General features: G+C 40.7%; 1 protein-coding gene across 4 annotated transcripts; it reads right to left on the bottom strand.

Annotated features, from left to right (window-relative positions):
- Positions 1-43,774: 43,774 nt before the first annotated feature.
- SKA1 (spindle and kinetochore associated complex subunit 1) lies at positions 43,775-71,882 on the bottom strand. 4 transcript variants are annotated; one of them, XM_079109419.1, is made up of 7 exons: positions 71,688-71,882; positions 58,063-58,161; positions 54,291-54,415; positions 52,526-52,623; positions 49,567-49,704; positions 45,703-45,872; positions 43,775-44,953 (listed from the first exon to the last, which is right to left on the bottom strand). In XM_079109419.1, exons 2-7 carry the CDS (start codon positions 58,148-58,150, stop codon positions 44,805-44,807), a joined length of 768 nt encoding a protein of 255 aa, XP_078965545.1. In that variant the 5' UTR covers positions 58,151-58,161; positions 71,688-71,882; the 3' UTR covers positions 43,775-44,804. The 4 variants fall into 4 exon arrangements, with proteins under 4 accessions (XP_078965545.1, XP_078965544.1, XP_078965543.1 ...); XM_079109418.1 differs by lacking the exon at positions 71,688-71,882 and adding an exon at positions 58,953-59,065; XM_079109417.1 differs by lacking the exon at positions 71,688-71,882 and adding an exon at positions 58,870-59,037.
- Between the last annotated feature and the right edge of the window lie 207 nt (positions 71,883-72,089).

Genomic DNA, 72,089 nt, shown 5'->3' with positions numbered 1-72,089 from the left:
AAAATTCAAATACACTGTTGTGAGTTGTGGGGGTATAGAATAAAGAGCTATGGTCTAAATGTTTATATCCCTCCAAAATTCATTTGTTGAAATCCTAACCCCCAGAGCAAGGCTATGAGAAAGTGGGGTCTTTGGGAAGTTGTTAGATTCTGAGGGCAGAATACTCCTGAATGAGATTGAGCTCATAAAACAGACATGAGAAACAGACTCCTTGCCCCTTCCACGATATGAGGACACAGAGAAGTCACCATTTTTGAACCAGAAATCAGACTTTCTCCAGACACCAAATCTGCCAGTGACTTGATCTTGGATTTTCCAGACTCTAGAGTCATGAGAACTAAATTTCTGTTGTTTATAAGAAATTAAACCAGTATGGTATTTTGTTATAGCATCCTAAATGGCCTAAGACCATGAGGGACTTTCATAATCACCAATAATATCTAAATTTAAAATCTCTTTTTTATGGCTTTTGTGTTCAGAAAAATTATAGATATTTCTTTTGATATAAGAGTCAAGAATGTCTGCAGCATTTGTCACAACTTTCATTCTTCATGTGTGTGTGTGTGTGTGTGTGTGTGCATCTGTTCAAGAGTTTATGGATATTTTCAAACAACACAAAAATATAAAGAAAAGTACGAATAAACCCCACATACCCACCATTCAACCCAGGGAAATGTTTAAGTTACCTATATGAATCAGGAAAGAGAATCTTGTGATAATAAAGAGGAGAAAGTTGTTTTCCTGGAAAAGTTTTATTTTAAACTTTAGTTTTCTAATTATAAATTTAAAGTATATTTCTTACTTTAAAAAAATATGGAAAACCATGCATAGTGGTGCATGCCTGTAATCACAGCAGCTCGGGAGGCTGAGGCAGGAGGACCACAAGTTCAAGGCCAGCCTCAGCAACTTAGCAAGGCTCTAAACAACTTAGTAAGACCCTGTCTCAAAATTTTAAAAAATTTTAAAAGGGGGTTAGAGATGTTGCTCAGTGGTTAGGCACCTCTGGGCTCAATCCCTTATAACACACACACACACACACACACACACACACACACACACACACACAAATTATAGAAATAGAAAAACCAGAAAGCTAATGTCTCCCATAATTCTAACCCCTTAGAAGTAATTGCTATTAAAGATTTTGTACATATTCTTGAAAAACTTTTCCTATGCTTATCCCAACATGGAAATTTGTTCTTGTTTTTAACAACAAAATAAAATGCTGTCACACTTATACATATATTTAATAACTTGTTCTTTGTGGTTTATAACATGTCTTAGCTATTCTCTTTGTTGGTTTATTTAGATCTACTTCACTTTTTCTTTGTAATGGATGAAAAGTATTTTACTACTCAGTGTACACAATTTACCCAATCAATCTACTTCTAATAAACATTTTAGTCATTTTCTATTTTTTTGTAAAGGATAAGCTTTGCCCAAGGAAATGTTTTACCTCCTTGCCCCTGACTCCTGAGAGGTAGCCTTTAAGCCCTTGAAACACCCTCCCTGAGAAGTTTCCTTGTTTACCTGGGGGCCTCCAGCCTTGCAGGATAGTCTTTGTTAACAATGTGATTGATGGTGGAAATTCCTGAGTCACACAGTATCAGTTCCAGCCCTGGAGAAGTAGAGACTTGCAGTCAGTCATATCTATGTGACTGAGTTCTGATAAACACTTACCTGAACTCCAAGGCTCTGATAAGCTTGCCTGATAGTCAATATTCCAAGCATGTTATTGCTGCTGTTGCAGAAGAGGAAGAAATCAGTGCAGTCTGCAGGACTCGGCTGGCAAAAGACAGCTGGAAGATCCTACCTTGGTGTCTTTAGAACCCTGCTTTGTGTGTTTCTCCTCTTGGCTGAGTTTAATCTGCATTCTTCTGCTGTAACAAAGAAACATAGCAGTGAGTATAATAGCTTTGTTGAGTTCTGCAAGTCCTTCTAGCAAATTATTGAAATGAGAGTGATTTTGAGGCTTCCCCAAACCTATAGTGGGTGTGAGAACTGATGGTGGACTCCTGCATTTTGCAATTTTACACTCTAATAAACTTTGTAGTAAGATGGGGGTATGGTTAAGTGATGGAGTGCCTAGCATGCACAAGGCCTGGGTTCAATTCCTAGAACACCATACACACACACACACACACACACACACACACACACACACACACACACACATAATCTAATAATCATTGTGAGGACATCCTTGGTCACATATGTTGGGACAGTGGCATGTTTCTTTAGGACAATTTCTTAGAAGTCAGCTGCTGACTTCTAAGTATCTATTATGTATCTATTTTTTTATTATTGATTTTGAGGCTTGAACCTAGGGGTGTCCCATCAATGGGCTAGATTCCAGCCCCCCCCCTTTTTTTTTTTGAGATGGGGTCATACTAAATTGCAGAGGCAGTCGTCAATGCTCAAACATTTTCAATTATAATAGATAACACTACACTGTCCCTGTGCCCCAAAATATTTGGCCCAGTTGACATTTCCTGTCTGTCTTCTCACATTACCCCTGCTCCTACTCCAATCTACCTTTTTTAAAGAAAGAAAAGAGATAAACAAAACAGTGCCTGTTGTTTTGATTTTCAATTTTAAAATTATTGGTAAGGTTGAATATCTTTTCATCTGCATTTTGGGCATTTAAGTTTTTTTGGTGAATTTCTTATTTTTGTCCTTTTCCCATCTTTTACTGTATTTCACTATCTTACTAGTAAAAGCTCTACGTACAGAGGGGAAACCCATCTTCCGTCTTTGACCTGACACGCTTACAATCAGAAGCCACACTTTCCTTTGGAGAAGCATTCCTTGCAAATGGCAACTGGATGTTTCTGCAAGGGTGGAAAGTTACCAACACGTTTCCCTGAAGGTAAAACTATTTCTGTTAAGCTTTACAGCTCAAACCTATATTGCCTAATCAAATTTAAATATGCTGATAAGAAAAATCAGTTGTTCTGCCTGAGTTTGGGGATAAGTAATTTCATTCTAAATGGTAATCTAAAAATGGAATTACTCCAGCAAAAATGAGGTCAAGCCATAGAGTTCAATTTGAAGCCTTGCAGTGACTTTCTCTAAATTTATCACCCAGATCACGGCGAGTCACCTTCATAAGAATGGCACTATTGGAACCCTGCTTCCTGATCTTAGAGAGAAGGTTGCGCTAACCATCCTGAGGGTTGTGCTGTCCCCTGAGGCTACTGCCACTGGTAGACCTGGGTAAGAGTGGCCCCCACCTGGCTCTGCACTTTAAGGGTCCAGAGATCTACAAAGCACAATCACAATTGTGTGCCTCAGTGTCTCCACTTAGTCATTTTCCAAACCTAGCTTTACACATATTATTCGGTTTGGGAGTTCTAGAGGTGTCTTCACTAAGGCAGAAGGACTGGACATATTTTGTTAATAGTTTGTTATAAAGTTTGCTGACTTTATAAATTTACAATATTTGTATATAAGGTCACGTGGGCCTCCTCTGCAACTTTGTCCTAAACTTTGAAGTTCTGGGCTGAGCCTGTCTGAAGCCCTTGGTCTCAGCTAGCTGTCCAGGTTAAGGGATTCGGTGCCTCTAGGTCTTTCCCATCAACTTCTTTTATGTATCTATTTTTGAACCTAGGGGTGTCCTATCAATGGGCTAGATTCCAGCCCTTTTTTTTTTTTTTTTTTTTTTTTTGAGGTGGGGTCATACTAAACTGCAGAGGCAGTCCTCAAACTTGAAATCCTCCTGCCTCAGCCTTCTGAGTTGCTGGGATTAGAGGAATGTGCCACTCTACCTGCCTTTCCAAGCAACTTTGAAGAACAGATTTAAACTTTTAAACTGTAACACTGGGAAGCAGCAGAAAGTAGCCGCTAAGTAGCTTCAGGGTCAGACAGTCACATTTATACCTTTGCCACTGTGTGCTGCATGACAGCTTATTTCACCTTTCTGAGATCAAGTTGTTTACTTAAGAAATGGGGATAATATTGAGCTCATTGGGTTATGTGAATTAAGTAAGAATGACTGTAAATTGCTTAGCACAGTTCCAAGCACTTAGCAAACATTCAATATATGGCTTCTATGGTACTGCTGATATTGTTACTACCTGTTTAGTCAGATTTTTTTCCTTCTGTGACCAAAAGACCTGACAAGAACAATTGGGAGTGGGGGGGAGTTTACTTGGAGGCTCATAGTATCAGAGATCTTAGTCCACAGAAGGAGGACTCTATTCCTCGGGGCTCAAGGTAAGGCAGAACACCATGGCGGAAGAGTATAGCAGAGGAAAGCAGCTGGGAACGTGACACCAGGAAGCAGAAACCGAGAGACTCCACTAGCCAGATACAAAATGTATACCCCAAAGGCTGGCCCGCAATCACCCACCTCCTCCAGCCACACCCTACCTACCTTCAGTTACCACTCAGTTAGTTTCTATGAGGGGGTTAAGTCACTGATTGGGCTAAGGCTCTCCTAACCCAGTCAGTTTATCTCCAAACTTTCTTGCGTTGTTTCACCTATGAGCTTTGGGGGCCCACCTCACGTTTATACCATAACACTACCCTTCTCTCTGATCTAACCACCCACACTGTTTGGAGAGCTTTTAGGGTGCTGAGCACATTAGTAAACAATCCCATACTTCTCCAACTGAATAGGATACTGTGATCCTCCTGTCAAAGACCTGTTCAGAAAGGAGGATTCCTGGTGTTGACTCCCTACTCTCAGGTCCTAAGCCCCTCCCTCTCTATTCATTTTGCAGTGTGCAAATACTGGGAGCAGATACCAGGAGCAGAGAAACAGAGAACTCAATGTGGATGTAGAGGCCTCTCCACAGGATTCCCAGGAAGAGACACTTCAGCTTGGTGGGAGGAGACAGCACAGTTCTAAGAGATCTAAAAAAGCTTGTCATGGGCCTCACCTTACACATGTTCTCAGCTGTGCTGCTCTGGCTGGTTGGGAAACTTTAGGGAGTGAAGAAAGTTCTTCTGCACTTTCTAGACTTGAATTTTCATACCAAAAATACATCTTATTGCCATAAGTGGTTCATGCTGCCTCAAACTCAAGATTAAATTGTTACCATCCATGCTCAGGGGATGCAGAGATAGGCCCTACTTGATGGCAATGATGATATATAGTGGTGATGATAATGGCCCCTCATAATGAGAGTTGTTTTCCTTTTGGTGAACCAGGAAGTATCTGCTGGGTGTGGTGATGCATATCTGTAATCCTAGCAGCTCAGGAAGCTAAGGTAGGTGTATTGCAAGTTCAAAGCCAGCCTCAGCAACTTACTAAGGTGAGGTCCTTAACAACACAGTGAGACCATTTCTCAAAAATAAACAATAAAAAGGCTAGGAATGTGGTTCAGTGGTTAAGCACCCATGGATTCAATCCCTGGTACAAAAAAAAAAAAAAAAAAAAAGGCAATGGATTTGTTTCCATTAAATGTGCTTCAAATTGTAATTATTCTCATCCTCCTGTATGAATGAATTTTTTTCTCCACCTGATTTCTTTCCAGCTTAATTTCTGATATATTGACCAGAAGGGGAAAAATCTTCAACACTAAAGGCCTGTAATGGTTAATTTGAATTGTCAACTTGATTGGATTGAGAGATGCCAATGATTAAGAGGCTTCTGGGTGTGTCCATGAGGGCATGTCTAGGAATGATTGGAATGTGGGACAGTGAACTGAAGTGGAGCCCCTCCCTAAGCATGGGCAACACAGGCCAGTAGGATGGAATAAAACTGGAGGAACAAAGAAACAGAGGCAGATGCAAGGGCTCTTGATGGCTGCTTTGATCATCTGAGGATATCAAACTCTTGTTTTTTCCCTCTTCCAAAGCAGACTCTGCCAGTGATTCTCCAGATCTTTTCCAGAAGTCTTAGTCTTGGTCTAAGACTAAGCACTGTTGATCCCTCTTATTCTGGGGCTTCTGCCTCCTGGACTGTGCCACTGCTCATTCTTCCAGCTCTCCAGCTGCAGACGGCCATTGTGGACTATCCAGCTTCTGCTCATGTAAGCCAATCTAATAAATTCCCTTTTATAATCATACTTCCTGTTGATTCTGCTCCTCTAGAGAACCCTAATACAAGGCCGATAGGGGAAAGATGGCTCTGAGTTTTGTATAATTTATTAATGGGGAAAAAAACATTAATTTCACATTTCATTCTGTTACACAGTCTATTTCACACTAGCCAGTTCTGTATGTTTGCAAGAGCAGGGCCTGGCTCTAAACAAAGTGTGGGATGACAGCTGTGAGTTTGGACCTTGGCCTTCAGAATGCCCAATCCCATTTTTGTAGAGGTAGAAACTGTGGCCTAGAGCTGTGACATCAGCTACCCAGCGTCACACAAGAGTAAAGCCCTATGATGCCATCACCTCCAACCCCATGTATCTCCTCAGGCCAAGGAAGGGTACCCAGGAGCCAGAAACCTGGGCTTGGAGGTTTCTGTGGGGTTTTGCAGGACATGGAGGTCTGCAGTCTCCTTTAAAGGTGAAAACATCTACTTCCTTTTTTTAAAATATTTTTTCGTTGTTGATGGACACAATACCTTTATTTTATTTATATTTATGTGGTGCTGAGGATCAAACCCAGTGCTTCACACATGCTAGGCAAGTGCTCTACCACTGAGCCACAACCCCAGCCCCGAAAACATCTACTTTTATAGTAAATGTCTTTCAAGAATGTTGCATAGAGAAGACTCTGGAGGGAAAAAATGACATATTTCCTGTGATGGAAGATCATTCTATTATAAATGAATGTTCAAATCCTAAAAAAGCTCAGGAAATATAATGAGCATATCAAAAATTCTGTGCATGTGAAAAACTTCCCCTTTTGAGACTAGAAATAGAAAAAAGCTGAGAGATGGGAGGAACCGACACACATTTATACAAGGTTTCTTAAAATGGCACAAGTGAGAGGAGTACTGGATGGAGTTGGCGGAGCTGGATGATGTCACTAACATACTGTGTAGGATGTGGGCAAGTCACATCGCCTCCCTAGACTTCGGCTTCTTTTCTTGTGAAACAATAGTGTAAAGCTAATTTCTAAGGACTTTAACAGCCATAAAAGTTCCACATGAAGTTATTCTAAACACCTGCAAATTTCTCACCAGTTTCTTCCAACCTTATGAGTGCCACGTTGATTATGATCACTCAAGAGAATGCAGTGCATCTGTTTTCCATTTTAATTAAAATCCTGGCCTACTTGAAAATTACTTCAAACAAGTCAGGGACCCAGAAGCCCACGCTAATTAACATGGATTGAAGTTCTCAACATTCCCTGTCAAATCATACTTTATTTTCCATCATGGAGACAAGTATTTTTCAACTTCTTGTTATTTCCGTGTTGTCTTCAGTGCTTGACACACCTCTAAGTATACCTAAGTGTGATTACTCTCTTTTCCAGGTCACCTAAAGTAACAACACTTGAACCAAAGAATAATTTTTCTAGCACTCTGCCGGATGCCACCAACCAAGACACCATATGGTCTCCTGCCCTGAATTCCGTTTGGAATTAACAGATTCCAAATGTCAAGTTTCAGTGCACCAACCCATGTATTTTTTTCTGACCTCTTTTGCATTTGAATTAGAAGCTATGGTTCATATTGCCAATCTACATCCTAGGAAACCTAATTGTAAGCATAGGCTTAACTTAGGAAGGTGGCAGGGATGCCGATTATGATGACAGACAACATTTACTTAGAGTTTACAAATACTATGCCAAGAGTCACTGAGCTAAGTGATCTCTAGAAGGGCCTGCCAGTCATAGGATTCTAGTTGATAAATGTAAGGATAAAGGGTTATACCCATGCTATTTCCCCCCAAAAAGGTGGGGTGTGCTATGTCTACAGTGGCTTGCAAAAGCTTCATCAATAAACCCCACTTGCCTGTCCTGTGTGCTAGAGTATTCTGTGTTACGGTGTTGGTGTTTTGTCCAATCCAAATGCATAGTTGCATGGGACATTGCTTTGAAGTCTTTAAGTTCCAGTAAAAAGTTCTGGCTCTTTGTTCCCACAACAGACCATCCATTCTTATGATCATGAATGTGCCGCTTCTTTACCTTCTTGCACATGTCTGCTATTTCTAACTGGTACTTGGTGTCTCTCGTCAGGACTTTATGGTTTTCTACTATAATTGAGCAAAACACAGCAACTCCTGTGGCCAAGGATGTAAGCTTTGGCTGTTTTTGCACCGATCACTCTGGCATCTGGCCTGACGACTAGCTGCCCCCTTGTAGGAGTGCTCCCTACCACCAGCAGCTGGCAGAACTTGGGCTGCAAATGGCATCGCTTTGCTGTTAATTGAAGTGATGCAGCATGCTGAGTTTAAGGGACTTGAGTGCCTGTGTGTGTTTATGAAGCATGAATAAGTTACGACTTTCAGTCAAAGACTTTTCTTTGAAAGGGGCTGCTCAGTGGCTCCTGGCCAGGCTCTCGGCTTTGTGATGCCACTCAGAGCCAGGGTGTTCCTAGGTGTGGCTTTGCTTACTCCACACCTGTGATGGGGAGCTAACTGTTTCATCTTTTAAAATATCTTCTTTTACTAGCCCAGACTTCAAAAGCATTCTGTCAAATGAAATGCTCATCACATTTGGCTTTGAGACCTTCTCTCCGGGACTACCTGCATGGATCCTCCTGCCTGGAATTAACATGCTCGGATGGGCAACTAATCCAGCAGAGCCAGGACGGTGGAAACTAAACAGGCTTCATTGTTTTTGGAGTCTCCTGGGCTCAGGCCTGCACCTTTGGGGGCTTCTCTCCAGCAGTGTCAGACAAGATGAGCCAACCCAACACAGGTGCTTGGAAGCCAGCCTGGAGCAGGAGAGGGTTTGGGCACAAATGCTGGTAGAACCAAGGCCAGAGCTTGCCTTGAGGCGGGTGGGAAAGTGGTGCTTGTTACTCACTGCTCTTGATGATATTCCTAAGTTGAAACATTAAGTACTCTGCTCTGTGGAGTATCCATCTAAACGTGTGCCTTCTCTGAGAATGCCTACCAGGCAGAAAAGGGAAGCATTTTTCATTTCTCATTATCCTCAGCTTCTGCATGCTCATTAAATTCCGTTCTGTATTGCTTCAGATGGTTTCCGGTCTCACCTTTCTTTCTCCATCTCTGGCAAACACCTTGCCAGGACCAGACACTCATTGGCTTACACTTTGATTATTATTATAAGCTGTGGGATAAAAACAAAGAGGAGGAACAAATGTTCCTCATCCACAGATCAAAAACCTCACAGGCAGTGGGGCGTGGTTGTGCACTGCTATAATCCTGGTTACGTGGGAGGCAGAGGTGGGAAGATCCCTCGAGCCCAGGAGTGTGAGACTGGCCAGGGTAAAATTGGGAGAGCACCCCCTCCAACTCAAAAGCAAAACAGAACAAAACCATGTAAAAACATGTTCCCCAACAAATGGCATTTAATTCCCTGATAATGGCTGCAAAACCAGTTTGAAAAAAATATATGATTGTCTGGGACTATCTGAACATTCACTAGGGAAAAGACAAGAAGGGGATCCTAACTCACACGCCCACCCACACTCCTAAACCACGCCCACAGAGCCCTGTGAGATAGGTACTCCTAGGGCCTGATGGGAGAATTCCCATCAACCCTCACTGTGTCAGGGAAGTAGTTTGGGAAAAACAACCTCATCTCCCAGAATTCTCAGGCAGTCACCCAATTCATTTCAGGTTCCTCTGCTGCCTTTGCAATTGCCCTAAGTATAGTAGGTCAAACCTTTTTCTCAGGACCATTCTTATTTATTCAGTATTTAGAAGTCAACTCATGATGTGGATTCAAATTCCACTACTGAAGGACATAAATTTAGAAAAATAATTTTTAAAAATGCAAAATGGGACTTGGCTGTGTGCTGAAATTTCACATTTGCAGCAAAGACTTAAATTGGATTCAGCCACTATTTCATATAATGACACTTGTAATTAAAAGACAGACAGGTTCTTAATCCAGAATCTCTTTTTCTCTACCTTTTACTCTAGAACAGGGGCTGAGAAACTCCACAAACCACCGCGTTTTTGTAAATAAAGTTTGATTGGCACATAGCCACACCCACTCATTGACATATTGTCTACTGCTACTTTGCCATTCTCACTACAGCAGCAGGGTTGGATAATTGAAACAGAGACCATGTGGCCTACAAAGCCCAAAATATTTACTCTGGCCCCTGCTATGCTCTGCCCTAGAGCTACCAAGTGACAAATAATGAAAACCCAAGTTCTCTTTCCATAGGCAGGACAATAGATATGGTTCATGGGTTTTACCTTCCAACACACCTCAGTCCAAATCCCAGGTGTCTGTCTTTCTAACTCTGAGATCTAACATAAATGTGCACCCTGTTTTCCTCCATTACAAGTAAAAGATACCTCAACTCAAACCAGCTAACAAGTTTGTAAAAGGAAGTACAAAAGTAAAATAGGCTTTCAGGGTCAGTGGATTCAAAGGCTCAAAGGCCCCAGCTATCTCGTATACCCCTCATGACTACATGCTGGAGCTCAGAAGGCGAGGAGCAGCAGGGCCAGGCAACACATTTGCACTTATGGAAATCCAGAGGAATAAAAGAAATCATGGAAGGAAAGAAACCATTTTTCTCTCTGGTTCTCTCTTGAAAGCAAGGCCAAATTTCCCAAAGTCCAGCAGCAGGTCTTCCCTGATCTCTCATTGGTAGGCATCAGAGCACATGGTCATCTTGAACCAATTACTGAAAAAGGACAGGATTATCCTTATACTAGTCAAAATCTGTGTAGAATTGATATTTCTCTAGAGACACACAGCTGCATAAGAAAAAGGTAAATATCTGAACAAAATTGGGGTTCATTAGAAAAAGGCAAACACTGAGAAAGCAACCAACCAGGCACACCGACTTGGCCATTAAAATATTTCATCCCTCAGTTTGGGGTTGTGGCTCAGTGGTAGAGCACTTGCCTAGCATGTGTGAGGCACTGGGTTTGATTCTCAGCACCACATACAAATAAATAAACTAAAGGTCCACCACGACTAAAAAACAAAATTTTAATATAATATTTCATCCCTCTGGACTAATTTCTGGAACCACTTTTACCTGCCCTTAGACACCCCCACCAAATTATCTCATTCATACTATTTTCAAATGCCACCTTATGAACCATTGGTGTCTACATTCACATTTTCAGCATAAACCTTTCCTCTGAGATCCAGATCTGTATCTAAAGCTGTCTTCTCAAGATCGCTTGTAGACACCCCATTTCAAGTTCAGCTTTTTTAGTAAGACATGTAAGATTTTCAGTATCTCCTAGTATACACAAACAACTCATATCCCTGCCCAACCTGAACCATGAATTCTGTCCCCAGTCTTAATGAGTGGCACCACAGTTCATCCAGGGACATGAGCCAGAAACCTAAAGGCATTCTGGACACCTTCTTCCCCTTCACTTCTTCACATCCAATCATCAAGTCTACAGAACTCACCTTTTCCTCTCTTACTGGGATTGCTCATGCTACTTACCATCATGTCTCTTCTGAATAAAAAACCTGACAGTATACCCATAGCCTCTCTCACTTCACCCAATCAGTGCTGCAGAGGATCTTTCTTCTTATAATGCAAAAATTGGTCAAGTGACAAGCCCCTTCTCAATTTAAAACCCCTTTAAAGTCTTCCACTGATTTAGGAGAATTCAATCCTTAATATAACCTTTAATCTCTAATAATATGGCTCCTGCTCATATCTCCAGTCTCATCTCATCTGCACTCACTTTTATTGTCTGTATCCAAACACATGAACTATGGGAGCCAGTATCTGAACACCCTTTGGTAATTTCCCTACTAGGAATTTTTGAGTGCAGTATACACTTCCTCCTGCTTCTAAGGACAAAAACTATCTTTTGTGGCATCCCTTACAGCTAAGGTGTAGGTACGTGACCTCTGCTCCAGCCATCAGCTGCCCCCATACCAGACTCAAGAGCTTTTGACACAAAGGATTACAACATGGTGCAATCTGTTCAGATGAGGATGAAAGTCATGGTTGTTGTCCAGAGATAGGAGCAGAAGGAAACACAGCAGCAATAGCCACTAATAAGCAGTGACAACATCAGCAGGGCCAGTGGAAGAGGCTGTGCCTTCTGAAAGCAGCAGAAGAGCTCCTGAGGCCATTTCTACAGCGGGATTTTGAATGCTCCTTCTGACTGTTTTTTTCTGTCTTCCCTGAGAGTCTGCAAACTGCTCAATATCCTCTAATAAATTCTTTTTTATGCTCAAATTATCCAGAGTAGACCTATTTTGCCTGAGATAAAAAACTCAGAAGTGGTTGCAAGGAATGATTGCTTATGATTGATGCTTATGATACCAAGGGCAATCTGAACTTGATTATTTGGTATGGTTGACGATGAAATCAGTAAAGTTCAGAAAAGCAACATGTTGTAGTGTCTAGTGATGAAAAATGTTAGTTCAATTATTATCTGTATTATATGGAACAACATGTCTATTAAGGGTAAGGCTTTGGGGATTAAATGGCATCTGCCATAGAACAGCCATCAAAAGTGCAAATAATTCAAGGACAAGGTGGTGTTTTGAAATGCTGGGGATGGAACCCAGGGCCTTGTGCAAGCTAGGCAAGTACTGTATCACTAAACTACATCCATGCTCTGAAGTGGTTGTTTATTAAGGACACCAAAGAACTTAAGGAACAAGAATGATATGTTTATGTCCTAAATACTCAGCTAAAGATAGGAATGGAAATAATGGCTACTGAAATAATTTGTCATCTCTTAGGGCTGCAATGCTGAGGTATGCAAAAACTGAACTCAAAATTTGATTCTGTGGGTTGTTGAATTCCACCTTTAGGGTAATTCACAGCTTCATTCATTCTTAGGCAAAAGCTTGGGCATCAATCAGGGGATTGTGATGGAGTGAGATATAATAGAATTCAAATGCCTCTTGTCTTAGTCTAGTTCACGTTGCTATAACAGAATACCACAGATTATATGATTTATAACAAACAGGAATTTATATAGTTTAAGATTCTGAACACTACAAAGTCCAAGATCGAGGGACTGGATCTGGTCAGGGCCTTCTGCCGTGTTATCCCATGTAAAGGATGTCTTTCTTACACACACATGCATGTGAGAGAGCAAGGGAAGGGGGTTGAATTCATTCCTCCATCAGGAGCCCATTCCCACAATTACTAACTCACTCCTGTGAATGGCATTAATCCATTCATGAGGTAAGGCTCCCAGAAACTAATCACCTCTTAAAGGTCCCACCTCTGGACACTATTGCAAATGGTATTGGGGATTAAGGGCAAACATGGGAACTTTGGGGAACACATTCAAACCATAAGCCCTCCTGAGCATCCAAATCCAGCAGAAAGTCCTTTCCCTTCTGATGAAATTATTTCTGTCTTGTTTGAGGACCCCTGAAGATCATGGCCGAGGCAGATGCCTTGCCAAGTGAGCCAATTCTCCTCATGCACCCCTGATTGTTGCCAGGCTTATAACCAGGATGTAATAAGAAGACAAACCTAAGAGGAGGTATACACATCAAAAGACATGTACTTTATTTTCAAAATTTTGCAGAATATGGATCTACACCAAGGACAAAGAAGCATTATTTTAGATCAGGCTGAATTTATTGGCATTTGTTAAACCAGGAACCCTGAATTCAATATGCTAGATCGAGCAGCTGGAAGTGATTTTCGTTGTGTTTTCAATTAGTTGACTGATACCTGGGCTCAGGGGTGGCCTAACTGTAAGATGTTAAGATGCCAGAAATTTGCTGGCATACTAAATTTAAGTTAGTACTTCTCAAACTTTAATGTGCACATGAATAGCACGGGAATCTCATTAAAATTCTGACTTAGTAAGATCTGGGGTAGAGTCCAAGATTCTGAATTTCTAACAAGTTCCCAGGTGATGCCAGTTTTCCTGGTCCTCATACACTTAGAGCAGCAAGGATAAAAGAAAGGATCCAATAACTTGGGGATGTGAGAACATCAAGTTAGACTTATCATGGGCATTCCACTCATCTATCTTCTGTGTACCCAGGAGAACTCCAAAGATACTTCCTTAATCACTCCAAGAATTACACTGATGAAAGTGCTACCATCAATTTCAAAATTAGTGGTAGGGTCTATTCTCTATAGGTTGAGGGTGCTGGTGGGAGAAACGGAAATGGGTTTCTTGATGTTAATGACAATGCTGAGATTCCAGGGTAGATATAGTCTATATTCAGCATTTAGCTCCCAGATTCAAGGAGGGGTTGGTTACTGAATAAAACAAAGGGCCATAGTAATAGAATGATTGACCTAAGGGAACTTGGCAATGGCTCTTGATCATGAGCCTTTAGAACTGAAATTGGAAGCCAGTTTCCTTAGTTCCTTCTAGATCAGTGCAACAAATAAATGAAATCTAAGTCTGATGAACAGAGGTCTGAGCCACCACGATAGTCATAGGTCCTATCTTAGGTCAAGTTCTTTGGAACTGGACTCTGAAATGAATATTTCTATGTGATATACTAAGGAAATGCTCTTGAGAAATTACTAAGGTAAAAGGAAGTAAGCCAGAAAAGGGAAAGAAACCAAGCAAGGGCACAATTTCAGACCAAGTACCAGCCTCCACCTGATCCTACAGTGGAACTCTTGGAGTTTAAATTGTGCTTCAGAGTCTGCCTCTACTATAGGGAAGGGAGCTGGATTTTCACTCTGTACCCAACTAGTCATTTACTAGAAGTCCCAGGAGCATAAGGGGGGGTCATAAATTCTCAGGTACTTCTGGCTCTCTGTGCCTATGGTCAAAATGTCTTCAACTGCTCTGAAGAGATGTGCAGTGTGGGAATTAGAAGAAAACTCAGAAACCAGGGGAGAGGTGCACAGAAATGGAAGAAGAGACACAAGGGACATGGGTGGACACAGAATACTTGCAATGATGCCCCATCTCAGAGTTAGTTAATTCAAGACTCACAGTGCCCTGAACAGAAACACTGCAAGGGGAAGATCGTGTGATCTCAAAATATTCTTTTTAACTTTGTTGCTGTTGTTTCGTGGTGCTGGGGATGGAGCCCAGAGCCTTGCGCAGGGTAGGTAAGCACTCTACCACTCAGCTGCATTCCCAGCCCTCCGTTTAGTCTTCTCCAAAGGAAACTATGGCCACTTACAGAGCAAATGTATGCTGGGGAATGGTAATTATCCATGCTTCTCGGGATTATTGGACACAGATTCTGAGTGAAGATCAATTCCCAGGTCCCCAGAATACCACAGTGAGTCAGTCAGAGAGGGAACAGTGATGGCCAGTGATGAGTGAAGTTTGGTCTGAGTCCATCTCATGGTGAGTCCAGTGAGACTTCAACACTGGTTCAAGATTATTTCCCCGTTCCTGAATGTAGAGTCGGGAAGAGATACACCACAATGGGCAGGAATTGGACACTGGCTTCCTGACCTGTGGGCATTTATGGGCTATTATCTAGGGGCTTTTATGATAGGAAGAAACAAGAAGACCCTGGAATACTTCCTCCTGCCAAAACTGTAAACCCAAACCAATATTGTGCTCCTGGAAGAGCTGAAGAGCTCTACTGAAAGACGCAGGGACAATAGCCGCTATTGTACCATTTTTAAAATTACATGTGGTTAGTAGAAGACAGCTAAGTCTTAGGAAAAAGACACTAGCTTAATCAATGGTATGCAATTGGGGCTGCTGCTCTAAAAGCTGATTAGCAATCTCTGAAATTTGGTATACAGAATGCAAGTGGGTACTTTGTAAAAATCTAAGGGAAAATATAAGAAGAAAATTGTTTCTCCTGTTGTGGACTGCAGTATATCCTCAGTTTTATACAGTATCCACATTCTGATTTTTTGGGAGGGTCTGTTGTATCTGTGTTGATCTGACCCGTTTATATGCTCTTGCTTTGGACAGATCCCACAATGAAAGACATCACTTTAGCTGGTTCTAGGTACAGTACAATTGACTCTGGCATTTGGTCCTTTAATCAAGAAGATCCAAGCAACTGTGGATATGCCACAGCATACTAAAGGCACCTGCAATAAGCCCTGAGTGGAGAATTTCAGCCACAGCCCCAAAGAGCTTTGAAGTAAAAGCATTTCCCTTTAGAAAATAGCCATCCTCCTTTTGAGAAACAGGTCTTGGATTTCTACTAAACACCAGTAGAAATTAAGTTTCTTGTCACCAAGTGACATAGCATGTGAACTTTTCCTCATTGAATGGATATTTTCTGGTGTACCAAGCAATAATTCGGAGATGCCCCATAGCACTCCATCAGCAAGGAGAAACAATATGTGGTGATGAGACAGCTCCCAATAGTCTTGGCCTCTCAGTATCCATGCCTGTGTAGTCCCCTCCCACATTGTATCAAGGTTGGAATGGGTGACCAATAGAATGTAGCAGAGGTGGTGATGTGCAGCTTCTGAAGCTAGGTTATAAAAATACTGGAGTTTCTACTTTGGTTTCTCTTTTGGATTGCTCTGGGATAAGCTAGTTGCCACGTCATTAAGATGCTCTAAGTACCCATGGAGAGGCCGATAGCCAAGCGGAAACTGAGGCCTCCTGCCAAGAGCAATGTGAGTTATCTTAGAAGTGGATCCTTCATCAGCACCCCCATGCCCACCAAGCCTTCAGATGATTACAGCCTCACCTGACACATGATCATAGCTTTGTAAGAGACCCCGAGCCACAGCCCTACAGCTAAGAGATTCCCAGTTTCCTATTACTCAAAAACTATGCAACATAGTAGGTTATATGTGTGTCACGGGGGATTGAACCCAGAAACTCATGCTAGGCAAACACTCTGCATTAAGCTATGCCCCCAACCCTTTCTACTTTATTTTTAAATAGTGTCTTGCCCAGGCTGGCCTTGAATTTGCGATCCTCCTGCCTCAGTCTCCTGAGCAGCTGGGTATACACGTGTGAACCATGGTGCCCAGCAGATGTTTGTTGTTTAAGACGTTATGTTTTAAGGGAATTTGTTACATAGTGATAGACAACTACTGTAAAAACCATCCCTCCGTATCCACAGGGGGTTAGTTCCCAGAGCCCCCATATATTCCCAAAACCTCAGATGCTCAAGTCCTTCAAATAAAATAGTGTAGTGCTTGTTTATACCCTATGCACAAACTTCTCTCTCCTTTGTCATCTCTAGATTACTTATAATCCCTAATACAATGTAAGTGCTGCATAAAACATGGTTATACCGTATTGTTCAGGGAATAATGGTAAGGAAGAAAGTCTATATGTGGTCAGTGCAGACAATTCCCCTCCACTAAGTATCTTCCATCCTCACCTTTGGATGAGGAAGGCTGACTGTGTAGTGTACTGGAACAGTCCTTAAGTGACACGTCAATGTCATGAGGAGGCTCACACACCCACTGGCCTTCACCTATGACAGTAATACCTTCCTCAACTTAAGGGCAGTTTCCTAGAGGGACTGAGTTTTCAGAGCACTGTGCATTTTTTGAGGTACCAAAGGAGTGACATGATGGGTCACATAGAAGGAGATTCCTCCTGATTGGCATGAAATGAAGCTGTGTTTCTCATTGTCTGCTTTGCTTTCCAAATCTGCCTTGTGGCAAGGGTTCAGGCATGGAAACTGGGTCTGCCAGCTAGACATACCTGGCAGGTACTGACTCAGCAACTAATGACAAAGAAGCCCGGAGTCCACTCTTAGCAGCACGGTGGCCACAGTAGCTGTGTTGCTTCCAGTGGGTGACCAATGCTCAGTGTCCAGTACTGATGGCACCAGTGATGGTAATGTCATGGCACACATACTCCATGGAATTATTTGGAAGTGATTACTGGACTTGCTTCTCTAATACTTTAGGATATCCTATGAGTTCCCAATCTCTCAATACATTCCTTTCCAGCAAAAATCGGCTAGTTTTGTTATTTTCAATTAGGAACTCAGAGTAACACATTGGCCAATATTAATTCTCTCAGACAAGTCACAGTTCATTCTACCTCAGGGTCTTTGCACATGTCCTTTCTTCCATCTGCCTGGAACATGCTTTCGTCTCACTTCATTTAGTTATTTCTTATTCATTCTTAGGATCTCAACTCAATTGTACCCCCCCTTCCTCCCTCTTCCTCTCCCTCTTCTTCTTTGTTTTTGTACTAGAGATTGAACCCAGAGGCACTTTACCACTGAGTTATATCCCCAGTTCTTTTTTATTTTATATTTTCAGACAGGTCCTTGCTAAGTTACTGAGGCTAGCCTCAAATTTGCAATTCTCTTGCATCAGCCTCCCAATTTGCTGAGATTATGGGCATGTGCCATTGAGCCTGGCTCAGCTGTAATTTCTAAGGAAGACTTCTTTCATCTGCCATTAAGTATTTCCATGGTACCATTTACCTTTTCCCCCATTTCTTCTCCCCTTTGTGTGCTATCCGGTTGATGTAGATATTCCCTCTAGCACACAAGCTCCCTAAGAGCAGGGGTCATATCCATTTGATTTAACATTCTATTTCCAGGAACTAGTACTGTGTCTGGAGCATAGGAACATGGTAAACATTTGTTAGAAGAATATATGAAAGGGAGGAACCAAAGTCATTTCTCCAACTATCCAAGGAAAGTGAGCACGTATGTAAAACAGACATCATGGTTTCTGGCATGGAGAAGCAGAGATTACTCCATTCCTCCTGTTTTTTTTTTTTTTTTTTTCATTCCCACCACTTGTCTCTAGCCTATTCTTGGTCTTGCACAAATCCTCAAAACAGTCAATGGCACATACCGAAGCTACTAAATTGTGAAAACTTTTCTGCAACTTTGAATCTTCTGTAATTGAAACTAAATCACTAAATTGGAGGGACTACAGAGTTTTGTTCGACCTACAGAAAGAATCCAAGTCTCTCCTAAAGTTCTGGCCTGTGCAATTATTGCCATTCTTGAAACCTCCACACAGGTTGCATGTCTGGAGCGCTCTCAAAGCCAATAAGTACCTTTTTGTTCTTAGCGTCATGTGGGTAGCGTAGGCTTGTGTGCAGACTCTGGCCCCCTCACTGATAAATTTATTCAGTTTCACTCCTTGTTCTTAGCTGGAAGTACCAATTAGAAGCTGCTTTGGGGTAGTTGATGCGATGATATGCGACGAAATATATAGAAGTCCGTAAGGATTTGTGAGCGAGTGTGATCTGTGCGAAAAGCATGAACACACACGGCATGAACTTGGATGTTGGCACAGGCCCATCCGCCCACGCAGACCTCTCCGAGATGTTGCCATGGCATTTCTTCAACAAGGAGCAAGATGCCTGCCTGAGTGCTATTGTTCCTGGAATCCCCAGCACCTGCAAGGTCTGTTTAAATGTCAGGGACCACAGCAAGGCCCTTAGCGACTTTATTATTCACTTTTGGCCTAACCGAACACAAAGCCACCAGTTAAGAGCATTTGGTCATCAAAGGCATCGCAGGAGGCACTTTTATTCAGAGGATTTTAATAGCTGAGATTCATTCATTTAATTTTTTGTTATTTTGAAAATGGTAAAAGCATTTTTTTTTAATTGGCTCGTCTAGTTTTCCATTCTGAAGGCTAAGAAGCAGAAAGTCTGTTGTTACCTTTGCAAGAAGGCAACCCAGTCCAAATTGCATTTTATGTAACTCATCCTAATTAGACTGCAGAACTGCTCAGCAAGGGATCCAGCTGGCAGGCCAGAGCCCCCAAAGCCCTTTCTCCCTCACCCACAGAAATCAGAGCAGTCACCCATTTTTCCATCACGAAACCTAGACACACACATAACACTCTGTAAATCATTCTTCCTACCAGGATAGGAGGAGAATATAATAAAAGGAAGTCATTTGTGCAGTAAAGAATGTTCTAGAAGCAGTAGGATAAAGCTCTCCTAGACTAACCCTCTTTTAGTTTCTTTATTCCAGATAATCAGGACCCTCCTGTCCAGGGGGGCTCCAGCAATAGTAAGGGACTGCCCCAAGAACAGCATCACCAAACTGCTGCGTTTCAGCTTCTCGGTGACGGTGCACTGAAGTTTTATGAGGTGTCTGGGCCTTTTCTTTTTTATATTCATTTCATCAGCAATATTTATTTGCTGCTGTAGGCCAAACTAGAATCTCACTGAACTGCAACTCAAAACAGCAATGTAACCAGCCTTGCTTCCAGGAACACACACACTTTTCTCTCCTTTGGAGGGAGAGTATGTAGAGCATTTAATCTCGTTAGAACAGGCCAGCACATGGACTCTGGGTTGGGGAACTTGAGTCCTAGTCAGTTATGTCCCTGGCTAGCTCCAGATCACTTTCTTTTTCATTTGTAAAATTACAGTTGGATTGGTAGATACTTGAAGTTGAAACGGAATTTTGTTGAGCCAAGTCTAGATTATTAGATAAGATGGGCAACTATCAGAATTAAGACTTTAGAAAAAAATAAATAAAATAAAGAGATGCCTGTGTGTCCCCTCCAGCTGCTGCTCAACAAGCAATGACCTGCTTCATGCCAGGAGTCTTGCTTTTTCTCTCTTCCTTCCTTCCTTTCTTTTCTTTTTGAGACAGGGTCTTGCCATGTGACCCAGGCTGGCCTTGCACCTCTGTGCACTCAAGTGATACTAATGCCTCAGCCTCCCAGGAAGCCAGGACTACAGGCATGTGCCACCATGCCCAGCTCTCACCTGGCACTTTCACAAGTGGTTTCAGTTCATCTTGTACTCTTGGTGTCAGGACTCTTCAGGACCAAAACTTTGCCTGCGGCACTGATTACTGTTAAGCTCTGCAGGCCTGGTCTCTCTAGGAAGCTTTACTATGGAATACCTCAGTCCAGTATGTACTTGTGGAATAGGAATCTCAGTTCAAGTGACTTCTAGCCTTTGCTTCTTGTAGGGCTCAAGGACAAAAGAGCCTAACTGCCTGAGGCTAGCTGGCCATGGGGCACCTTCAGTGGGGATATTAAAAAGCATTTAACAATCAGTAAGGCACATGCTCTTATCAACCAGAAGCATACATCTTGCACATCTTGATGGTCTAACCAGTACAGATGAATATCAGCCCTAAGTTCTTTCCAACTGGGTGCAGTACAATGCCACAGGGCCTTTGCACATGCTATTTACACTTCCTGGAATGATTTCTCTCTCTTCTACCAAACTAATGCCTACTGACTCACTCAGGTAAGATGAATCCAATCAATCTATGTCACAGAATATCATGGAAACACTAGTTTTCTATGAAGATTCAATTGTCCTTGGTCTTACACTCTAATATACATTAGATTTATCCTCTTGCATATAGATACACACACACACACACACACTTTTCAATGTCTTCTACTTTCCAATGTCCTCATTTTATATCATCTTACTAAGCTGGACTGTCTTTGCCACTATTTTTTTGAGTTATAGCAGTGAGATTCTATTTTATGTGAAATTAACTACCTCACAAAAATGTGGAAATGTCTGGATTATAGTCATAAGGTAGAGGCAGATCTCTGGACTAGATGTTATATATCAAAATTAAACTGTTCTCTTCAGAATCATCAGTTGGGAGGTAGACTTGCTCAGAGTCTTGGTTGCCAGCAACAGAATCCACCTCTGACTGGGTAGAAGGGGTGGCAAATGGGCAAGGACAAGGAGGGCTGGACAGCTGGAATCACAAGCAAAAGGTCAAAATTGTGCTGCAGGAAGAGAAGGTAGGATACCGCTGGTAGTCTGGGCCCCAGACTTGGCACACGTCGAACGTGCAGCCTGGTCATTGCTCCACTCCCAAGACGGGTCCTCTGCTCTCTCCTGCGTTTTTGTGCCACTCTCTCCTTCCTGCCAGGGTCCTGGAGGGAGCTTCCAATTGGTTCTGTCTACATAAGCCCATGGGCTGGCTTCTCAGGAACACCTGCTGCCTCTTCAGGTTCTGTAATGGGAGGTGAGGATAAAACAGGACATGCATCCCCCAAATAGGAAGGGCAGCCAAAAAAGGATGAATAAAAGTTTCCAAAAGAAGCCAACCTGAATCTAATTAAGCCTCTAGATCTAATAGGAAGTACAGAAGACAAGGGACATTTCCAGCACCATAATGCAGAGGTGATCATCAAAGTCCAGGCCTCGAGAAATTCCATAAAACATTTCCTCAACAAGCAAATTGAAAAAAAAAAAAAAAAAAAAAAAAGACTTTAAAAGGGGGAAATTAGATTCAGGGGGAAGCTATAGATTAAAACCATCATAAAAATATATCAACCCAATATAATGTAGGGCTCTTATTTGAATCCTGACTCCAAACAACTTAAAAAGAAAATCATGAGTTAGGAAAATTTGAATGTTGGCTGGAAATTTGAGAATATTTAGGAATTATTTTTAAGTTTTTAGGTGTAATAGTAGCATTTTGACTGTTTCTGTGTTAGTTAGCTTTGTGCCACTGTGACAAAAATAGCTGACAGAACAACTTAGAGGAAGAAAAGTATGTGGGGCTCCTGGTTTCAGAGGCTCAGTCCACGGTCAGTTGACTCCATTGCTCTGAGCCTGAGGTAAGGCAGAATGTCATGGAGGAAGGGCACGGCAGAGGGAAGCTGCTGAGCTTGGGGCAGCCAGGAAGCTGAAGGAGAGAGGAAGGAGCCAGAGGCAAATAGAGTCTGATGCCACGCTCCTGGCAGCCTACTTCCTCCAGCCACTCCCCACCTGCCTACATTTACTACCCAGTACTTATTCAGATTATTAATCTGCCAAATGGATGAACCCACTGAAGAGTTACAGCTCTCATCAATCTTTTCCATAAAGCCCTACCTTTGAACCTGGCTGCATTCAGACCACGCTCTCAATAAATGAACTTTACAGGGGACACTTCATATCCAAACTACAAGTTTCAAAACAGAAGCCTTCAAAATTAACTTGTGTTTGGGGGTCCCCAAAGTCACCCTAAGTTCCAGTGCTTCACTAGGACTCACCTCAGTAAAGCTGTCATACTCATGGTTATAGTTTTTATTGCAGTGAAAAGATTCAGCTTAACACCAGCAATAGAAAATGTGCACAGGCCAGAGCCCAAGAAAGAACAGGCACAGGCTTCCACTGTCCTTCACCAAGGGAGCTGTAGGGACAGCTCTTTCTTCTCCCAGCCATGAGGTGTGACATCACCCAGAGTACTGTCATCTGAGGAAACTCACCCAAGCCTTGGTGTCCAGGATGTGGAAGCTGAACACATAGACAAGGCTGACCTCCTGGTGAGGCTAGCCTTTAGCCTCCAGCTCCTAAGGTCAAGCTGATACCAAGGTCTCTAAGACTCCCCCCCCCCAATAAATCATTGTTAGTATAAACCAACTAGTGCTGCCCAATGTCCCAGGTATAAAGACACCAGTGTCAGACAGGATATTCCAAGAACTTATAGGTTATCTCCTGGCAGATGGAAAAGGACTAAACCTTCCTTTGGAGACTACAGGGTTTGGACCACCCAGACCTGCTGAGTTAATCCTGTACTACACAATGTGCAAGTGTCATGAGGGTGGTTACCTTGGGGAAGGGAGGGGGCTCTGGGACGCAGTGTTCTGTATCTTGATCTGAATGTGTACAGTCAGCTTACAGATGCTAATTGAGTTGTTCACTTCTGATCTGTGCATTTTCTGTTTGTGTGTAATACCACAATGAGAGGTATTATTTGAATAGAAGCCTTATCTTTTAGAGAAGTATTTCTCAATCTCCACACTACTGATACTTAGCCTTGATAATTCTTGCCTGTAGGGGATTGTCCTGTTTACTGTAGCAGCAGCCCTGGTCTCTACAGTAAATGCCAGTAGCAACCTCCCTTCTTTCAATTATAAAAACACATGGCCCCTCACTGAGAACCACTGTTCAGATATACATATTGGAACACTTACAATTGAACGATATATCAGAATCAGTCTCAAAATGATCCTGGGTGAAGGAAGGACTGGGGGTATAAAGAAAACAAGGATGGCCATGAATTGTTAATTTTTGGAATTTGGTGACGAGTCCATGGGAACTGATTATACTATGCTCTATACATTTTATGTGTTTGCAAGTTTCCATAATAAACAAGTTTTTAACAACAGAAAAATGTTTACGGCATAATGTTAAAGGAGAGAAAAATCAATAGAACCATGTATATAATGTGTAGATAGTAAAAAGATTAGAAGATAATAGGACAGTGTGTGGTTACCTCTGGGTGGCAGTATTATTAGGGAATTATGTGCAGGTCATTTGACTTTTTTTATATATTGTTTGTTGTATTTTTCAATTTTTAGAAGTATGAAATATTTTTATAATTTGAGAAAAGAATAATTCAATTTTAGTATGATAGTTATTGGACAGAAGATCAGAGCAAAGGATTTGCTAACTCTGATCAGGAAACTAAGAACAGCTCAAACTGACTTGGCATCTGGATTGAGCTTAGTAGGAAGAATAAATAGTTCTGCAGCGGGGATGGATGAGGCATGGCTGGGCACGTGCTGGTGAGGGAAGCAGAAGCAGGGAGGATATGTTACTTTTAGCAATCTACATTTATCGTAGCGGAAAGAGGGGCCACGCCTGGGAGCACACATGCAGGGAACACTCTGTAAGATAATTTGTGAAGTCAGTAGGTGTCTTGGGAGGACATTTTATTCTTGACTCTTCCAAAGCCTCTCACAGGGTTTCCCATTGGACATAAAATGAAAGTCACCGCCCTTGCCTGGCTCTCCAGACCACCTTCCTCTCTCATCACTTGCTGGTTCTCTCTAGCCACAGTGGCCTCCTGGCTGCTCCGGGAACTCACCAAACGCTCATCCCCTAAAGACCTGGGCAGTTGCTGTTGCCTTTGGTCTCCTTGTTCCCCACATCATCCCAGGGACTCACATCACTTTCCTCCTCACTCTCCTCCAGGCAAGAGACACACCACCAGAGGGGTCTCCCTGACCCCCCTGTGCCCCACAAGCCACCATCCGTGTTTCTCTGGGCGCTGCTTTGTTTTCATGGAAGGTATCCCTATCCGACACCGGCTTCTAGTTGTTCATCTCTCTATCAGCCCTCACCTCAGCAATGCCCACTCCCGTCACACTAGAATGAGAACAGTCTTTTTACTAACTAGAATTCCTGACTTAGGACCTCACCACATTCCTCTTAACGGAATGACTCTTCTACACTATATATGGAGGGTAGTAAGTGCAGGAGTCAGAATCATGGGCATTGGAGTTACCACGGTGGGTTCAAAGCCCAGCTCTGGATTTAACCAGCCCTGTAGCCTCAGGAAATACACGTATCTTCTCTCTGCCTATTTTCTTCATTTATAAAAACAGGCTCACCTGTCATAGCATTGGTTTCCAGGTCAAAGGGGGACACCGTCAGTGAAGCCCTTAGCACATTGCCCATTGGACAGAAAATGGCAATAAATCAAAGATCACAAGAAGCAAGTGGCTGAATTTGCAACTCAAACCAAGCCCACAGAAATGAGAATGGATCACATAACGATTGGGGGGCAGGGAGATTATTCCACTGCCCTCATTTAAACATTGGGCACTTTGACATAAATATCTGGGTCTGAGAGCCAGTCATCATGGCACATGCTTGTAAACCCAGCAACTCAGGAGGCTGAGGCAGGAGGATGGCAAATTTGAGGCTAGTCTTGGTAACTTAGCAAGATTCTGTTTCAAAAAAAATAAGAAGGGCTGGGGATGTAGCTCGGTGACAAAGCACCCCTGGATTTAATCCCCAGTACCAGAAAAACAAAAACCTGTAACTGGGTCTAGGGCTCTTCTTTAACAACTGTGCCTGCTTCTCCCAGGGCAGCCTTGAGTTGGAATGTAATGGAGACCTCCCCCTTTAGATGGCGGGGGGGTGGTGAACAATTTCCAAGTTGTCCCAGCCTACTTCACTGTGACATCACCTACCTGGCCACTGTGGGCAAGTGTTTGCACCACAGCAATAAGTAGCAGTAATATGGTTGATGTTTTTAGGTTGGCACTTAAGCAGCTACTGCTAAGGGTTGCTCTTTAAGACTTTCATGACCACTGGAGGGCATACAGATCCAATATTTTGAAAACCACATTAATATTTTTAAAACATGTTACACAATTCTAAAGTGTGGATAATTATGTAAATACATATCATATATTTATATGCACATGTGCACACTTTTTTTTAATACGCATACTTTTTTGATGGCGAAGACCATGCAACATGAGAGGTCATTTTTATTAATATGATCAAATGTAAAGAAACCATCAGTCCTCAGCACAGACCTGAGGAACCTGGATTCACCACCTGACAAGCTACCTGACAAGTTCAAGTCCCAGCCTGGACATTTACTAGAAATGGAACATGTGGTTGCTTACTTTTGGTATGCTTTCATGTCTGTACGAGGGGATTTACTGGAAGGATTAAATGGATTAAGATACACAGGTCCAGCTTCACGGATGTGACTAGTACAGTCTCACAGACCCTTCCTCCTCCCGAGCGGCTCATTCTCTTCAGGTGTAATACTCTCTGGTCACCATCTTAAAATTCTCCACGATTTCATTTTTTAATCTGTTTTATGAGGTCTGGTGGGACAATGGAGCATTGTCAGGGACTTGGAGATAGCTCATACACGGCCCTACCTCCCACTTGTCCCCAGGATGGATCCTCTGCTCCCTACTTCCTTGACCCTGGCATGTTGGAGCAATGGTGACAGTGGGATAAGTGCCAGGAAGATGTCCTCTAGGACACAGATCACAGCCCAGCTTTCAGGAGATGAGGGGCAGCCTCCAAATGGAGTTCTCAACAGAGGTGAAGCTCAACATGACCAGAAGGGAGACACAGAGTGAGAAGCCCTGGGAAAGGAGGCCAGAGAAGTAAGCAGGGGGCCCATGCACAACGGGTGTTTTCTAAGCTGGCTATAATGCCCAAACAGTACTATTAACTTTGGCAAGAAAAATTATGGGCCCAGGTGGTATTAAGAAAGGCATATCACTTTCCTCAAATCAAGTATGTCTATATATGGCTTCTGAAAGATGCTTTCAGATGACAAAGAATCTCTGGTGCAAAGCATTATCTTTGAGCTAACTACTAAGAATGTCAAGGTAACCTAAATTAATCAGTTCTTGAAGTATTAGAGATTAAGAAATTCAAAATCAGATGGACATCAATAAAAAATTTGTTTTTTATTAAAATTTTTATTAATTATAATTTATTATATTTTTTATGGTATGGGGATTGAACCCAGAGGTGCTCCACCACTGAGCTACATCCCCAGTCCTTTTTATTTTTTTTTGAGATAGAGTCTCACTAAGCTGCTGAGGCTGGCCTTAAACTTGTGATCCTCCTGCCTTAGTCTCCTGAGGAGCTGGGATTACCTGCATGTGCCATCATGCCTGGATTTTTTTCCTTAAAAATTTTAAAGGCACTGGTATGGTGGCACATGCCTATATTAAATAAAAAAATGTATTAAATAAGAAGAGCTAGTTACATTGCAAAAGACTCTTTCTGTAAATATAACAATCCATAAACACACTTGGAAAGAAAAAAATGGAAGCATGCATACTCACTCTTAATGATGATTACTTTCAGGGAGGTGATACATCTTTAAAAGGCTTCGCTAGTTTCTTTTATTAATTGCTATGTGTAAGGCATTGCATCTTGTACATTCAATCCTTTTGGAAGTGCATTTCCACCTGGACTCTTAATTAACAGATAATTTGCAAATAACTTATGATTTATATTTGTTTTAATAAGAGAAGATTCATATTTATCCCTATGACTTTATTGTTCACTTTGCATTCTATGACAAGAGAGGAAAGGGTGGGTATAGAACACAGCTGGATTCTCTTTGGGGCATGTATTCTTCCTGAGCATGGCAGATGCTCCTGTTCCTTGGATTCTCTCTCCTCCTCACCACCCTAGGCCTCTGACTTCTCCCAGGAAGAAATCTTTGGTGCCCCCCTCCGTTTATATCAGGTGCTTCCATGTGTCCCTATAATAGCTCATGCGTCCACATCCAAGTATTTATCACTCTGCCACTTTTAAAATTTATTTAGCTATAATTCCTCCCAGAATATAAGCTTCAGGGAAACAAAAGCTCATTTTCTGGATGTCACTGACCCTCTACCCCTAACACAGTGCCTTAGCCGAGGAAGATGCTCAATAAATACTTACCAAATGGATAAACATATCTATCTTGTCTCCTGGAGCCGGGGGGTGGAGGGGGAAGGATGTTCTGTGTGAAAGTTCTCCTGGCTGCAGGGACACCAGGGAGCACATCTCAGGAGGATGAGTGAGCAGATTACATGTATCCAGGAGAGGCTGAGGGTAGGGTTGGGCTTTCAACAGAGCACGAGCCAAAGGGTACGTAGGAAAGATGCCTCAGAAAGGAGCAAACTAGGAGGTTCATCCAGATAGGAAGAGAAATTGGTAGCTTAGAAAACTGGGAGAGTAGGTTTCAACCCTTGCAAATAACCCACATGACTCCTGTCAGCAGGGACAGACACCACCATCTGAAATCATCACCACCTAGAGGACATCTGTCGCCATGACATAAAATTTAACCTCATACAAGTAGACATTATGTCCCACTTAGGTTGTTCAAGTCCAATCTTTTATTGGTTGTAAAGAAATATTTTTAAAAACAAGATTGTTTTTAAACAATGTACTACCTGTGAACTAGAATAGTGTTATTTTAAAGTGGATCTTGTGCCTCTGGGTTACACAAAAACAAATCTCATGGGACAAAGGAATTCCCAACCTGCAAGGTTGAGAACGCTGCAGCTGACCAAATCTCAAATAGACAATGCAGGTTCCAAAACCTGGAAATAAGGCCATTTATGTGGCTGGACTGCTCCAAACCCCATCTAATGTCAGGAGTCTCTCTTACTCAGAGGAGATCAAAGAGGCAGAAAGAGTAAATGTCCTCACTCCTCCCCCAAGACAGAAGTCAGCTCACACTTATAAATGGCACAGGTATTTGTCACTATACATTCCCGAATCCAACTCCACCTCCAAGGAGACCTCAGAATAGAAGAGAACCACCCACCTCCATGCCCTGCCCACATGGAACAGGGGAGGATTGGGTGTTCCAATTCAGGGAAACAAACGATTGCTATGGTTTATCATGATCTCTAACTTGGAAGTGATTACCAGAAGTGAGTCATTTATTTCCAGCTTACTAATTTCCAGCTTCTGATAACACGAAGGACCAGAAAAAAGACAGCTGGCAGAGGTACTTACCTCACTTATTAGCTCTGAGAATAAAAGTATACATAGGAGCACAATGCTGTCAATATTCTTCCAAGTTGTGGCAACAGGCCAACAACTAGTTATATATCTGTCCTACCTGAAGAAAATCCCAAGTCCAAAATGCAAATGTTCAAAATAGAATTATTGTTCTCATTCCTCTCCACTTGGTAGGAAAATACTAATGAACCCTTCAAAGCACACAGCAGGTACATGACATTTTGATTACCAGCCACCAAGGGAGATAGGGCTAATGTCTATATTTTAAAGACATGCTTTGCTGTTCTCTTCAAAAAGGTCAAGAAATAGTTTCCTAAATTCAGTCTCCAGATGCAAAAGTAGCTTAAAATGGAGTAATTCTCCCACAGATAACAGTTGTAAACTCCATGCAAAACATTAAAAAGTCAACTATTTGAAGACTCTGTAAAATGACCCAATGTAAGCAGAACTGGAGGGGAGATGTTCTGTCCCTTTAAACAAAGGAGTTGCACAGGGTTAAGATCCACATGTAGCCAGGGGCAGTAGCACACACACCTGAATCCCAGCAGCTCGGGAGGCTGAAGCAGGAGGATTGAAAGTTCAAAGTCAGCCTCAGAGCATTTGCCTCACATTCACAAAGCCCTGGGTTCGATCCCCGTTCCAAAAAAACCCCAAAAAACAAAAAACAAAAACAGAGACCCTGTCTAAATAAAGTATAAAAAAGGGCTGGGGCTATATCTCAGTGGTTAAGCACCCTGAGTTCAATCCCTCGCACCAAAAAAAAAAAAAAAAAAAAAAAAAAAAAAAATCCACATTTAGACAGGTTTTCACTGAGTCTTCCCCAGTCTGTATGGTTTTCCATACAGGTTTCACTGAAGTTTTCCCCAGTCTGTATGTCTGGCAACCAAAACCAGGTAGCAAGCCGCAGTACGACTGGTGTGCGCTGTCAGAAGAAGGCTTCTAGATGTGTCAGCACAGCTGGAAATGAGGCAGTCTGGAAGAGAAGGAGCCACGCAAGAAGCAGCCCCCAAATCTCCTCATACATTCCACTCAGATACTCACTGTGCACGGGGATGGAGGGGTCTTCAAGGAGCACATGGGGAACAATCAGCTGGAAGACGAAAAAAGTTGAGTACAGACAGCAGCTGCTGCAGAGACCCAGTTAGAACATGGAACTTTGTAAGTTAGAGGAACTTACCAAACATTTTTGGCTTTTCATTAAAAACACCAGAAAGACCTTTATTCTGGGACTAATGAATGGACAGATGGGAAACATAAATGTAAATGGGAATACCAGAAGGCAAAAAAATAAATATCTGAAGTGATACTGCCTAGGAAATTTTCAAAATTAATGACAGATATTAAACAATAGATTTAAGAATCTCAGAGAACACCAAGCAGAAGAAATATGAAAAACCTTCACACTTAAGCCTAATATACTCAACTTTTTTTTTTTTTAAAAAAGTGGACTTATTTTAGTGGCAAGTATATATGGTACTCTAGGGAAACCACATGAAAAAAATGTTAAAGAAGTATAATTTATCTGCTAAGAAAGGAGAGAAAATGGAATCACAGGAGATGCTCACATAAAACCGGAGAAGTCAGAAAAAGACGGGAAGATTTTTTTTAAAAAAATGATCGAGTCTCTCTGCTTCCTTATCATGTGAGCTGCTTCCCTCTGCCACACTCTTCCGCCATGATGTTTTGCCTCACCTCCAGCCTGAGGAATGGAGCCAGCCTTCTATGGACTAAGGCCTCTGAAACCGTGAGCCCTCAAATAAACTGTTCCTCCTCTATAATTGTGCTGGCCAGATCATTTAGTCACAGCAGCAAAATATCTAACTAAAACAGTATACAAAAACTAAGTCTCTGGTCCATGGAGTTGTTTATCCAGTGGTTGAAAAGGAGTAGACCAATATATGGTGAAATGTTCGGTAGCGGAGAAATGAAGAGAAATGGAGTGGGAGCAGGAATTGGTGTTTGCAAGAAGCAGATAAAACTTGACTGTCGGAGAACCTCGTTGCAGCAAGCAGCTGCCTGCCAGCAAATCTCCAGTTAACAACGGAGCTGGAGTCATTGTTAGCCAGAGTCTTCAAAATCCAGGATGTCTTCTCCACCCACGGTGTGTTTCAGTTCAGACTAGCTGCATCTCAGCTGCTCAGCAGCCATGTCTGGCCAGTGGCTGCCATGTTGGATGGCACAGATCTAAAGTCCTGTTATTTGCCTGCACCTGCTTCCATCACCACCAAAACGAACAGTTCCTCTACAGGTGAATTCGCGTGAAAATAAACAGGCGTTCCTGACCAGGAGAAGCTACCCTACGGTGTGCCCAGAAAGGATGGTGGTGGGCTAGATCAAGGCTAGCGACACATTTTTTCTTTAAACTGTAGACCCATCACCTTCTTCGGCAGTGTGTGCTTTTCCAAGCTGACCCTCAGTCTATCTCACTTAAGCAAAACACTTGACCCCAAAATGCATATTTGTGAAGGAGCTAAGTGGCTATTCGATTTAAATAGAAGTCTGCTTTACAAATGGATGTTTCAGGATTGGTTTGGCTAAAGCCTTTCTCTTCTGTGTTTAAAATAAATTCATGTATTTTTAAAAGAAAAAAAAATGATCGAATGCAACAAATAGGAAAAAATAATGAATATGGTAGCTAATCATGCAAATATGAATTGTCAAATACCAATCCAAAGACGGAGTAGGTTAAATAAAGGCAAAGCTCCACTATACATTGCCTATAAGAAATGAACTTTAAATATAAAGACAGAGTAACAGGAGGGAGATGGAGAAAGCCACACACACCCTGCTAACACTAACTGGACAGCGGAGGGCGGCCGTCTTGGGCAGCGCTTTCTTCCCAGCCCTGACGCTGTGGCCCATGGTGCTGCAGCCTGCTGCCCAGTGCTAGGCACTGTCTGTCCTTTGCTCTCACACATCTCATGGCCCCTATTTTAAATGTGAATCACCTTAAATAAAGATGGAAAATATTTTTAGTCAGGCTATCAAATTTGATTTATATAAAAAAAATTTTTGTTTGAAATACAGGTTTGAAAAATGTATTGGGATACTTTGTATTCTGGGAGTGAATGCTTTTTCCATCTGTCAGTGTTATTGGTATTTCTCAATAAAGAATAATTTTCTACAAATTAAAAAAAGAAAAGGTAGAGTAGTTACATGAGTTTTAGACAAAGCCAACTTCTGAACAAGGAAAATTATCAGGGACACGGGAGGCCTTAATGACAAAAGAGTCAATGTTCGAAGAAGACTTAACAATCCTTAATGTGATGTACCTAATAACAGCATCCAACTACATGAGGCAAAACTGACAGAACTGCAGAAATGGACAAATCCACTATTCTAGTTAGATACTCCAACATTCCTCTATCACTAATTCGCAGATCCAGCAGGCACAAAAATCAGTATGGATAGCGTTTGGCGAAACAGCGACATCGATCAATTGGATTTAATTGACACTTACAGAACGTCTCATCCCACAACACCAGAATACAAACTTGTCTCAAGTTCACATGGAATACTTACCAAGAGAGATCACATCCAAGGCCATAAATCATACCTTAACAAATAAAACAGATATCATATAAAACAATGCCTTCAGATCAACATGGAATTAAACTAAAAATAAATATAAGAAAGACAGCTAGGAAAATCCCAATATTTGGAGGTTAAAAACTTCTAGACTAAACTTTCCTATGTACATATATAAATACATAGTGAATCTCCACACCTTGTACAACCACAAGACTGGGATCCTAATTAGAATACAATGTTCTGCATGTTTGCCTAAATATGTCAAAATATACTCTCCTGTCATGAATAACTAAAAAGAACAAATAAAAAAATTAAAATGAAAAAAGAAAACTTCTAAACACATGGATAAAGAGTCAAAAGAAGTTCAAAGTTATTTTTGAAAGAAGGAAAACAAAAATACAACTTACCAACATTAGTAAGGGATGCAGTGAAAAGAGTACCCAGAGTGAAATTTAAAACAGTACCACTCTGGAATACACATTGGCAATTAAAATAAAAAAGGAAGAAAAGAAGAAACCCAACAACTAAACATGCAACTACCAGAGGACCCAACAATAGCACTCCTGAGAATAGTATACCCAGATAAGTAAAGATTCATGTGCACAAAAAAAAAACCTGTATTGAATGTTTACTTATAAACAGCTTAATTTGCGATAGCCACAAACTGAAAACAATCAAAGGGGAAGGATTAAACAGCCTGGGACATCCACACCATGGAACTGTTCAACCATAAGGAACAAAAGGGCTGATGGGAATGACCTGGGCGATAGGGCAACCCGGTGAATCTCCAGAAAATTATGCTGAGCGAAAAGAGCCATCTCCAAAGGCTTCAAGCCTATCATTCCACTTATATAACCTTCTCCTTCTCCTCCTCCTCCTCCTCCTCCTCCTCCTCCTTTGTCTTCTTCTTCCTTCCTACCTTCCTTCCTTCCTTCCTTTCCTTCCTCTTTCTTCTTGTTCTTCTTCTCCTCCCCTCGCCCCAACTCCCATGCAGTATGGGGGATGGAACTCAGTGGTGCTTTACCACTGAGCTACATCCAAGACCTTTTTAAAATTTTGAGACAGGGTTTGACTAAATTTCAGAGGCTGGCCTTGAACTTGGGATCCTCCTGCTTCAGCCTCAGCTTCAGGAGTACCTGGGATTATACCCAGGCCTTGGACAAAATTCTTGAAATGACAAAATAATAGAAATGGAAAACAGATGAGTGGTTGCCAGGAACTAAAGAGCGGGTGGTGGTGGGAGGGAAGTGGGTGTGGCTATAAAAGAACAACAGGAGGGGCCTTATGGTATGGAAATGTTCTGTATCTGGCTGTATCAATGTCAGCATCCTGGATGTGACACTGTGCTATGGTTTTGAAAGATGTTACCATGAGGGAAAACTGGGTAAGGTTAAGATGATCTCTGTGTTATTGCTTATGAATCTGTGTTAATCTGTAATTATTCTCAAAATGAAAAGTTTGAGAAAAACACAAAATGATAGGCATGTGGATTACATGGACATATGCACTGATCAATATTCATTGATCTGTATCCTTAACATCTGTGCATTTTATTGTATATTTTATCTGTTATTTAAACAAGATGTCACTCCTAGCTACCTAGTCTCGTTTTCAATATAACAGGGCAGACCATTTGAAGTAAAGAATTTGAAGTACAGCTTGGTAGTTATAATATAAAGCAGCAATGACCACTAACTCAGTTGGCTGCCTGGCAGGCGGACACAGCACAGCAAGTCCAAAGCTGCCAGCTCAGTGCTCTGTCTGTGTGGACCCACCGGTTGTCAGCTCGCCAAGCAGGCAGGCATTAGGCTGCCCTGCAGTCCAGCCCTTGCCTGGGGCCTTGGGCTGCCTATGACCAGCACACCCTACGACTTTGCAGGGCTCCCTCCTGGGCAGTAGGGCACAGGGCATGCAGGTGGGGGAAGGCAAGGGGATGACAGCACCCCCGCCCCTTTGCTGCAGTTGTTCCTCCTCCTCTCATCTTACAACCCAGCTGTCAGTCTGCGATCCTAGCCAGCCATTGGTTCGCTCATCAGTCTGCCCTCAGCAGCCTTTGGCCTGATCCCTAGCCCGCGAACTTCCTCATCAACAATAGGCCTGATCTACTTAAGAGAAGCTCTCCTGCCACATTCTCATCCTCTCTCTCTCTCTCTCTCTCTCTCTCCTCTCCTCTCTCCTCCTCTTCTTTTTTCTTCTCTTCTCTCTCTCTCCTCTCCTCTCTCTTCTCTCTCTCTCTCTCTCTCTCTCCAGGACAGACACTGCTCGTCTGACTAATAAAATCTCTTGTGTGAGTTCCCGTGTCCAGAGTGGTTTTTCTGGTGATTTTCACTTTTCATTGGTGCCGTGACTTGGATGGGCTCTTCTACCATCACTTAGGTGAGTGGAATCCCTCTGACGCCCCAGACCCACCCCACCTCCCCCCCGGAAGCTGGTCTCACCTTCCATGACACTCGGTTCCACATCCATCACGGCTTCAGATTGGTGAGCTTTCCCCTAGGTCACCTTAAACACTCCTCTGCTGACCTGAGTTGCGATCCTTGACCATCCCGTGCCCTCGAGGCGGTTGACAAGTGGGGATTCCCCCAGCTGTGACTTTTGTAGTTACAGCTGGCCCCTTAGCTGACCTTATCTAATGGGTTGGTCCCCAATCTTTATGGTGGAGATTCTCTCTCAGGGTTGAGGCTCCTCTTCACTTTCTCTCTCATAAATCCTGACGCCAGGTCCCCAACTCTCTGGGCTTTTGCCCAGCACACACACTGATGGCCAAGTGACGACCCCCATCACTGTGCTGCCTTCTCCTCTCCAGCCAACTAGTCTGTGACCTCAGGAGCCTTGAACACTGACTTGGCTGTTTCTCAGTCTCCACCATGGGATCTAGGCCTTCCATCCCGGAGATTCACCCTTGGGATGTTTACCAGAAAATCTTAAATCCCTTCACCTGATCCCTGACCTGGAGCCATCAAAACTTCTATTTACTTATGTAATGATATTTGGCCACAGTATCCTTTAGATAATCAGTCCAAAAGGCCAATTAATGGCATCCTGGACCCCAATATTTTACAGGACTTATACAACTTCTGTGAGCGAGCAGACAAGTGGAAAGAGAATTTTTATCTTCAAGCCTTTTCTTTCTTGCGCACTAAACTTGATCTTTGCTCTTCCTGCAAACCCAAACACCTTCTTTTGGCTTCTTCTCCCCCTCCTAATTCCTCCTCCTCCTCCGACTTTGACCTGGCTGATGAACCACCCCCATGTGGGCCCCCAGTGGCAGAGGCCCCTCTGGCCCCCGCTCCTCCATCTCCTTTGGAGGGAGTGATCAGAGTTCATGTTCCTTCCTCACTCTCTGATCTTTCCCAGATAGAGAAGCGGTTAGGCAGATTCACCTCCAACTCCACAATCTTCATTAAGGAATTTCAGTATCTTACCCAGTTTTATACCTTACTGACATGACACTTATATGATCATGTCCAACACCTTGACCCCTGAGAAGTACAGATGAGTCTGGGAACAGGTGCATAATTATGCAGATGAGGTTCACCAATCGACCCCTACCCATCCCTTTGGGGCTGAAGCAGTACCAGATAGGGCACCCCAATGGGACTATAACACAGAGACTGGGCGTCTACAGTGGGATGAGTTCCAAACCTGCATCCTTGCAGGTCTCTGAAAGGCTGCCATTAAACCCATTAATTATGATAAATTTCAGGAAGTAATACAAGATAAAATGGAAAACCCAGCCGCCTTTCTGAGACACCTCACAGAGGCCATGCTCAAGTATACTAATCAGGACCCTGAAACTCTGGAGGGACGACAGCTACTCATGACATTATTTTTCCCAAAGCTACCTGGACATAAAGGCTAAATTGAAGCGTTTGGATAGGGGGCCCCTTACCGCACAGCCAGAGGTTCTAGCAGTGGCATTCAGGGTGTATAACAGAAGGGAAGAAAAAAAGCAAAAACTAAAATACCTAATGCTAGCCAAAGCCTTTCAGCCAGCTCGACCTGCCCAGCCGGCCACTACTAGGGATACCCTTGCTCCCAGAAGACCTCCAGGCCCATGCCTCAAGTGCAGAAAAGAGGGCCACTGGGCAGGGGCCTGCCCCAACCCCTGGCAGCCCCCAGGTCCTTATCCAAAATGCCACCAACTGGGATATTGGGCAGTGGATTGCCCTGGTGCTCAGAGAAGTGCCAGGTCACCCCCACCTCCTTCCCCCAGTGACTTACTGGGATTGGCAATGGATGACACAAGGGGCCCAGGACTTCTATACCAGACGACCATCACACTCAGGAGCCCCGGGTGACCCCTACGGTGGCAGGCAGGCAGATCCCTTTCCTTATAGATACTGGAGCCACCTTCTCAGTGCTGTGGGAGTTTTGGGGCCCACTTCCCCTGCCAAATCCTCTATTGTCAGGGTAGAGGGAAAACCCTACCACCCCCTACAAATCCCCCCCAATAAGTTGCCATGTTGGACAAATCTACTTCACTCATTCCTTTTTGATAATTCCTGCGAGTCCCATTTCCCTCCTGGGAAGGGACATGCTAAGTAAATTGGGTGCCTCTATTTCCTTCTCACCCACCTTGTGCCTCCACCAAGACTCCTCTGCTGTTCCTCTCCTTATGACCCTGCAGGAATATACGACTCAACCTGAGTCTTCATATCCCCTTCCTCCCTCTCTTGTTGACTCCAAGGTCTGGGACACCCACATACCATCTGTAGCCAAATGCTCACCTGTACTCATTCGCCTGAAGGACCCAACATCCTACCCAGTCCAGGCCCAATATCTCCTTCCCCAAAGAAGCCTCTTAGGATTTCAACCAATCATCCAGGATTTAAGGCAGAAAGGCTTCCTGAGCCCCGCCAACTCACCTTATAACATTCCCATCCTGGCCATTAGGACGCCTAATGGATCTTACCATTTGGTGCAAGATCTCCGCATCATCAACTCAGCAGTCATCCCCATCTTCCCCATTGTGCCCAAGCCCTATGCCTTGCTTTCCTCTATCCCCTCCACCATCACATACTTCTCTGTGTTGGATTTGAAGGACGCCTTTTCCATTGTCCCTCTTCATCCTGACTTACAGGATCTCTTTGTCTTCGCCTGGACCGACCCTCTCACTCAAGCTTCTTCTCAGCTGACCCGGACAGCCCTCACCTCTTTAGTCAAACACTGTCTTATGATCTTGCCTCTCTTACTTCGGTTTCCTCCTTCCTTTTACAGTATGTTGATAATCTTCTATGTAGTCCCTCTCTCTAGGACTCCCAAGGAGACACTATTAAGCTTCTAAATTTTCTGGCTGACGGAGGGTATAGGATCTCTCCAGCAAAGGTACAACTTTCCCAACCTCAGGTTATTCTCTCTCTCTCTCTCTCTCTCTCTCTCTCTCTCCAGGGCAGGCACTGCTCATCTGCCTAATAAAATCTCTTGCGTGAGTTCCCATGTCCAGAGTGGTTATTCTGGGTGCTTTTCACTTTTCAATAGTAATACTATAATTTCTCATAAATACTTCTTTTGTGTTCTCCATAGAACACTTAACTTTAACAGAGGCAACTGATATTGTATTACATTCCGTTTCTACTTTCTAGTTATATATACAGTCTTGGCTCCAGTCTGAGTAACATGCTTTGAAATATATCAGGAGGAGCCCTCAATATCTTAAGTAACTTTTTTGCCACTTACATAGTTATGGAACAATGTCAGATGCTTATTAGATGGGATGTTTTTTATCGGCAACTGCAGTAATTTCACAGTAATCCTGAAATCACATCTGATAAGCAAAAAAAATTAGAAAGCTAAAGAAATATTTAGAAAGGCCCTTAATCAGTGAAGCTGATGTGGTTAATAACTTAGAATTTCAGTATTTCTTGAAGCTTAATAATTTATAGATTATTTGCTTAAAAGATGAGATTTCGTGTAATTATCAGAATTTTTAAACATTTTTTATGATCTAGCCAGACCAAAGGATATTCTGTCATTTCAACATGAATGTCTTTCCCAGAATTAACTAGGACTATTAGAATTGTAGAATATAAAAACCACAGGGTCTTAGAGAAACTTTTGTACAACCATCTCAGTTTATACAGGCCATCTCAGTTTATACTGGAGGAATCAGGCAAGGAAAGGTGGTCACTTGTCCATGGCCACCAACTGTTTCAGTTAATGTACATTCAATAAATATTTATTCAGCGCCCTCTACTGTACAGCCCACCTAGAGAGTCTGGGGCCACAGCAGTGAACCTAACAGACAAAACTCCTGCCCTCAAGTTTATATTCTAGTGGATGGAGAAACACAAAAAGGTAAAATCTCAAAACCATCAGATACATGTAAGGAGAAGGGACAGGAAGGACTACAGAAGGGAGCTGTGACGTTTAGTAAAGGGCAGCTGAGAAGGCCCAAGGGATCAGAGGACACTGAGAAGAGGGACAGAGCAGGAGACAGCAGGTCCCTTTGGGCAGGAACAGCCACTGCACAGGAGTGAGGAAGACTCACCACTGGCCTGCCCTGGAAGCAGCAGAGGCCTAAGTGGCCAGGACAGAGTCAGCGAAGCAGGGAGCAGGAGATGATGCCTGCGTTGGGAGGCCCAGCAAGGGTCTTGCAGGCCTTCGTAAGGATGTGGCTTTTCCTCTGAGAAGCAGCTTCTGAGTAGCAGTGTGACCAAATCATCTGCACTCATGTGGAGTAGATGGTCACAGGACCAGGACAAAAACAGAGAGCACTTAGGAAGCTACTGTACCACTCCTGGGGAGAGGTGACATTGTTTGGGACTAAGGTGTCAGATATGGAGCTTGTAAGAACAAGTCAAATTTGGATGACACAGAGTAAATGTCAGAGCTAGGACTATACCTCAGGTTTCCTGGTGCCGACATGTTCCTTTTGACACACCATATTGCTGAATAATTTTTAAAGAAACCATTTTCAAGGAATGATCTGATTTTTTAGTCGTGATTAATGATTACAGTTGCAGCTTTTAGTTACACAAATGAGGGACAACTCGCAATCACTACACCAAAAACCATCCGTAATTAGAACAGAACACATTTACCAGCTTGGTCCATTAGAAGGAAGGACATTTTAGAGACCTCAGCTTGTTGCATCAGTCAGTTAGCCAGAGGTCACATGCCACTTGTCCACAGCAGGTTCAGGATTTGAACTCCAACAGACTTCTCACTCCAGAGTCCATGACATCCCCTTAGAAAGTGTGTGTGTGTGTGTGTGTGTGTGTGTGTTTGTGAGTGCACGCACATATGTATTTACTAATAGTGAATTGTGGTAACGAACTTCATTTATTAAAATGAGTATGATTTCAAAACAGATCGCCTTACAACAAGGTTCCAAAATGCATTTCATGGAGCATTAGTCTGCCAGAGATATTAATATGCATTCCTCAAAAACAGTTAAAGAAAATAACATACAGATTGTCTCTGTTGGACATTTATAATGCAAATGGGCACAGTGAAGTAAATGAGAAGTTGAGCAATAAAAAAAATCTGTTCAACTTAACTGAACATATCACAAGCCACTATAACCACAGAATCCTTTTTAAAACCACCTACTATATCGAGATGCTAGTGCTCAAAACATACAGTTTGGGAAACATAAAACTAGAGGTCTGTGAGCTTTATCTTTGTAAAAGTCCCCGAAGGCTCTATGCCCAAGGTTGCAACAGTGAAGGAAGAGACCTTCATCTGCAGGGGAGGTGGGAAGCAAATACAAAGTAATAATACACCTAAGCTCATCACTGCTTTCGTGACCCACAATTGATAAAGCCACTCACTCAGTCACACAGGATATTCCCAGACAGGCATTTAGAAACCTGTGCTTTGGAACAGTCTCTCACAAGGAGGTACAAAGAATCTATCTGACACTCCATCTCCTCTCTCTCACTGGGAACGCACCTTCCATGGGTGTATCCTCACAAATCTGGGTTGTCACCTAGCTTCCTCAAGCAGCTGCTGGGGAGGCCAATGCCCACACCCTGTGGCCAGCTGCTTCACAGGAGTCCAGGAGGAAGAGAAGCCAGAACTTCCACAGCTGGGTTGGGTTTGAGAACTGGCATCAGAGAGGCTGCCCTGATAGTGGGTGCCATGGAGGCCTGAGCCTGGCAATCACCCAAGGCAGGAGTGTCAGCTGTGCTGGTACCTGTGGCGTGACCGGTCAAGACCGAGATAAGAGGAGGCCAAAAGAATCTGAGGGGACACCCACACACTCAGGAAACGTAAAGGGGGACAGACATACCTAAGAGAGGTATGCCCAGGAGCATGCTCATAGGTATGCCTATGAGCGAATGCCCAGGAGAAGTACAAAGGACAGCATGTACCTAGGAGAGGGACAAGGAGACAGTGTATGGAGGAGAGGTGTGGAACACAAGACCTACCAGGAGTAACACAGTGGGACTGAGCGGGTGGTCTCCCAACATCATTTCTAACTAGCCTGTGTTTGGGAGGTAAAAAATAGAGGATATGTATAAACTTTTCCCCAAACACAGAACTTACAAAGGAACAAACTGAAGATTTTATCATGAGAAAGGATTTAAAGTGTCATAAGAATGAGGCCACAAAATTCTTTAGCCCAGGGAAAACATGAGGCATGAGACAAGTCACCGAGGTCATTCTGACTTGGCATGACATATTTCTGCTGCCTCACCAACACCATAAAGATAATAAATAAAAGTAAAAGCCTTTCCCACTTACCAACAGTTCTTTACTGGAATGTGTGACATAAGTGGGCAATGACCAATTGGTGACTGTGGAATGTTTGTCCACCCACTTGCTCTAACCCCCTTCTTGTTCTTTTTCATCTATAAATCCAGACCCCAGGCCCGGGTGCCATTTTGGAACACTGAGTCTGAGCAACTAGAATATGTGTTTCCCAGTGGCCACCCCCAGTTTGGCCTGAATAAACTCCTTGTGCTCACATTTGGTGTGCCTACCAGAAGCCAAACACTAAGGGCTCCATATTTAACTTCGCTTAGGCTTGCAAATATTTCTCTTCTGGTCAGCTACTACTTCTAGCCTGTCCATTGCAGAATGTCTGGAACTGCACACAAGCAAACTAATCAGTGAATAAAAATGATCACTATTTTTCTTGAAATGTGCTCCAGAAGCTTGGGAGGTGAAGGTAGGAAGATCACAAGTTCAAGGCCAGCCTCAGCAATTTAGAAAGGCCCTAGGCAACTTAGGAAGACCCTGTTTCAAAATAAAAAATAAAAGGGGCTGGGGATGTGAGTCAGTGGTAAATTGCCTCTGGATTAAATTCCCTGTACCCTGTCCTCTCAAAAAAAGATCGGGCATGCATCATCTGGCCATAATCCTGGAACCTTCACCAGCAGTGAGAAAGTGGCCATCAGTTTACAAACACCCATCACCTGCCTAATACAACTTACTCCTAAATCAGTTTCCTACCAAGATGGACTTTGGATAAGTGTTCTCTGTCTTAATGTTGCATTCCTTGACTTGACACTTTTTCTCTAGACTTAACTGGCCTGTCATGTGGAGGTCTGCTAACATCCCCACTCCACCTCTGCACTGACAATCACATAAATATTAGTATATTAGTATCTTAAAAAAAAACATACACAGAAACTACAGAACATTCTAGGTGTCTACTGCTACAGGCTGATGAGAACAGGAGATAGGAAACCTGGCCTCAGGCTCTGCAGGTCCAGTTAGAGCCAGTCCACTGGGATGTGCTCCTGGAAGCAGATAGCAAAGAAAGGGCCAGCAATGGGTTTGAGGGCAGAGACTCAGGACTACAAAATTCTCTAAAATTAGATAAAAAACATGATTTTCAAGAAACGAATAAGTAGAACAACCTGTTGTTTTGCTTGAAAATGAAGTTAGAATAAGAGATTAGTTCTCGTTTTAAAATTAATGCCATCATTATTCTATCAACTGTGTACCTAATTAATACAATAAATTGATTATGTACTAATGAATAAGATAGACAATTATTCATCTTAGTATCCATTTAGTAAAAATGAAACAAACTAGCTGACACAGTTGTTCAACTGTGGAGGAAGGAATATTTTACACAGAAAATGTTTTTCATAGGGAAAAATGATTCACAAACATGAAGCAAGACTTAAAAACAAAATAAAGGATAATGACATCATTGATATTTAAATTGAGGTATAAAAATACAACCTGCCTCCATGTAAATTAAGGAGAAAGGATCAGTATTCAGGACCTATACTCTGTGGTCACCACAGTGTGCGTGTTAACCAGGCCATGGGGCCAGGTGACACATTTTTTTCTTTGCTGCAGGGATGAGCTTGCCAAGCAGATGGCATAGCCACAGACAGACCAGATTGTCTACCCAGGTGCAGAACGGGGCTCAATTCTTAAAATTCGATTACCCTCATTCACATCACCCCCAGAAACCTGTGCACACATTATCTTGCCATCATTTTCATCCCGCAAGAAAAACCTTCATTGTTTTCTTCTACACTACATTCACATAATAGTTCTGACACCAAATGTGTGGGGTTCCCCCCATACTGTTAATCAGTTTGTGGTTGCTGTGACCAAAATACCTAACAAAGAACAATTCAGAGGAGCAACAATTTATTTTGGCTCACAGTTCCAGAGGTTCAGTTCGTGGTCAGCTGACTATAGCTCTGGGCCCTGGGCCGGAGATGAGGCAAAACATCAAGGTAGAAGGGCTTGGTGGCAGAACACAGCACCACTCGTGATAGCCAGGAAGGACCTCCCCAACCTCTGCAGGGAAGAAGTTCCCTTCCAGGGCCTGTCCCCAATAACCTACCTCCTGCTACCACGCCCCACCTGCCTATAGTTACCACCCAGTGAGTCCATTCAAACTAGGATGGACCCATTGGGTTAGAGCGCTCATAATCTAATCATTCCACCTCTGACTATTCCTGCATTAACACAGGAGCTTTTGGGGGATGCTTCATACCCACAACACCATCCGATTCTCCAACTCTCCAGATACCGACTAGGTGTCTTATAATTCAATTCTGACACTACCTGGAGTTAACAGAGGCCCCACAAGTTAAGGGCTCAGTCCTACAAGACTGTCTCCACTTCAGACACCACTCATAACTAGTGTGCCCCAGGTTACCCACACCAGTTCAATGAGCCACAAATCAGAGTCCCACCCACACCCCTTCATTATGGGTTTGATAATTTGCTAAGAAGACACAGAACTCAGGGAAATACTTTACCAGTTTATTATAAAGGCTATTATAATGGATACAGAGAAGCAGCCAGTTGAAGAGGTACACAGAGTGACTTTCAGAAGGGCCCTAAGCACAGGAGCTTCTGTCATTGTACAGGTGGGGTACAACACCTTCCTGGCACATCAATGTGTTCACCTACCTGGAAGTTCTCCAAAGTCCACAGGTTAAAGATTTTTATGACTTCATTCCATTGGCATGATTGATTACTAATGCTATCTCCAGCCCTTCTCCCCTCCCAGGGGACAGCTTGGGGAGCTGAGAGTTGCAACCATCTAGTGGCCCCTTCCACTGCTATCCAGAAGCCCATCAAGAATTGCCTTGTTAGAAGAAAAAATGATCCTATTGCCAGGAAATTCAAAGAAATTTAAGAGCTCTGTGTCAAAAAGTGGGGCCAAACACCAGTAAGAAAAAAAGATGTATCCCTATCACTCAGGACATTACAAAGAGCTCTGAACAACTGAAGATGAAGAACAAATATACATTTATTATATCATAATACCACATTATCTTGATATACTTTCATTACAGGCTGAAATCCACAGACTGGGTTATACTGAATGCATTTTAAGTAAGCTGCTCCCTAAGGACATGTGGAAAAGCACAATAATAAGGATAAGCTGCCTCCAAATCCAGTTCTAGGAAGTCACCTGGAGACTAAAATGCCTTTGATGGACTTCAGACAGTAATGACCTTTAGTTTCAAAGGGCCTGGGTAGCCTTATCTCATCTTATTGATATTTTCCTTGCAATATCACTTCTATATCCATTTCATTGGGGTCTAGCAAAAAACTAGACATGAGCAATTTTAATCCACGATGTGCCTAGTAGAGAGGCTTATGTGGTTGGTGATTAAATATTTGCTGAAGTGAATTTTAAAATATACATGCTTTATCCAAAAAGGTCTTATTTCTATAAGAAACAAATAGAAAATGAAAAGCTAAAGAAACTATATGTAAGAAAATTATAGGACTAGCCTCTATACCCTACTGTTGGTAATTCCAAAGCTTACAAGGGCCTCAGGTTATGACATAACGGGTAAGTCCTCCCCCTCGGACCTCTGACAGCCTCCGGCAGTGTCGCAAAATATTCAGGATCACGTGAAATCTCTTGTCAGCTTTCAAATTTGTGAATTCCTTTATGTCAGCTTCCACTATAAAATAATGTCCTGAAAATAAAGATATTAGTTCTAACTTTTATGGAGCCAACTTTCAAGATGAGTCTTCAGGGCATTAAATTTTGACTATGAATGACTATTAGTCATTCTTACTGTCATTATCCACAGTGAGAAAACTGTATTCTTGCTAATTATTCTACTTACTAAAATTGAATATTTCAGCACCATAGCCCTGTTTATTAGATTACCAGCTGCTTGTTGGTATCTCTTGAACAGCTCACTTATCCAGAGGCAAAATGTGGTGGTAGTCAACAGAATGCAGCCCAGAGCAGCCCTATCACTCAACTGGATGATCCTAGATAAGTTAAGCTCTCTCTACCTAGTCTGCAAAATGAGATAGAGATATGTGAGGATCAACCCTCATCATACTCTCTGGCATGGGGTAAGTATTATATAAGCAGGATCAACTATTATCATGATGACTCTAATTCTCAGAACTTTGGGTATAGTTTCAAAATAGACTCTAAAGCAGTGTTTCTCAGCACTACCCATGTTGGGCACTGTCCTGTGCATTGTAGGGTGTTTGAACAGCACTCCTGGCCCCTATCCACTAGATGCCAGGAGCACCCCTTACCCCAGCTTTTACCACCAAAAATGTCCCAGCATGAAAAATGTTGCCAGCTGGGAAACTGCCCTGGCTGAGAATTAACCATCAAGATTTAGAATTTTCTAGCTTTGCTACTCATGATTAATTAGACTCCCAACAGTCACCATGTACATGAACTTGTACATCATTTTACCTTTAGTGTCCTTTGTTTCTTCATTAATAAATCTGTGATAGAGATTTCTGGTCACAGAATTCATAGATGTTTTTGGTTGATGTACAATCTTGTATTTACTAACTACTGCTTTGTTGATTTCTTTAATAACATCATTGATTTGACAATAGGTCAAGCGGGATTTCATGTACCTATAAAAAAATTACATAATTTAAAAAAAATCATCAAATTACTTTCTTTGAAAAATATGACTTTTTACAGTAGCAAAATACCTTTTAAACTTTTTTAAATGCCCTTTTTAAAAATTTTTATATCCACTTTCAAATAGACCAGACACTTCTCAACAGCTGAAAAATTAAATTGAGGTGGTCACATATCAGTGCCTACCTTCCCTAATTATATCTAGATGCATTAATCAATTTTTATTCTCTACCTACACAATATTTATACTCAACTTAAAATAAGCAAATTCTAATTTAAATGAACCAACTAACCACAAGATATATTTATTCAGGCATTTAAAAATGTATAAATGCATTCCACTGTCATGTACAACAAATTTGAACAAATTTTAAATTTTTTTTTTAATGTGTGCAAAGGAAAGAAAAATTTAAATGTTGACAAAGCATAAAACTTATAGCACCATTTTCTGAAAACTGTGTTCAGTGAGGGGCGGGGCAAAGGAGAATGAGAAGGAAGGGAAGAGGAGGTTTAAAAAGGACACAGAAAAGAAGATGACAGTGGCAAAGAAGAACTGCTAGGGAGGGGACACAGAATGGAGGCTTCTGAATTTCAGCACAAAGGTGGTCTGTGGCCAGGCTTTTTCTACTGGCTACCTCAAAGTCCTTCAAAGCATTGTCTCTTTCACCCTTGTCTGTCCTGTTACCAAGGATTCAGATATAAAAATCAGAGATGCTCAACTATAAGGGGGTCTGGACACGTCAAAACCAAAACTCAATCATCTGCTTCATTCTCCCTTCGACAAGCTGTGGGTTCTTCATGTTAAACTCTGTCAGAGTTTCTACTCAAGGTGGCAGTTCCCCAATCAAAAGTTCTTTAGTATACAATAATAAAGGAATTTAAAGGAGAATGCTCATATTTCTAAAAGCATTCATTTCATCATTCCTCTCTTTTCCAAACTTCTGTAGCAGTTTTTTCTAAACACAATTTCCAAACTCTCCACTGTTCTCCACAATGCACTTAGGAATTCCTCCAAGTCCTCCTGATTATCACTTTATTTCCTCTGTATCCACCCCCCATCTTTGCCAATGTTTTTCACTTTAACTCCATCCTCAGGTTAAATTTTTTTTTTTTTTTTTTTTTTTTTGGGGGGGTGCTGGGGATCGAACTCAGGGCCTTGTGCTTACAAGGCAAGCACTCTACCAACTGAGCTATCTCCCCAGCCAGGATTAAATTTTTTTTAATTAACAAATAAAAGTCCAATGTTCTGACTTTTATTCTTTATCAGACCCTTCTAACGTCTCATTCATTAAATAATGAATTCATTTTAAAACAAGTCCTCTACTATGACTATCCTAATTTCCTTCACCCACACACAGACATGTTCTAAATACTTCCAGTTCACTGTTCCTCATGGCCATCTGCTCCTCCCGTTAACTCAGGTGATAACCAGCAATAACCACAACCAAAATTGAATAGCATCAAAGTGTCAAACTGTTTGCATAGAAATAAAGTTGTCAATAAAGGAAATGACAGAGTGACAGAACAAAAAAAAGACTAAAGAGAAATGCCAACCTCATTACTTGTCTCAAAATTGTAGAAGATATCTTTCAATGACGAACTGGCAACAATTTTTAAGACAGTAGAGTAGATAATGCTTGTAAGGATGAGACAAGATGGATAGTCTTGCCAATTCAAAGAAAAATTCTCTTGAGTTTTAGCAGCATGAGGGAAAAATGTAATTATTTTGAGATAGCCCAGGGAAAAGTAAGCATTGTGAATCACACATACAACAGTTCTCTTCTCCAAAGGCCTGTTCTCAAGGGAAACTACCAGAGCTTTATGGGACCTAGAGAGAGGTAAACACAGAACTTCAGCCTCCTCTAGCTAAGAAACCAGTTAACCCTTACTTAGTCAAACCCACTAAAAAGCCTGAGAATTAACCACTAGATGATACAATGCTTCCCATTCACTATACCTTACCACCAACCAAAAAGATTCTAATATGTTAATAGTGGATTAAAAATGAGCAAGCTACAAGTCTCAGAATCTATTCAAGAAGGAGTTTCTAGGGAAACCCAAAGATGATGACGAAGACAGACAAAATAGAAACTAGAATAAATTGAATCCTCTGACATCTATACCTATAGCAAATATTAAGCAGCCCAGCTCCTATTCACAGCAACATAAAACCTCTTACAAAAAGCCTATTTACTTCAGTTCTTACTACCAGATACACTTTGTCCATTTGTCCAGCTTGCTTGCTTCCCCGCCCCCCCCCCCACCCCACCCCAGCTTGGTGCTAGAGATTAAACCTAAGTTCTAACATAAAATTATAAGGCATAATAAAAAGATAAAAAGCATGGTCTGAGACAAAGCAAGCACCAGAAGCAGATTCAGAAATGACAGATTTTGGAAGTATCAAACTGCTAATTCAAATAACTGTTTAACATTCTATGGGCTTTAATTTAAAAAGGACAAAATACAAGAAGAGATGGGCAAAATAAACGGAGATGGAATCAATACAAAATGCTAGGAATTTCAAAACTCTGTAACAGAAATGAAGAAGCTTTTGATGAGCTCATCAGCAGACTGGACTCAACTAAGCAAAGAATTAGTGAACTTAAAGATATGTCAACAGAAACTTCCTAAATCATAATGCAAAGACTGTGGGTGCAAGGGACAGAAAAGAAAACCCAAGAACTGTGAGGCAATTACAAAATGTATGGGACACATTGGGACCACAAGAGGAGAAGAAAAGATACACAAAGAACTCTCACAACTCAAAAATAAGAATAAACAATCCAAGTAAAAGTTTTATATCAAAAAATAAGGGAATCCTTAAATAAATTATAAGATAGATGTGTAATGAAATATTATACAACTATTAAAATCCAAGTTTTCGGTGATAATTAATGATGGAAAAATTCAGGATAAAAGACTAAGTGAATTATAGTTTAACTACACCTGTCATGTGTGTAATAAAATAAAATCTAGAAAGAAATATCATGTCTTACCTGAGTGGTAGAATTACAAATGAGTTTTATTTTCTGGCAATAAATATTTTATAATACACATTATTTGTAATAAAAGGAACAAGAAATGTAACATAATATAAAACAGAAGTTACACAAAGCCTGGAATCAGGAGAGTTTCAGAGCATAGATTTCCATAATTATTTCCCCATCACGACCATCTGTAAAAAGCAGAGGAAACCTCCCTCTAGGGGAGGCACCTTGTCTTATTCATTCCTGTATTTTCCTCAGTGACACAGTGCTTAGAACACAGCACAGACTCAACAAGCATGTGATACAAGACAAATGGAAACCACACTCGTACTCTGTTCTAATTCTCAAATCTATACCTCACACTCAATCTCCTTAAAACTACCACAAAACTGAGGTTATTTCAAAATGTACTTGGGTAAAACTGTATCACAGAATGGTCTTACAGAGGACATAAGCAACAGATTGATCCATTTCTAGATTTCTATGAAAAGAGGTTTTTACAACTAAACAAACTGATTTTGAGCATTTTCAATAAAATATCTCCTGCCTTTTCATAACACAATGCAAAAAAAATTTTAGATAAGATTAGGATTTGAACTCTGCATATTACAATTAATATAATCAAGGCTTATGATTAAACAATCATGTATGTTGATTACCCAAGAGTTAAACATTAAAATCCATCTTAAATACTTACGCAGGAATACCATTGAACTCATCAATAGTTATAAACAGCATTTCTTTAACACTTCTTTGTTCTTTGGGGGGCTTCTTTGTGGGTACAGGTTCCTCAACTTTGACTGGTTCTTCAGGATCAAGATCTGACCCTTTAACCCTAGGAAACGGAAATGTACATATGAACAAGTAATGGTCAGAATTGTGAAGCATCCCGGAAAAATTTCCCAACTGAAAAATACAATATTAAACACATGACTCATCCTGTTTTAATAATTTTAGAGTCAACATTTTCCTTATCCTTTCACTAGTATGATCTAAATAGCAAAGGAAATGTTAAAAAATGAAGTCTCCAAATCTTAAAAAATGCAGCTGTTATTTACATACCTGAAACGGAGGCTATGTAGGATATTTGCTAGACATCTCTTCCCAACTGCCATGGTTCTGATCTGCCAACTTTACTCATCTTAGACCTCCCCTTATTCTAATTTATCCTGTCGCTTGTGTTAGTTGTTGCCTATTATGGACTTGTTTTAGTTGCCAGCAATGAGCATGGGTCACTCACTATATTCAGTCTGCCTAATTTTATCCAATAAAAGCCTGATGTAGCTCAAGAAATAGGCTGTAGCTTCTAGGTTGTTTAACTGTCTGGAAAGGAACAAAACTGTGGCTATAGTAGCTTGACCAATACAAGAAAGAAAACACCAGGACACAGATCCAACACAGATGCAAGCATAGGGAATCCCCAAGATGACATCTGAGCACCAGACAGAGAGCAACCAGGCCTGAATGGTTGTCATGGGCTATTCAGACAAAGATGCCCAATGTGAAGATGTCATCATCCTAATGTGAATGCTAATGTGAGACTCTACTGAGAAACGGCCTGATTCCTTCCTAAACTTGCTTATCTTCACCATATGCTAAGTAAGCACTAGATCTCCTTCACACCCTGCTTTCAACCTACAGAAAGGTTCTGCGTGACCTACCCCCGAGAACTTCAGCTCTCAGTGAGCTCCTATTCCCCTGTCCTATACCTACCAGATGTGTAATGTCTGGCCCACACTTCAACCTTGAAGATATCCTGTTAGGACTCTGTTCCCTAGTATTCAGTCACAACCTTGTCCACCAGTCTTCTCTCCTTGCAGGGAAATTCCCAGGCATGCTGACCATGACCAGGGACACTGAAGAGCTTCCACTCCTGAAGACCTTCAACCAACACCAATACTACGACTCCTTCCCTACATGGCCAGGTTCACTGTTTGCCTTTCAGTGTCTCAAGTTTAAACAATATACCATTTATGGAAACATAATGCAAAGGCAGGATCACCAAGGACAGGACAGTGAGTGCCTGTGACAGAGGGAGGTCTGCATCAGGAATGTTTTAAGTTGGTTGGTAGACACGTGGATGTTTGCATCATTATTCTTCAATTTGTAAAAGTAATACTTTAATCATTTTCTGTACATACGACACATTTCAAAAGTTATTTGTTCTGTGTTTGATTTTGCTTTTAATTGGGCCATGGAATGCTTTTAGAAGTAAAATTTTGGTGGTAGAAAACTGGAGATGGGAAAGAAGAAATAGTGGAAGACAAAACACAGGCCCTCACAAATCATATAGACAAAAGATGATGGAAGATCTTATATAGTCAGGCAGTAAGAACGAGGAAAAGGAAAGACAGACAAAATCCCAGAGAGGCAGAATGGACTGTGATGGTTAGGAGACAGTGAGGCAGAGTAAGGATGCCAAGTCCTTGCTAGGTGACAGGAGGACAGGGGCAGCAGGCTGGGTGATGAGTACAAGAGAGCTGGTGAGTTCAGCCCTAGACTTGCAAAGTTTGAAGAGAAAATACTTCCTTCATCAGATTCCCAGTAGGCCACAAAATCACTAGAACTAAGATGTGTCAAGGCTGGAGTAGAACATCTGTGAGCATTAACAATGGGGTTAGGTAAGCAAGAGTAAATAGCTTCAGTAATTTATGGAAGGGCAAAGGGAAAGCAAGCAGCCAGGAGAGAGATGTGGGATTACAGCTAAGGAAGGCAGCCACAGTACAGAAGCAGCACCTCTAAAGGGGTAGACAATGCAGGACCTGGCAAGCAGAACCAGGGCTAGAGGGACTTCTGACCTCTGTGACCTGCAAGCAATCAGTTTCACAGAATAGTGGTAATGATAGCCAAGAGCTAGGCACGAGGACCTCTGGGAGAAAGGACAGACAGAACAAGAGAGAAGTTGGAGAAGGGAAAAGAGCTAAGATGAGTATTTCTTTGGCTATTTGTTTTATAAGAGAAGTTTATCGAGTTTATTCTTACACTAAAGCAGAGGTTCTCAAGAATCCAGGGAGAATTTGCCTGCAGAGGACACTTGGCAACATCTGAAGACCTTCACTGTCACAGAATGTGGAGGAGGGATGCACACCTAGCATCTGGAGGGTAGAGATCAGGGATGCCACTGAACGCCCTAATCTCACAATAAGGAGCTATCTGCCTAGAACAGCAATGGGGCTGAGGCTGAGAACTTGCTCTAAGAGAAAGAATGAGTGAAGAGAGCCTCTGGGGCCTTCCCTCAGGAGCCTGCCTCACTGTCTGTCAGCCATCACTGTCCACTCTGCCTCTCTGGGGTTCTCTGTCCCTCCTTCCCTTGTTCTCACTGCCTGACTGCGTAGATCTTCCATCAGCTTTTGTCTTTAAGATTTGTGAGGTCCTGTGTTTTGTCTTCCACTATTTCTCCTTTCCCATCTCTCCAGTTCTTGGCCATCAAAATTTTACTTCTAAAAGCCACTTCACGTAGGGAAAAACATTCCACGGCTTCGAGATGCAGGGTAAGAAAACTAGTGAAATAGAACAAACAGTTGTTTCTACTGCACATGACAAAAAAACTGATGACAACCAAAGAAACAGCAAGTACGTGATAGAGAAATGGCTCTGAGGTATTTGTTTTCATGGGTTTAAGTCCAGACAGCAAGAATAATTATAAATATACTTACAAGTTCTGGGGTACGGTTACTTGAGGCAAATGGGAAGGAATATTTTCTTTGAAATGTACAACATCTTTATGATCTTCTTCAAGAGATTCATAGAGTTCCTAAAATTTTAAAATGCTCATGAATTTCCTCCCTGTGTGTGCTGTAAGACATTATAAAGACAGGAAAAACCACGAACCATAATCACAGTGATTGCGAAGTTTGAGGATGCAGAATGAGGCAAAAAAAAAAAAAAAAAAATCACTGCATATAGCAATATTTAAAAAAAAAAAAAAACTTTAGGTGCTGAGGTTATAGCTCAGTGATGAACCACTGAGCCTGTACAGGTATGAGCCCCTGGGTTTCATGCCCAACACCAGGGGAAAAAAATAAAAAACAAGAGTTTTGGCTTCTACAGCATTTTGGACAGTGATATTATATTTTTCTCTGCTGGACTCTATCAGAGAATAATCACTATGACTACATTACAAGGTAAGATAGAGGTTTAAGTCTTTCCAACACTTTAACCTTGGCAAACAACTAAGAAATAGATGAAAGATTAATCTTTTTTTTTCATTCTGGTAAACTGCTTTTGCTGACCTAGTACACATTCCCCAGTGTTACCAATATGACAGCACCAGAGTGACAATGCCCAGACAGATGACAAGCAAGAAGTGCTGCTTGGAATAATTTCCATGCAGTCATGCACACATTCCAGCTTAACAAAAATCTCTACTAGATCATAACTAATTTTAAAAAAAATCTTTATTTAACTGCCGCTAGAATTTGAGGCAATGAAATTATGCAAACTTTAATGAGGATACTCTGTACCTTTTGGATTCCTATTAACTGGCTCCCAATCACAATGTAAACAGAAATTCCAAATACCCTTCAGACCCCAACCCTGGGTGTTCTTGGATCAGTTTTGAACTTATGATAGCTTTTCTTTTGAAGAGCTAAATGATGCTCACAAACACTAATTTCATTTTGACTAATTATATATATATATATATATATATATGTATGTACAGTGTGTGTGTGTGTGTGTATACATATAAATGTAGATATGATTATAACTATTCATATTACTGAAAAATCTTTACAGACCTAAGGATTACATGGTTGACAGGGACCAGAGGCCAGGTTGTTCAGCCCCATCAAACACTTCAGTGGTCCTAACAACAGCAAGACATAATTACAGTACAGACTGATTATTTTTTTCATTAGGAAATACGTAGCACTTTTACTAGCTAAAGTTAATTAGAAGTCTTATTTAGAACAAAATGTGCACATACGTGAGGCTCAAGTTTTTCTTTACTGAAGAATCCTTTTATTACATTTTACAAAAATGTAGAAATGCAGAAATAAAAGAGAGACAAGAAATAATCCAGTATTATTTTTCAAATAAGGATACTGAGACCTCAAAAGGTAAAGTGGCTTTCTCAGGGTGGCAGAGGGTACCAAAGGCAGCCATTATGAGAACCCACATCTCCTCACCTGAGGAAGGTGTTCTTCACACATCACTCTCCCAGGGGACCATTTGTTTACATTAAACCTACCAAGAATTATTCCTTCTTTTTAGTAAAGTTCAATTCCACTGACATGAAGAAATAGCTGTGCTCAGAATTCTTTATACTAGGATCATAAAACACAAACAGTACTCTATACCATTAGTAATTTAGAAAGCTAAGAACATTATAAACTTAAAAAATGCTTACAGATTAGCAGGTAAATACAGAGTTTGTATTTGTTGCCTTTTTACTCTGTTTCTTCATTAGGAAAACATTACCTTGAGTGAAGTGTTGATTTGCTCCTGATACTGAATTTCCAATTCAAATTTATTTAGAAGTTCATTTACGACAATGATCTCATCTCCTATTTTATTTAATATTGACTTCAAGGTAGGTTCCTGGCCTGTTATAAACAAAGGTAAAGTAGAAAATAAAGTATATATTTAAAAAATAGCATACAATAACCATGCAAACTCTTGGGGCAGATAACTATGCCTTAGAGGCATTGGAGGTGGAAAAAGAACGGTTGCTTCAGTCCTGGGACCTGTTTCCTAGATACTGTATGGATCATTTCTAAGTAGCATGGAAGAGAAGGAGGGGACAGCAAAGCATCCCCTGAGGCTTTTGTTTCTAGCAAATTCCTTCATTATAATAAAACACCTACAAATACTAGATAAAATAAACACCCTTCTACCTGCCTCACTGAGCCTTATTGAGAATAAGGTAAATTCCCAAAGGTTCCAATATGAAGAGGGACCCACAGACCCTCTGCATAGCAGGGGTGAGCTGATGTTACAGCAGCTCTGAGCTAGGGACTCTGGAGGGATGCTGGAGGAGACTGTCAGCATCAGCAACTGGATGCATTTCACTTTAACAGGGACACGATCCAAGGCTTTGTGGCTTCAAAATATAGGTTGTCAGAAATGAGTATCTCAAATGAGGTCAAGACCCCTCCCTCTTCAAAGAATATATCTTCAGTGAAAGTTCAACTCCAAAGTTCTAATCACAGGCTCATATTTTGAACTGGTCCTCTGGTAATGTGTGTGGAGAGGTGGGGGTGAGGTTGATAGGAGTTCTTTATGGGAATTTGTAATATAGGTCTGGGATTCATATTTACACTGTCCAAACAATTCAAAAGTCCTAAAAGAGACAGTAACAGAAAAAGTCATGGGCTAGGGATAACTCCAGGGTGCACAGAAGAATAAACACAAGAAATGTATAAAGCAGTAAGTTTTCATATTCCCAGTCTCATCTCCTAATGCCTCTCTCTAACTTCATAAATTTGAGAATGGGAAAACCAGAATCCCTTCCTCCTTAGAAATAGAAGTAATTTAAAAAAAAAAAATTAAGGGCAAAACAAAAGCACAAAAGAAAATCTATAGTCATAATTAAACCTCTCTATCTTCATTTCCAGCAACCAAGCAATGAAAACATATAAATGAAAGCATACTTTGGCCATACCTATAGAGTATGGAGGCAGTAGAGTGAAAAGGCTAGATGCTCCAAACTAGCAGACACAGTACCTACTGCCTATGGTCACTGCAAATACGTGAAATTATATATAAGACAGACTTAGTACTGTGTCTGGAACCTAGTAAAACACTCAGTGAATGCTAATTACCATTCATCATCATATTGAGGAGCAGTATATTGTTCCATCTAATTGAGCAATGCTAATTGGCTTTTATACTCAGTTCATAACAACTAAAACAGTAAGAGTTCTGCAGTATTGGGAGTCCGCCATTCTTGCAATCTGTTTCTAGACTCCCTTTCCTATGCTCAGAAGCCCTTGGTTTCTGTGTTACACAGTGCTAAAGGAAACATAGGGAGAATACTGTGCAACCTCAAAGCCAGGAAATGATACCCCTTTGTTCCAGCAGTTTTTTAAAGAAAAAATGTTATTTTTCTGCTTCTCAGTAATTTATCATTGTCAATTGGTAAGTGTCTTTTTAAAGATTCTCTTTAGTTCCACAGGTCTGTTTATTCATAACATTATGAAGTGTACACTGATTTCTCTAAATTTATAACACAGAGCAATGTGTGGCATAAAGATCTTCATATATAATGATAGCTACAACATATAACCTAGGCACATAGTAATATACAATCTAAAAGTGTCAGTACACAATATGATGTTTGCAAAAATGACAAAAATCATTTTTGAGAGAATTTCTTGGATGTATGCCCATCATTTAATAAGGTTACCTTTGTACACATACATATATATATATTACAAGTATATATATAATTAATATATGAGTATTACATCTCAAATTTACCAGAACTCTTTCAATTTCATTTGTCTTATTAAAGCACCAACATTTGACATTACTGACATACTGGGCATTAGTACATTTTAAATATCTTTTAATTTTGTTCTTTTACTTAGAATTTTCTATACTCTCCTTTTTATAAAATTTGCCTGTTCCAAACTATGGAAATTTTGATGATTAGCTAATGAATTTCAGACACTTTACCATAACCAACTTAATTAATAAATCCATTATGCTAAAATGTTTTCTAGTACCCATTTAAAATTCTTTTCTGCTCTTCTCTATCATATTTTTAAATAAATTTTCATCTTTTTTAAGTTTAAAAAGAGTTCTGATGTTTCCATTGAGAACAATTTCAGAGAGCTGAATAACTCATTGGATACAATATCTCTTCCCTGTGCATTGGTATCTCAAATAACTTTCAGTCATCTAAATTTTAGGGTCTGTTTTACTGATTGTAGCTATAATCAATTGAGCAAATTCACTCTTTTTGATAGTAGTCAGCTAGTAGGTTTTAGTAGCCAGAATGGCAGACAAACTACCTGGTTTTAATAAATAGTCTATGAAAACAAAGTATTCTCCCTATCTACACAATGACAATTGCCCAGGGCATAGTAATCTTATAAGCCTGGCTTCAGCCAGGCCTCTGCTTTGATGGGGTCAGCTGAATCTAGTTTTACAGATCTCAAAATTATATCTGTTAATCTAAAAGTAATCATGCCTACAGAAAAAGAATCAAAATAAGACTACTTATTAAAAATTCGCCCCCAATCTGGCATTGAAGTAGAAAGAATACTACACTGGAAATCAAGATTCAAACTGTCATTCCAACTGAGTACTCATGAGCTGGGGACTGGGCAGGCCACTGAACTTCTAAGAGACTCTGTTCCTCAGGTGTGGAAGGGTTGACACACTGAGCACACAGTGCCCCTGGCCTTACTAGAGTACACAAACAATAAACTAAGAGGAGGAGGGGCCTTTAGAAGTTCTCAATAATGACTGAGAATATAAAGTTCTTGGGAGGGTAGGTATAAGTCAAAAGGGCATATTCAACATGATAATTTCATTTTTGAAAATAGCTCTAAAGAATCAATTCATAATACAAACTATAGCAAAAGTTCATCACAATCTTCCCAGTAGATGGAATTCCATCTATCAATAAATCTTTAACTCTTCTAAACAGGGCTGGGGAGCACAACTTTTTCTTTCTTTTCCTTTTCTTTTTAACATTTTAGACTTGACAAAAATCATCTGTTTCTTTGAACTTTCATTGTATCCTCCTTTCTCAGCATATCAAGATATTTTCAGAGATGGTTATAACCTCCAATTTATGGATGTTTAAGAACGTAATTTCATTTTCATTAGCTGTTTTTGTGATATATAGGAATAAGCTTTCTACAAAGCAGGCAGGGAGAAGGCTCATGGACCAATTTCATTTCTGAATCTTTTCCACTTCAGTTCCATCCCCTCCATCCCTTTTCTTTTAGTATATCCACTAAACTCAAGAACCATGGATGCCACATACATTTCAAATCTTACATACACACACACATATACAAATCAAAAAATATAAGTAAATGAAGTTAATGAATATTAAGCTCATCAGCCCAAGTATCCCCTGCAATATTCAACAAAGTGATGCAGTAGTGTTTTAAAAATCACTATTCAAAATTTAAAATTACCTAAGATACATTCACTTAACCAGACATAAGATATCAATTGGAACAATAATCACAATGCATTTTGTATATACTAAGTAAGTCAATCTTTTACTTACCAAGGCTTCTTAATGACAGAGTTTTTTTAATATTGCCAATCTTTTCATTGACATGAGAGCATAACTGTTCCAGCTCTGAGAAAGCCATCCTCTAAGACTCTGAATAAAAAATACATAAACACATTTGTTAAAAAAAAGAAAAGCCAGACAATTTTGTTCACTTTCAGAATCTAAGAATGGTAAACATGAATAATCACTGTTCCTTAAAAGTATAAAACTCAAAAGCAATTTCTTTCAATTCTACAAAATTCAGTTTCTAACCAAAGCACAGTACTGACATTTCTTAGAGCCAGCCTTCGGCAGTCAACGAATTCCAAAGCAGGGTACAGGGAATAACCGGGGTCATTTCCTTAAGAATTCAGTAAGACGGAGCCCGGCAAAGTGGCGCATGCCTGTAATCCTAGCGGCTCGGTAGGCTGGGGCAGGATTGTGAGTTCAAAGCCAGCTTCAGCAATTTATCGAGGCCCTAAGCAACTCAACAAGACTCAGTGTCTAAATTAAAAAAAAAAAAAAATCAGTAAGATGAAAGCATTATTTCCACTTAAGACAACACTGGTACTTTCTTGCAAAATGCATATGCATTTTAAAGAACCACTGTGATTTCAAAACGGGCCCTGAGAAGCACTGGGGTGGAGCTTTCGCAGTTTGAGGTTGGCAACGAGGCGAAGAGAGGGTTAAGAACTCAGGTCCTACTCACTCCTGGGTTAAGTGAGAAGGGGCCGCTCCAAAGCAACCACTCCAACTAAGCCGAGCCCAGAAATAGCCAACTGGGTGCTCCGCCCCGCCCGGCCCCGCCCGCGCCCCCACCTGCCAAGCGGTGCTTCCGAGGTCAGAGACCCCAACACCAGACTCCAACCTCGCGCGGTTAATGGAGCAAAGAGCCCACTGACCGTTGCGTAGCGAGCTGTAGACACTCCAGTCTCGGTGGGAAACCCGGTTCGCTGGAATCAGGCACAGGAAGGAAATTCAAACAGCCCGCCGGGGCCAGCGCCGCGCAGGCGCACATGCGCGCTCTCAGAGAGCTGGCTCGGCGGCTGCGCGCGTTTTGGAGTCTTCCGGGGCCGCGGGTGGGCGGGGCAGGGCGGGGCAGGGCGGGCCCTTGGGGGGGCGGGGCAGGGCAGGCCCTTGGGGGGCGGGGCAGGGGCGGGGCCTAGGCGGCTCGGATGTGGAGTCGCGGCGCCACTAGCGACCCAAAATATCCAGCCAGCCAGCCAGGATACAGGCGCTCCAGAGAAAATGGCAAGCTGAAACCGTGGTTCTCGAAATCTGCTGAGCGGAGGGGATTCACCGGGGAGAGCTTTCACAAATGTCAATGCTTAGGGAACGAATCAGTAAAATCAGACACTTGGGAGGTGAGGCCCAGACCTTAGTATGTTTTAAAATACCCTCACATTATTCCAAAAACTGCCAAGATTGCGAGCTAAAAGGCAGAGATTTTTTTGTGGGACTTACGACTTCTGTAAGCAGAAGCACAAATTTTAAATAAGAAAAGTTCAGTTTTCCCTTCTGAAACAAATGGGAAAGTGTCCCAGGACTGAAGTGGTAGCTTCACATACGCAGGTTCTTTCTTCCTTTGTCTCCGCCATCCGCCATAAGTAGCCTTCTGGCCTTCCATTGCCTGTGGTCCAAGAGGGTCTTTCCAGTCCCTGTCATCAAGTCTTTGTCCCAGGCAACAGAAGGAGAAAGAGGTAAGGGTGATAGTCTCACCTACCAGCAGAGCCAGCACCTTTAAAGACTTTTCCTGCAAGCTGCACCCAATGACTTCTATCTGCTTTTCACTAGTCACTCATATCTATGAGGAAAACTGGAAGAAAAATTCTTTTTTTTAAATTTTGATTAGTTGTACACAAATGGGATACATCATTGTGTTTCTATGGTCGTATTCGATGTAGATTCATAACATTCGTGTAATCATACATGTACATAGGGTAATGATGTCTGTCTCATTCCACCATTTTTTAAAATTTATTTTTATTGTAAACAAATGGGGTACATGTTGTTTCTGTTTGTACATGGAGTAAAGGCATACCATTTGTGTAATCATACATTTACATAGGGTAATGGTGTTTGATTCATTCTGTTTTTTCCTTCCCCCCACCCCTCCCACCTCTCTTTTCCCTCTATACAGTCCCTCCTTCCTCCATTCTTGCCCCCCTCCTACCCCCCATTATGTGTCATCATCCGCTTATCAGTGAGATCATTCATCCTTTGTTTTTTTTGAGATTGGCTTATCTCACGTAGCATATTCTCCAATTTCATCTATTTACCTGCAAATGCCATAATTTTATTATTCTTTATAGCTGAGTAATATTCCATCGTATACATATACCACAGTTTCTTTATCCATTCATCAATTGAAGGACATCTAGGTTGGTTCCACAATCTGGCTATTGTCATTCCACCATTTTTCATACCCCGTCCCTTTTATTTCCATCTACATAATCTAAAGTTCCTCCATTCTTCTCTCACTCCCCATCCACCCCCCACTCCCATTATATATCATTCTCCACTTATCAGAGAAAACATTCAGCCTTTGGTTTTTTGGGATTGGCTTATTTCACATAGCATGATATTCTCCAATTCCATCCATTTGTTTGCAAATGCCATATTATTCTTCTTTATGGCTGAATAATATTCCATTGTGTAATATACCACAGTTTCTTTATCCATTCATTTGTTGAAAGGTATTTAGGTTGATTCTACAATCTAGCTATTGTGAATTGAGCTGCTGTAAACATTGATGTGGCTAAGTTACTGTAGTATGTTGATTTGAAGTCCTTTGGGTATAAACCGAGGAGTAGGATAACTGGGTCAAAAGGTGGGTCCATTCCAAATTTTCTGAGGATTCTCCACACTACTTTCCAAAGTGGCACCAATTTGCAACACCACCAGCAATATAAAAGTGTGCTTTTTCCCCCACATCCATGCCAACATCTATTATTGTTTGTGTTCTTGATAATAGCCATTCTAATTGGAGTAAGATGAAATCCTCAAGTTGTTTTAATTTGCATTTCTGTAATTACTAGAGATGTTGAACACTTTTCATATATTTATTAATTGCCCGCATGTCTTCTGTAAAGTGTCTGTCCAGTTCCTTGGCCCATTTATTGATTGGGTTCTTTGTATTTTTGGTGTAAAGTTTTGTAAGTTCTTTATAAATTTTGGAGATAAGTGCTCTATCTGAAGTATATGTGGAAAAGATTTTCTCCCACTCTATGGGCTCTCTTTTCACATTATTGATTGTATCCTTTGCTGAGAAGAAGATTTTTAGTTTGAGTCCATTCCATTTATTGATTCTTGCTTAGATTTCTTGGGCTTTGAGGGTCTTGTTGAGGAAGTCTGATCCTAAGCCAACATGATGAAGATTAAGGCCCACTTTGTCTTCTATTAGGTTCAGGGTCTCTGGTCTAATTCCTAAGTCCTTTATCCATTTTGAGTTGAGATTTGTGCAGGCTGAGAGAGGTTTAATTTCATTTTACTGCATATGGTTTTCCAGTTTTGCCTGCACCTTTTGTTGAACGGGCTATCTTTTCTCCATTGTATGTTTTTAGCTCCTTTGTCTAATATGAGATGACTGCATTTATGGGGGTTTGTCTCTGTGTCTTCTATTCTGTACATTGGTCTGCCTGTCTATTTTGGTGCCAATACCATGCCATTTTTGTACTATTGCTCTGTAATACAGTTTAAGGACTGGTATTGTGATACCTCCTGCTTCACTTTTTTTTGCTGAGGATTGCTTTGGCTATTCGAGGTCTCTTTTTCTTCCAGATGAAGTTATGATTGTTTTCTCTATTTCTATGAAGAATGTCATTGAGATTTTAATTGGAATTGCATTGAATCTGTATAGTGCCTTTGGTAGAATGGCCATTTTGACAATGTTAATTCTGCCTATCCAAGAACACGGGAGATCTTTCCATCTTCTAAGATTTTCTTCAATTTCTTTCTTTAGTTTTCTGTAGTTTTCATTGTGGAGGTCTTTCACCTCTTTTGTTAGATTGATTCCCAAGTATTTTTTTTTTTGAGGCTATTGTGAATGGAGTGGTTTTCCTAATTTCTCTTTCAGAGGATTCATCACTTATGAATAGAAATGCATTAGATTTACATGTATTGATTTTATATCCTGCTACATTGCTAAATTCACTTTTTAGTTCTAAATTTCTAATGGAGTTTTTTGGATCCTCTAAATATAGAATCATGTCATCGGCAAATAGTGACATCTTTAATTCTTCTTTTCCTATTTGTATCCCTTTAATTTCTTTGGTCTGTCTAATTACTCTGGCTAGTGTTTCAAGGATGATGTTGAATAGAAGTGGTGAAAGAGGGCATCCCTGTCTTGTTCCAGTTTTTAGAGGGAATGCTTTCAATTTTTCTCCATTAAGAATGATGTTGGAACATGTATCCCATTTGTTTACAATAAAAATTTTTTTTTAAAAAAGAATGATGTTGGCTGTGGGCTTAGCATGGATAGCCTTTACAATGTTGAGGTATGTTCCTACTATTCCTATTTTTTCTATTTTAAGCATGAAGGGGTGCTGTATTTTATCAAATGCTTTCTCAGCATCTATTGAAATAATCATATGGTTCTTAACTTTCAGTCTATTGATGTGATGAATTACATTTATAGATTTCCAGATATTGAACCAACTTTGCATACCAGGGATAAACCCCACTTGATCATGGTGCACTATCTTTTTAATATATTTTTGTAAGCGAATTGCCAGTATTTTGTTAAAGATTTTGGCATCTGTGTTCATCAGGGATATTGGTCTAAAGTTTTCTTTCCTTGATGAGTCTTTGTCTGGTTTGGGTATCAGAGTGATACTAGCCTCATAGGATGCATTTGGAAGGGTTTCCTCCTTTTCTATTTCCTGGAATACTTTGAGGACTGTTGGTACTAGTTCTTCTTTAAAGGTCTTGTAGAATTCGGCTGAGAATCCATCTGGCCCTGGACTTTTCTTGGTCACTAAACTTTTGAAGTCTTCTTCTATTTCAGTGCCTGAAATTAATCTGTTTAAATTGTGCACATCTTCCTGATTCAGTTTGGAGGATCATATGTCTCTAAAAAATTGTCAAAGTCTTCGCTATTTTCTATTTTGTCATAGTATAGGTTTTCAAATTAGCTTCTCATTATGTATGTATTTCAATGGTGTCTGTCATGATTTTTCCTTTTTCATCACCAATTCTAATTTGAGTTTTCTCTCTCCTTCTCTTCATAAGTGTGGCTAAGGGTTTATCAATTTTGTTTACTTTTTCAAAGACCAACTTTTTGTTTTGTCAATTTTTTGAATTTTTTCTCTTGTTTCAATTCTATTGATTTCAGCTCTGATTTTAATTATTTCTTGTCTTCTACTATCTTTGGTGTTGATCTGTTCTTCTTTTTCTAGGGCTTTGAGATGTAATGTTAGGTCATTTAGTTATTGACTTTTTTATTTCTTTGATGTATGAGCTCAATGTTATGAACTTTCCTCTTAGTACTGCTTTCAGAGTGTCCCCGAGATTTTGATATGTTGTGTTGTTATTTTCATTTACCTCTAAGATTTTTTTTTATTTCTTCCCTGATGTCTTTTGTTATCACTGCATCATTAAGTAGCATATTATGTAGTCTCCAGGTATATGAATAATTTTTGTTTGTTATTTTATCATTGATTTTTAATTGCATTCCATTATGATCTGATAGGATACAAGGTAGTATCTCTATTTTTTTGTATTTACTAATGGCTTCTTTGTGGCATAGCATATGGTCTATTTTGAAGAAGGATCCTTGAGCTGCTGAGAAGAAAGTATACTCACTCAATGATGGATGAAATACTCTGTAAATGTCCATTAAGTCTTATCATTGATTGTTTTATTTAGTTCTATAGTTTCTTTGTTTAGTTTTTGTTTGGAAGATCTATCCAGTAGTGAGAGCAGTGTATTAAAGTCCCCCACTGTTATTGTGTTTTGGCCTATTTGATTCTTAAAATTGAGAAGGGTTTGTTTGATGTACATAGATGCTCCATTGTTTGGGGCATAAATATTTTAAATCGTATGTCTTGCTGTTTTATGCTTCCCTTAAGCAGTATGAAATGTTCTTCTTTGTCCCTGTAACTAACTTTGGCTTGAAGTCCATTACATCTGATATGAGGATAGAGATGGAAGATGAGTCTGTGTGCATGGTATGTTTTTTCCCATCCTTTCACCTTCAGTCTGTGGATGTCTTTTTCTATGAGATGAGTCTCTTGAAGGTAGCATATTGTTGGGTCTTGTATGTGAGGTATTTTCATTATAATGTGCCTTGGTGTGGATCTGTTGTAATTTTGTGCACCTGGTGTTCTGTAAGTCTCTTATATTTTATTTTCCATTTCATTTTTCAGGTTTGGGGAATTTCCTGATATTATTTCGTTGAACAGGTTGTTCATTCCTTTTGTTTCTATCTCTGTGCCTTCCTCAATCCCAATAATTCTTAAATTTGGACTCTTCATGATATATCATAATTCTTGGAGGTTCTGTTAATGACTTCTTAACATCTTCTCAGTTTATTCAACTTTATTTTCAAGATTAAATATTTTGTCTTCGTTGTCTGAGATTCTGTCTTCCACAAGATCCATTCTGTTGGTGATGCTTTCTGTTAAGTTTTTGATTTGGTTTATCATTTCTTCCATTTCAAGTATTTCTGTTTGTTTTTTCCAGAATATCTATCTCTTTACTGAAGTGTTCTTTTGCTTCCTGCATTTGCTCTTTTAACTGTTTACTGGAATGATCATGCATTGCCTTCATTTGCTCTCTTATCTCATCTTTTGCTTCACACATCATTTTAATTATGCAGATTCTAAACTCTTTTTCTGTCATTTCTACTGCCATGCTGTCATTGGATTCTATCAAAAGGGCATCTTGGTTTGTTGGGGACACTTTCTTCCCCTGTTTTTCCATATTGTTTCTGTATATTCCTCTTTAGCAGTGCAGATCTGAGGTACTGAAGTTTCCCCCTGCAGGCTTATTATGACCCTGCAGTTTTCCAGTACCTCTGCTTTGAAGGGGAGATCAATATTAGTAGCACCCAATACAGAGAAAATGCAGCCCTGAACCAGATAGCCCCTATAAAGACTTCAACAATTTTGTAATGAACAGGAGGAGTTTGATTACTATTTACAGTGTTTCTAGTTATGAACAAGAGGATGGGGAAGGGTGTAGTATGTGAGTGAGTAAATAGAGGTACCTGTCAAAGGGCCTCCAGTCTCCTGTAGGTGTCTCAGGAAGGGAGCTGCCCTTCCAATGATGGTGGCCATGCCCTCAGGAATAATTCAAAATGTCTGCACCAGCCTCCAAAGAAGCTGGGGAGCCCCAGTGAGGGCTAGCCAAGTCAGCATGGGGGGCAGGAGTGGTATCTGGTGTCCCTCTGTTGGGGAGGGGGGGTGGGCTCAGTGGAAGGAATCTGTTTATGGTGGGGGGGCTCCAAAAAATTCTTTAAAAAATAAAAACATTTGCCTTCAAAACATTAAAGGACTTATAAGTGAGAACAAGAACACATGTACTGGGTAGATGAAGGACTTCTAAACATCACCCCAAAATAATCCACTCTGACATATGGATTATTTTGTTAAAGGCACTAAAAACCATTAAATACAAGAAAGGCACACTGGCTTTTTTTCTCCTTGAAGGCAGAAAATGAAATTCCCACATGAAAGACAACTTTACTATACCTAGAGGAAAGAGACATTTTTATCACCAGAGATGGGAAGTTAAGGCTGAGAGAAATTGTGAAACCTACACAAACCTTTTGAAACCTTATCTTCCCAGTCACTTCTCCACAACTCACTAGCCCTAGCCCAACCTTTTGACTTGTCACATGTTCACAATTTACTATTCTTTGTCCAATCTAGTATATAAGCATTCAGCTCTAACTACTTCTTTGGGTTTTCATTTTCCTGTGGGGTCTCCTGTGTACTTGTAAAAAATGTATGAAAATGTGTATATTTTTCTTTAGTTAATCTGTTTTATGTCAGTGCCAACAAGAGACCCTAGGATGGTGGAAGAAAATGTTACCTCCCTTACATAAGGAAAATAGGCCATTTATGATTATTGTTTTCAAAAACACTTATTAGGACCCTGGGAAGATGATGGAGTAGAAAACACCGGAATCTGTCCCCCAGCCTAAACTACAGATACATTGTAGAATCTGACTTATGTAACAGTTTTGGAACTCTGGAGCCTACAGAAGGCTTGCAACTTCTAGGGGAAGGCTTAGGTGATAAATTGTGGCTAATTTTTTTATCAATTAAAGCTATTATCTCAGTAGCAACTATCCATTTTCCACCCTCAGCCCCATGATAGGCAGTTGTTCATGTGTTCCTGGAGAACCCTGCACAAAGCTAGTAGGAACCAGAGTGGACAAAAATGAACCTGCCCTCCAAATATCTAGGATCTGGACTCTAATCACTGATTTCTGCTTTAAACCAGTTTAAAACCACTATATTAAAGATACTCAAAGAATTAAAGAAAATTATGGATAAAGCAAAAAATCATGTATGACTACAGTGGAAACATCAATAAAGAGATAGGGAACCTAAAAAGAAACCAAAGAGAAAATCTGGAACTAAAAAGGAAAATAATTTAAATTTTTTAAATTCACTAGAGAGATCAAAGGCAGATTTAATCAGACTGAAGAGAGAATCAGTAGCCTCAAAAGCAGGATAATGGAAAATTGAGTCTGAGAAACAGAAAGGAAAAAAGATGGAAGAAAAGTGAGCAGAGTCTAAGGAGCTTGTGGTGCCTTAACAAGTCAAACAACTTATGCATTGTGGGAGTCCAGAAAGAACAGAGAGAGGAAGGGGCACAGAGAATATTGAAATAAATAATGGCTTCAGACTTCCCCAGATTTATGAAAGGCATAAACACCCAAAAAGCTCAGTGAACTCTAAGTTAGGTAAAGTCAAAGATACCCACACCAAAACACAAAATAATCAAACTTTCAAAAGATAGGGAATCTTGAAAGCAGTAATAGAGAAGAGACTTGTCATATACAAGTAATCCTCAATAAGGCTGACAGCAGATTTCATCAGTGCAACAGTGTTGGGAGCCGGGGTCTAGCAGAAGGTGTTTGATCATGTGAGCACAGCCTTTATAAATAGATGAACACCTTTCACAAGATCAAGTTCTGACTCTTGGGAGACTGAATGGGTTGTTACAAAGGAAAGGTACCCCTCCTGCTTTGTCTCTTTCTCATGGACCAGCTTGCCCTTTGGTTTTCTGCTTTCTGCCATTAGTTAACACAGCATGAGTCTATCATGGACACCATACTCTTGGAATTTCCAACCTCCAGAACCATGAGCCAAAACAAACCCCTTTTCTTCATAAATTTTCCAGTCACAGGTATTTTGTTATAGCAACAGGAAACAGACTAAGACATGAAGTATCCATAAAAATCCCTGAGTCACAAGGTTCAGAGACTTCTACATTGCTGAATATATGAAGGTCCTTGGAGGATTGTGAAGAAGCATGAACATTTCATGCCCTTTCCTCCATACTTTGCCTTATGCCTCTTTCATTTGTCTGTGTATCTATATCCCTTGCAATGTACTTTAAAATTAAATGGCAAGTATTTCCCTGAGTTCTGTGAGCCTTACTTCACATGAAATACAAAAATTAAATCAAAATAGATCAAAGACTTACACTTAAGATCTAAAACTATAAAATTCTTTGGAGAAAATGTAGGGCAAAAGTTTCATGACATTGAATTTTGCAATGATTTATTGAATATGACATCAAAGGTACAGGCAACAAAAGAAAAAATAGGCAAATTGGACTTCATGAAAAATATTTAAAGTTGTAAAGATAATATCAGCATAGTAAAAAAGGCAACCCATAGAATGGGAGAAAATGTTTACAAGTTGTCTCTCTGATAAAGTATTAATATCCAGAATACATAGAGAACTCTAAAACTCAACAACAAAAACTCAAACAACCTGATTTAGAAATGGCCAAAAGTGGCCAATAAGGAAGTGAAAAGACTCATGACTAATCATTAGGGAAATCACATCAAACCCACAAAAAGAGCTGGGCTTGGTAGCATGACCCAGTTATTCAGGAGGCTGAACTGGTGGATCACTTGAAGCCAGGAGTTCAAGACCAACTTGAGCAATGTTACAAGACCACATCTCACAAACAATCACAATGAGACACCATCTCACACCCATTTGTATGGCTACTATTGAAAAATAAAAAAGCAAGTGTTGGCAAGAATGTGGAAAAATTGTAAGTTTTGTGCACTGTTGATAGGAATTAAAATGGTCCAACCATTGTGGAAAATAGCATGGTGGTTCTTCAAAACAAATTAAAAATAGTTACCATATGTCCATCAATTCCACTTCTGATTATATACAAAAGAAGAGAAAACGAGGGGCTTTTTAGGTTTTTTTTTTTTAACCTTTTTTTATTTGGTTTTCTATGTGGTGCTGAGGATCAAACCCAGTGCCTCATGCATGCTTGGCAAGTGCTCTACTACTAAGCTACAACTGCAGCCCCAAGATAACAAGGTTTCGAAGAGATATGTATATACTCATAACAGCATTATTCATAATAAATATGGAAGCAACCCAAGTGTCCATCAACAGATGAACGAATAAACAAAATATGACATATACACCCATGGGAAATTATTCAACTTCTAAAAAGGAAAGTAATTCTGACGTGCTACAACATGGATGAACCTTGGGTACGTTATAAGTGGAGTAAGTTGGTCACACACTCACAAAATACTGTATGATTCTACTCTCTGAGATATTTAGGATAGTCAAAATCATAGAGACAGAATATTGAATGGTGATTGCCAAAGCTGGGGAAAGGGAGGAATGGGAAGTTATTGTTTAGTGGAAATAGAATTTCAGTTTTACAAGATGAAAATAATTATGGAGATAAATGGTGATAACGGATGTACAACATTATGAATGCATTAAGAACTGCATACTTAAAATGGTTAAGATAGTAAATTTTATACGCTTTATATTTAACATGACAAAAAGGTGGAAAAGCCTTATATTGTGAAAACTCTCAAACACAACAAAGAAGAAATATAAGCCCCATGCTCAAAACATTACCTAACTTCAACCATTACTAACTTATTGCAAAGTTTGTTTCATTCATATCCCCTCCCCTCCTGCCCCTTATCTACCAGACTATTTTGAAACAAATCTCAAACATTGTATCTTTTTATTCAGAAACATATTCATATTTATATCTAAAGATAAAAACCCTTTTAAAATTACTGTTTGTATTATCATGAATATTTTAAAAATTATTACTGAATTTAAAATATCCAATGTTCAATCTTCTCTTGTGCTATCATAAAAGTATATTTTTAAAATAATTGCTTTGCATCAGAAACCAACCAAGGTTTACACACTGTATTTGGTTGATACATTTTAAGTCTTTTTAAAATCTACAGGTAACTGCTTATTTTGAACTAAATTCCTGTAGCAGGACAAAGCCTATCTTTGTAGGACAAAATATGAGACTACAAAGGTCACCATTCTAGGAAAAGTAACACAGTAACAGAAACTTACCCTGCCACCTCAAGGACAGACATCAGATTATTTCCCATGAGAAAACAAAGGAGAGCACGTAAGACACTAAATACCAAAGAGAGAAAAATGTGGAAGAGATATGGAAATGAGCAATTGGATCACACAGCCTATGTCGTATTTCTTTCTAGATCTGGTTTGTCAGGACTCCTTCAATTACAATGACAGAAATTCAATCCAAATTGATATAAGATTTTCACTGGCTTTTAGAACTGTGGTTGTTGAAAGCACCCAGAAACCACTCTGGACACAGGAACTCACACAGAAACTTTATTAGCAGACGAAGTGTCTGCTCTTAAGGGCAAAAGAGAGAGAAAGAGTGAGAGAGTTGAGTTAGAGGGAGAGTGAAAGCGAGAGAGAATAGAGAGCGAATAGCAGGGAAATTACCCTTAAATAGTGAAAGCCTTCGGGCCTACTGGACCAATGACTAACAAGAAAGTTAACAACCTAAATTAAAAAATGATGTGTGGGGTGGGCAGAATCAGGGGAGAAATGACTGCAACCTTGTTCCTTACAGTTGTGTGGGTGTGTGTGTGCACACACCCTCAGTTATAACTGGTGTCAGATACTCAAATATAGTATTAGCCCTCTCCGTCTCTCAGTTTTGCATTCCTCCATATTGACTCCATTGTCAGAAAGGTTTCTCCCTCAGGGTGACCTCTGGTCCCTCCCAACTTGAATTCTTATAGGTTAGCAATTCTCACTTTCCTAAATGATCCATCGAAAGTCCCAGAGCTGTATTTCATTGGCCTGATGTGGGTCATTGGCTTACTCCTCAGCTAATCAATCCATATAGAGGGGTGGGATGATCTCACTGGACAGATGCCCTAGAGCTGGAAGCCAAGTCAGGTATACCAAAAACAAACCTTTTTGGCTGAGGTAATTTCTCAAATGAAAATTTAAGTGATTTCATGAGGTCACAGGGGCAGAGGAAGGGATAGGGTGGAGATGTATTGGAGGCAGGTAAAAACAAAACAAAAACAAAACCCTGTACATTTCATTGGTTATGAATGCATGTATACAAAAGTTATGAATGAAAACAAGATGGTAAGGAACTGCTGAACTGTTCCTTGTAGAAATATGAACAAGAGCAAAAGTCATGAAAACTTTAGTATTCAGGGAAAAGAATCAACAATAACACCAGATAACCCTTTCAGGGCTCATTCTACACCAGGCCTTCCAAAACCTTGATTTCAGCCTTCTGGCCTCCACAATGGTGAAGCAATTTCTATTAAGTCACTTAGTTTTTGGAACTTTGTTATGGCATTCCCTGGATTCACTTGTATTACCAATTAGCTCTGCCTGGTAATGGATGGAATTTTTCTATGCATTGAGGAAATAAATGATCATGATTTCTCTGTGTGTGTGTGTGTGTGTGTGTGTGTGTGTGTGTGTGTTGTTAAGGGATTGAACCCAGGGCCTTGTGCAGGGCCTTGTGCACACACTTTACCAACTGAGCTATATGAGCTATATCTCTAACCTGTACAATCATGATCTCTAAAGGAAAGTTTTTTGTGTTCAATACATTCTGTTTAAGAAATGGGGGACACTAAAAAAGAAGGCAGGCCAACAGAGTAAAGGAAAGGAATTGAGGGGGAGAGAGGAAGAGAGAGTATGGAGAAGTACTGGGGAACAAATTATGCTATGTCTGCATATAAATACACCACAATGAAATACACACATACACACACACACACACACACACATACATACATCATACACACCTGTATAAATAATGTACTAATTAAAACAATAATAGTAGATTAGTGGGGTAGAACAAGTGGACCAGGAAGAAGGAGGAGGGAAGGGAAAGGGAAGATACTGGGGAAATGAAACTGATAAAACTATGTGCATAGACAAATACGGCACAATAAGTGCCACTATTATATATAATTACAGTACAATAAAAAAATAAAAGAATGGATGAGGATGTTCACTTAATCTCTTTGTAGTTCCTTAAGCTGAGTGGAGAAGCTGTGTTCCTAGATGATGTCAAAGAATAAGATAATACTTTAAAATTGGATGCTTTATATTCAGTATCGGTAAGGCTTCAACCAAATCAAAATCTACCTAGAACACTGTAGATTTGCTGACCTCTTCGAACTTGATAAAACAGATTTTTGCTGTTTTGCGATGCTGGCTGAAAGGCTCACTTGCCAGCCACCACGAGATGGCAGGGCAGCATCTTTCTTCTCAAGGATGCCAGCAAAACAAAACACAGGCCGGAACTCTGCCACATGCTCCAAAAGCTTATGAAGCTAAACTTCACTTTCTTCTTTTTCTTCTTCTCCTTCTCCTTCCCTACGATTTTTCTGATATAAAAGTAGCACACATCTTTAATAGAAAAGTTAAACAGCACAGAAAAGTGTCAGAATAAAATCAAAACTCATAATTCTACCATCAGAAACACCCTGGTCCTGCTCCTGTGGATAAAATGGCACTGTGTGGACCAGTCCCAGTATTCTCTGTCAG

The sequence above is a fragment of the Sciurus vulgaris genome, assembly GCF_902686455.1.
Source record: "Sciurus vulgaris genome assembly, chromosome: 13".
Lineage (NCBI taxonomy): Eukaryota > Metazoa > Chordata > Mammalia > Rodentia > Sciuridae > Sciurus > Sciurus vulgaris.
This window is presented reverse-complemented; position numbering and strand designations above follow the sequence as displayed.

Excerpts from the sequence above, each read along its gene's own strand:
- SKA1 (XM_079109419.1), bottom strand. The coding sequence starts at position 58,150 with ATGGCTTTCTCAGAGCTGGAACAGTTATGCTCTCATGTCAATGAAAAG. Across the intron at positions 52,624-54,290 it reads AAATCAACACTTCACTCAAG|GAACTCTATGAATCTCTTGA; the intron begins GTAATGTTTTCC and ends TTAAAATTTTAG. Across the intron at positions 49,705-52,525 it reads GTAACCGTACCCCAGAACTT|GGTTAAAGGGTCAGATCTTG; the intron begins GTAAGTATATTT and ends TCCGTTTCCTAG.